We start from the raw sequence: 72,089 nt of genomic DNA on the forward strand, positions 1-72,089 counted from the left end.
ATACTAAGGCATGGGATGGAAATTCAAACCCTGGTCTCCAGGGTCATAGTCCAAAACACAAACCAATACACCATATTGGTTCTCTAACTTAAGGAGCACGGCCTTTAATAGAATGACGGTAATGTTCATCACAAGTTGAGGGGAGGATTTAATATTACCCGTAGTGTCTGGAAAAACTATTTGATATAAGAAAGATTCATTGTTCACAAATGCAAGATATCTGTCAGGCCTCCAAGAGTTAAGTGAACATGAGAAAGACAGATTTTCCTTCCAGCTTCTGGAGAAAAATGGTGAGGCTGAGATTGTTCCAGAAAGGAAGCTGAAGTGTAAAGAAGCCAAGAGATCTGTGTTCCAGACTGTTCTGGTCCAGGAAGGGGGGGGGGGAATCCCGATGATTTAAATTTGCCTGGAGAGAAGAGAGGAAGAGAGTGGGAAACAGAAAGGTGAACCGGAAAAGCACTTTGGGAATGGATTGGGCTGTAACTCAAATCTTGCTGACCTTTCCAAGTGGATATCCTGCTGTATCAAGCTAACCATTTAAAGGGAAGACAAATAGCTGGTAAATGCAATCCAATAATCTCAGTTCATTGCTAATTTTTTATGTATTCTATGGATATGGTGGATATGGAATAGAGGGATGCTGGAAAGAGAGGCAGGGAAAAGTGCGAGTCAACATATTGGAAGAATAATGGAATGGCTTATAAGTGAAAACAACACAATCCCCACTCCAGACCGCTGGTTTATCAGCCTCCTGGAAAAGACATAACATTTCCATTCACATAAGTGACTGATGAGCTACTAGTGATTGTCTGGCATATTAATTTCTTTCTAACCCCATTCTTTAACTTTAGCCTCTCCCTTTCTTCCATACTTCATTCAGAAAGAACCACCAGGGACTGAGGACGTGAAAGCTTCTACCCAATTATGATCTTTCTCTCTCTTTTTTTTCTTCTTCCTGTGCTTGGAAACTAGTGGAAAGGAGCTCAGTATGTAACCGAGGTAGATGGAATATTAGCATCTGAGAAGATTTATGTTCATGACCTTCTGGATGTAAGGTGACAGTACAGCCTATGCTCCCACTCTGGATGATATGCATATTCATAAGTCGTTTATTCATGGGAAGAAGTGACTGGATTAGCAATAATTTGAAGGATGGTGAGTGCAGAGTTGAAAGAAATTCAGGTGGCTGCATGAGGAGATGAAGACAAGACACCATTATCTTTTGCCATAAAGAAGTACCTTGCTATATAACCTTGCACCTGATGGTGGTGGTGGTAAAATCATGCATTTTGAATATGGACATTGTTTTGCAATGATCATGCTGCTATTTATTTTGGTGCAAAACAAGGTTTCTTTGATCAATAGACAACAGCTTGAAATTGCATTCATCTTTTTCAATTAAAAAACTTGGTTTCTATGCAAGTTAAGAGTTCATCAGATTGTGACAACATAAATGGGACTTCTATAGTCAAAGGCAGTATTTATTTCTTTATTTTCATGTCAAGTATTCTGTTCCTTCTTAAATGGGATGACCAATTCTACCCAAAGACTTATGGGGGGGAAAACACAAGAGGAAAAGAGAAAAGGAAGAAAGGAAGAAAGTCAGCTCAGGGCCTATCCAGACAGGCCTTAAAAATGAGACCTGTTGCAGTTTTACCAGAGGTGTCCAAACAATATCTCTGGTAAAACTGAATTAATTCCCTGCTTTGTTCCAAATTAATTAAACACCTGGTAAAATCAGGATCTTCGATAAGATCTGGGTCTTACCAGATGTGGGCCCAATCCATACAGCCATCTTAGTTTTTCAGGCTCCAGGAGCCCAAAAAACCAAGAGGACACCCACCCCATCCCCCACACCCCAAAAGAACCCCTTAAATGTTTAAAAAAATTTCCCAGCTGCCATTATCTTCCTCCCCGCACCCTCCTGGCACAAGGAAATGACATACCAGGAGATGGGGGGATGAGGAGCCTCGACCCCCCCCGTCTTTGCATATAATTTCCTCATGCCAGGAGGGTGCAAAGAGAAAGATAAATGCACCTGGGTAAATGTTTTTAACTTTTAAGGGCTTCTTTTGGGAGGTTTTGGGGTGGTTGCATGCCATCCCGATAGTAATTGTGATGGCATGTAGCCACCTTCCCCAGGAAAGCTTGGGTTTTGGGGGCCTTATGGGGACAGAGATGCACACCAAAGCAGATTTTAAATAACCATTTTGGTGCACATTTCTGACCTGTCTGGAAACGCCCCAAACAGCATTTCTTAAAAGTCTGTGGTATTACTAAAACCTTGAAAGTCAGCTGAGGTCCCACTGGTGGTGTTTCTCCAGTGACCATGGCCATAATGTGGTTGTTGGAGTAGGATGTCATGTTTTTGAATCTGCAGATTCCAAAGCCCTTTTTGTTCCCCAACATATCTTACTAAAAGGGGCTTTAATGGAGAATGACAACAGTCCCATTGCTATTACAGTTAGCTTCCAGCCAGTGGATTCAATGGGATTCAATAAAAGGGGAAAAAGAAAAGATGAAAAATAAACAGCCACCTCACAGCATCCCACTTGTTTGCAGTGAGGCAGAAGGGGATTGGATGTGAACGTAGTTCCACGATGGAATTATACATACCCCAAAACATATTGGGGTAACTCTTTAAAAAGCAATGACTAGTTTGCATGGAATATCTTCAGGAATATGAGGATCCAAATGGTTATTGGTCTTTTAATGGAAATCTCTAATGGAACAGCTGTCTGGTCCCCTATAGTAGTCAGAAGGGATTACTAATGGGTAATCTGTTTTTGGATATGAGGGACAAATCAAAGTTTGGAAATGTCACTCTTTTGGACTGCACCCCCCAAAATCTCCCAGTTAACACAGCCATTAGTTGGTTATCAAAACCATCTTGATGAATGGGTTAGGCCCTTTGTTTGATCCATTAAGATTGTCCTCATGTGTTTTGCTGAACATGAAAGGCTACATTTATTTTTTTCAGAATACTTGCCCAGTAGTGGTGATCTTTCACTTTAATGTCAATCAAAAGTTTAAATGGAAAGCTTTCTGCCAAGTGAGATTTTTATAGAATGTGAAGTTTGTATATGGAGTGTGAGGGTTAAAGGCAGAGCAAGAGTTTGGCAGCCTACGAAGAGGCAAGTGTTTCCAGACCTGTAACAAATCATGAAAATGGATGAAGTATAAAGAAAAGTCATCTCCTTCATACTAACAGTCTATACTTTTATTCAGAATGAGGAAGCTTTCTGGCATCTCATTTCCCTCTGAAAGTCTAATGTTCTACACAAAACAAAGATCTGGAGAACATATTTGGCCCTTGTGGACAAAATGTAATACAAAGGCTACGATCGTCTAATCCTCCCCTATATCAGCCCCAATAATGTCAGTGAAACAGTTATGCATCTGAGCTACATTATAAAAGCAAGATTTTAAATAGCTTCCACATATTTTTATAGCAAAATTTTCACTCCATGACAGGCTGCTATACATGATTTTCAGCTCTTGAGTTCCCCAAAAATGGCAACTTCAGGTTGTATCTTCTGAGTGCAATGGCAGATATGAGTGCACTGGCAGAATTGAGTTTGGGGACATTCCAGAATTCAAATCCTTTTGCCTACCTTAGTTTTTTGGTTACTGACCAATTCCTTGGTTTTTTAGCTTCTAGTCGTATTTACCCACATAGCTTCTCTGCTCTCAAAGTGAATTACCACTGTGGAGAGAAGGGAAACCAATAGCACTGATATCTCCTAAGAATACACCACCAAACATCATTTTGAAACTAGACTCCTTTCAATGCATTATGTCAACAGCATATGTGATGGCAGAAGAGGGAAAGAAGGCACAGGTATAGTGACTGTGAAGGAAGTAAAACACTTTTTTTCGTGTCAGGAGCAACTTGAATAGCTTCTTGAGTGAGAGAATTGGCCATCTGCAAGGATATTGCCCAGGGGATGCCCAGATGTTTTGATGTTTTTACCATCCTTGTGGGAGGTTTCTCTCATGTCCCCGCATGGAGCTGGAGCTGATAGAGGGAGCTCATCCGTGCTCTCCCCGGGTGGGATTCAAACCTGGCAGCTTTCAAGTCAGCAACCCAACCTTCAAGTCACAAGGCTTTAGTCCACTACGCCATTGGGGGCTCCACTGGAAAAATAGGATGCTAGGAACTGAAATTGTCCTCTCCCTTCTCTCACCACCACTAGACAACACATGAAAAATGCAGCCACTAGCACTGTGTACTGCAACCACTCTTTCCCACCTGCTGCTTCTTCTCCTCCTACCACTTCCTTCTTGTCCCTTCTTTCCAGGGTTGCACATCCTGACTATGGGAGAAATAGAGGATTGCCTGCTTGAGAGAGGAGTTCAGGTCATCGTCCCAGGTAGAGCTGTTGCAAAGTGGCAGTAGCATACTTTTCACACACACACACACACACACACACACCTTTTTTGGAAGGCAAAATAACATTTGATTTCAGGTCATGGAAGAAGGAGGAGCCTGTTCAAACAGAACTATAACTATAAAATTGGACAGATTATTGGGGTAAATTGTTGTGACAAACCATGTTGTCTTATGGGTTTGCTTTGTGTTGCCCCATTTCTCCTGCAAGATGTGTGTGTGCATGTCCATACATTCACCAACAAAGGCTGATCTCTCCACTGTCGGTTGAATGGTGGATTATGCTGGGTTTGTCTGAAGTTTAAAGTTCTTTGAACTATTTTTTCATTAAAATCCCAAATTATTTTTTTTAAAAATTGCACACTGGTTGACAATGTTTTCAGTGGAGCGTTTCACTATGTTTCAGAGGATTGTGCTTTGCACTTATTGATATTTCACTAGCCAGAGAGTGAAAAAGAAGGAAATCAAGTGTCTTGCTATACTGTAGCTTTTAGCTTTTCTCAACAGAGGGTGACTTTTCTTAGAGACGTAAAATTCTTTTCAGAGAACATAAGAGTTTCCTGCATGAGGAATCCAGAGGGAGAAACTAATACAATATGAAGGAAACAAAACCTTTTCCTGGGGGTGGGGGAGGAAAAAGCAATTAAGAACATCAACTGAGATGCAGAGAAAGCCCATTAATTCATCAGGCCCATCAGTTAATTAATGGAGAAGCATCCTCTTCATCAAGTCATCCCAATACTCAGCAGCTCTTTATTTGCAAAAGGCACAGCCATTCCATTAACCACAGTACCTCAAGAAAACCCTGGCTCCTTCAGTAATGAAGCTGTTGAGTTGTTAATTCAGAAGCGAAATAAACACACCCTTTCCTTGGAATCTTAGAGTTTGGGCTTAAATGATATTTTGAGCTAAAAACCTGTGTGTGGTTTGTATTTACCAGTTGGATGGCGTAAATGCATTCAAGCAGAGAATGAGAGATCAATTAAAACTAAATTAACAACATCATGTGAGTTAGATGATCAGTCCTCTCTCGTTGACAGATCAGTGCCTCTTGGCTGATTTTAAAATCAGCTGGATTGGACATTTCATGGTTCTTTGGTAATATGATGATTAAACTAGATTTTTTAAAAAGACTTTTTGGACTGTGATGTCCAGAATCCCTTAGGCAGCATAGCCTGCCAAGCCCTTGGCTGAACTAGTTGATTGCAGATGCTTGCTCACTTCATGCTCATGGTAGATGGGGCAGGCCTAAACTACAAACCTTTGCAGAAGATGCCGGAAAGGCATTCTGTTGGAATAAGAAATAATCTCCTTTGAAACTTTGCACTCCCTATCTTTATAGACAATATTCAGATAGTCTGAGTCAATAAAAAGTTACAGATTGAGAGAGGATAAGGCTAGTTCCTATGTTTCTACGTAAAATGTACCTGGGAATATTTTGCCAAAATAAACCAATTGTGCCATGGGTTCTCCTTCATTCTGAAACAAAGGTACCCTTAACCTATACCAGTTTTTGTACAAATTATGCCAACTTTGAGAAGAAAGTGATGACTTTCCTTAAACTTTGCTTGCCTCCTTGCTTCTACTCCCAATTCAAGATGCCATTACTTATTTTTAAAATCTTAAGTATCTTGAAATGCATCCATACTTTATACATATTTTCTCTTAAGTGCCCTGCTTAGGGGGAGGTATAGGGCACATGTTCATAAGGAGATGGCCTTTTCGGTGATTGCGCCATGACTTCTGAACACTTCTCCAACGAAAGTAATCTGAGACGTTAGGTATAATCTTTTCACTGTGAGGTTAACAGTGTTTTTAAAAAATGACTACAGCATTTCAAATGATTATGTTGCCTCTCCCTGCTCTCTCTTTTTGTATATCTATCACTTTTTTGTTCCAATAAATAATATTTTATTATATTGTATTCATAGATGACATAGAAATATAAATACATGAAGTGCCATATGTCTGTGACGTGAAACATCAGATATGGCTGACTAAATGAAATGATACAATAATTTCCTACAGAAAAAAAGCTTTAGCCTTAGAAGGCTTTTCTCCAGTTCTACCAAATGCTGTGTTATTTTATATGAGCAGGAAGTTTTCCCAACACATTAGAGCATATATTGAAATCAAGGACTACATTCTGACATGAAAAATGCTACCACTTAGTGCAAACATTTTTCACATATCCTACTACTCAATGCAAACTTTGGGCCCTTAGACAGCCAAAATGAAATTGCATGCATACAAGAGGGAGGGATCAATAATTTAAGAGGAAGTCCAAGCTTTACAGATGTGAAAGGGAAGGAGAGAGAGAGAGAAGTAGGAGTAGTGGAGTCAATAAAAACAGACCTATAAAGATTGGACTTGCTCATTGACTGCAGATTGCTGATCATCTGCTTGAAAGACAGAAAACAGAAAAGTGAAAGAATGGAACAATGTCTTAAAAGAGGACCTATAACAATAAAATGCAGCCCTAAAATTCTGCACTGCCCTATGTTATTGAAGCTCCTTCATGTTCATTTTCTACTTCAGACAAAACCTCTGAATAGAATTGGGTGTGAGAGAAAATTAGTTTCAGCTTTTTAAAACATTTTCCCAAAATAGCTTATTTCCAGAGGACAGAAGGTTAAATTCATTACTATTCCCATAGAAATTATTAGTTCCATCCTTTCAGTAAGCTTAATCTAGTCAGAATTTACACTGGATTTAGCCCAATAATCTTTCTTTATAAAACAGAGAAAATAGCACTGTCCCAAATAGCTTATTTAGGAAGGACTCAGAATATGTGACCATACTGTATAGTAGAACCTTTTATTTTTGTTTTATGTTTCATTCCTTTTTATGGAAAGGAGGGGGCAATTATACCCTTGACTTGTAGCAACCATCAAGTTAACAGGTCACTTGTCTGTTCTGTGCACTGAATAAATCTATGCAAACCTCTGAACAATTTAGTTTAATTACTTGCCAAGTCTGCAACAAGACAGAAACCCACATGTAACATTACCAGTGGAACAAGTACTTGAATGCAGGAGCTAGAATAATTTGACAGCTCATATAAAGTGCTGTAATTTATATTTAGTTATATTGAGAAGGCTGTAAGGTGGTCCTTCCCTCCTTCTAGTATTTCATATAAATATTTACTTGGATTCAGAGACCTTGCTTAACTCTTTAAGCGCCACATTTGATCCCGTCACCCACATAGGGAATCCTTTGTTTACCATACAGATAATAACAAACAAAATAGAATCATCTATCAACTGCTGAATACAGCAATAAGAGGTACCTGTAATTATGGTGTGTTTACTGTAAAGTACAGTTGGATACAAGATTAAAGGAGAGACAAAAGATGTGGAGGTTGCATCGATTTATTAGAAACAGTATTTTTAGATTCTGTGCCAGAGACGAGATGATAAGTCTGTTATGTTTAGGTTTCATCCAAATTACTTCATAAATTATGGAACTGGGTGACATTACTTCACTGTCTCTTTTGAGCAGAAATTTAACTCTTACTCTGGGTTTTAATATTAACTAAGAGTTTACCAACTTACCAGAACGTATTGGAAGCTATATGTTCCCAACAGACAAGGGTATGTCAGAATATACATCTCTCAGCCATTAAATATTAGGTAATACAGGGAAATGATCCAATTCATATAGTATACTTCAAGATAGGCTTCTTCTCTGGCATTGCTCTTTCTTTGGACCAAACATAGTTCTTTCCAATGTTTCACTTGTGTGTGTGTGTGTGTGTGTTTGTGCCTTCAAGTTGCCTTACTATGACTCCATGAATTTCATAGGGTTCCCTTCCCAAAAAATCCTTGGAGATGATTTTGTCAGTTCCTTCCTCTGAAATATAGCCTACAGCACCAGGCATTCCTTGGGGGTCTCCAATCCAAGTACTAAGCTTATACTTGGCTTCCAAGATAGAATGCTTTCAGGGTATTTAAGATGCCTTTTTACCAATTTGCAGATAAAGACTAGCTTCCTTTTGGTTAGCCCCAACTAGAGTAGACTTATTCAATTAATTGTTGAATAGTGAGTCAATTTGTAGATAAACCCTCTTGGTTCAATGGATCTATTCTAATCAAGGCTAACAACAGAACTTAGACTAAAGTATATTTTGAAGTGCATGTTGTTCTTGTGTGCATTTCCAGTGATCTTAAGGTGAATCTATCATTGAGTTTTCTGGGGCTGAGAGTCTGTGAATCACCCAAGGTCACCCAGTGAGCTTCCATGGCCATGTAGGAAATCGAACCTTGGTCTCCAGAATTGCAATCCAACTTTATCCCTGTCACATATTGTCCTAATAGTATCACACTGTTAATGCTTCTGGGTGGTTAAAGCACTCTGCAACCATTAGCACAGCAACTCTGGAAATAATGCTATATTGTTAATTTATATGTTTGTATAAGTATACAGCATTGTGTCATAATTGTGTAGTATGGAAGGTCACTAGGTTTTAGACATATCATCTTGAGTTCTTTCACACTACACAATTAAACACTCTGATTTCACTTTAACTGCCATGGCAACCTATAGAATAATGAGATTTGTAGTTTGTGGAAGTTTTTGATTGAGAATTTCACAGGATTCCACAGGGTGTTCCTATGGAAGTTAAAATTAAATAACAATACTACATTTATGTAGTGTGAAAGGGGTCCCTGGTCTAACCAAAAGAGATTTAAGGATGGGCTTAAAGCTAACCTTTAAAATATATAGTATAAACTCCCAGATCTGGGAAGCCCTGGCATTGTATCTGGAAGCCAGCTGTTAATATCAATGGTATTATGGATTTTTAAGAAGCACAAATACAGGGCAAAAGGGATAAATGTGTTGAGAGAAAGGTGCATTAAGTAAACCCTTGTCATGATTGTCTTCCATCTGGAAATCTATGTCCTTCATGTGAAAGATCATGTGGATCCAGAATAGGTCTTCACAGTCATTTATGGATCCATCTCCGAGACTCTGCATCTGGAACACAATCATACTTGGCCACAAGTGATCACCCATGAATGTAATACTGACTGTGGAAATGGAGAATCATCACAGTGTGTGTGTGTGTGTGTGTGTGTGGTGGCTCATTTAATAGGGCCTGAAACAGTGGTTCTCAACCTGTGGGTCCCCAGGTATTTTGGTCTACAACTCCCAGATATCCCAGCCAGTTTACCAGTTGTTAGGATTTCTGGGAATTGAAGGCCAAAATATCTGGGGACCCACAGGTTGAGAACCATTGGTCTAAAAGGTTCTACTGAACCTAAATGCATGGGGATCACAAAGAGAAGAAGAGGACCCAAAAGTATTAGGCCCATCTGAAGAGTTAAAGAGTCAACTTTTTCTATCTGGCTTTCAAATTTACTTTGCAATCCATTATGTTTTTATGTTTTTCTTCAAAATAATTGCCAGCATTTTCTAATGGATATATGAGATATCTTTGACAGATTTCATTATCAGTAAAATTAAAAGATCAGTAATGGAGCTGGCTCTACCATTAAGGCAGGGTGTGGATGCTACCTCAGGCAACAGATGTCTGAATGGGCAGCAAACCTTTAGCTACTTAATTTTTTGTATTGCATTTTTATTGCCAGAGGGGAAGAACAGTACTTGTGGAATTTTCTGTTTCATGTGCCAAAACATGAAGTCTGACTTTGAGTATACATACCTTGACTTCACTGGGTGGGGAGCACAATTTGGAGAGCAAATTAACTTGAACCAGTCATAAAAGCAATCCTCCTTTAATGAACAACAACATTTCTTGTAGTCTCTTAAAGGCAGCAAATTGTATTTGAAACAAAAGTTATCATGGACCTTTACCCACTTCATCAGGAGCCCCTTTCCCACTTGCCCCAACTCTACCACCCCAGCTCAAAGGCACTTATGTGTCAAGATGGCCTGCAGTTAAGGACTGACCTGTTGGTTAACAGATGGAGGACCCACCTGACGATTGTTTTTCCTGAACCTTTTTTCAATGGCCCTGGGTTAGACTGAGAAGCATTGGCTGGCCCAAGCTCATTCAATGAGCTCCTTGGCTCCTTGGAAAATAAAACTTGGATCTCCCAGGTTCTAATGCAGTGTTGGAATACCACACTATACCTGCCCTTTGGCACATTAGAAAAGGTAATCAATGTAACTGCTGGCAAGGGTATCTTGTATCTTGAATAATGTTGGACAAAGCAAGCTAGAGCATTGGTCAAGACGTGCATGCCAGGCAATTCAAGGAAGTGAGCAGAAATAGCAGAAGGACCATTAGTTTGGAGATGGAGAGGACAATTAAAAATAAGACTTCCAGAATGACCAGAGGAAAATATAGCAATGTGGGGGAAGAACTACTTTTTAAAAAGAAGTGGGTGGTTGATATGTAAATAATTGCTGGGCAAGGATGGGGAAATAGTGATGGTATTTCTTGTCTCGTTAACCACGGAATTTGAGATATAACACTTTTTAGAAAATCAGCCACCATATTTAAGTTCAATATATAGCATGCAAAGTGTTGATTATTGCTCACACAGAATTCTGTTCTTCTGTCTGAGGACTGGATCCTTTTCTATTTTAAATGAGAGTGGACAGTTGTTTTCTTCAGAAATATGTTGCCTTCAAAAACATTATACAGCTAAATTCTATCCAGAAATGTCAAGGATTGTGTATGCTACTCAGTGTTTGCTTCTGACCGATTTCTTCTCCAATGGATCTCTCTCACAAGAATCAATAACCCTAATGCTAAATAAAGTTATGTTCATGTGCAAAGCAGGAAATGAAGAAGCTACCAAGTCCTTCATTGGTCCAATAGTCGCCCTACTTAAATAAGTTACATTTTAAGAAAAACTTCACTCCTTGAGAAATGCTCCCCAATATATCAAAATATGCATGTACACACTTCCATTACAGTTTTGAAAGGAGATGTGATATTTGGGGGGGGGGGGTATCCATAAGCAAGAAGAGGAAGAATCACACACATGCAGTTTTCTTCTGTGATGCCATATAACAACAGATGATCAGAGAGATATCCCTGAGCCAGAATGGTGCAGTCGCTTGAGCACTGGACTATGACTCTGGAGTGTGTGCATGTGACTTTAAGTGATCTGTCAACTTATGGTGACACCATGAATTTCATAGGATTTTCTTAGGCAAGAAATACTTAAAGGTGGTTTTGCCAGTGTATTCCTCTAAAATATAGTCTACAACACATGTAGCCTTAAATATAATCTACAGCACATCCAAATACTAACCAGAGCTGCTCCTGCTTAGTTTCCAAGATCAGACAGGATCTGGGACCAGAGTTCAAATTTCTGCTCAACTATGGAACCTACCTGGGCAAGTCACACTCACTCAGCCCCAGAAGAAGATGTTGCCTGAAGATCACTGTAAGTCAGAAATAACTTCACAGCAAAAGCAATGGGACAGATGGGGAGCTCAAGATTCCACAACCTATCACTATGGCTGGAACAGGTAGTTTTTAGAAAGGGGACATCAAAATAGTTGCCTAAAGGATCAGTGACATGAGAATAAGTGTTAAAGTATTTTCACGAGAAAGAGAGAGAAATGGTACATTGTGAAATGTTAGATTTTCAAGATCATTTCAGGCTCCCCACATTTCACTTTCTTTCGTTTTGTGTCACTGCATGATGAAATCCCATTCTATTCCATGGACCTCTCTGTGGCTGGAAAACACTGTTGGCTCAGGTCAACTAGCAGAATGAGAGCCAGCACGGTGTAGCAGTGGAGTCCAGGGTTCAAATCCCTGCTTGGCCATGGTGACCTACTGGCTGACCTCAGATAAATCGCACTCCCCAAGCCTCAGAGAAAGACAAGGGCAAACCTCCTCAGAACAAATTTTGTCAAGAAAATACATGATAATGACACCTTCCAGTTGCTGTAAGCCAGAAGTGACTTGAAGACACATAATAACAACCATGCAGAAACATTATGAAATTGACTTCATCAAACTTTTTTGAGACTAAATCTCATAGTAAATGTTGAGGGAAAGCAGGAGGGAAGGTGGGAGCAGAAATCCAACATCTGTAAGGTTACAAATGCTTCTTTAGCTTTTTCTAAGAGCAAAGCAGAGATTATCAGAGGAAATCTGAGAACGTCTTTAAAAATCAAGTCCATAATGGAAAGATGTGAAGAAAATCTAGATGTCCTCTTGATCACAAGTAAAAAAACAAACTGGGGCAATCCTAGTTTTAGCAGGAGGCAAACGATAAAAGATAACAGAACACCCACACACACAGGTGTCTAAACATACTACACAATCTTTTGCAGAAAAGAGATAAATGTACAATTAGACAGTGAACACAAACCATGAGTGTGTGACTATGAAAGGTGCATGACCAGGACTGAATCTATATGGCATGATCATGTAGCAGAACCAATGCCTACATGCAAGTAAAAGTTAGTAGTTTCTCTAATGCTTGTATTTCTACTCTATGACATTCAGCCTGAACCTGCTGTACTGTAGCCAATATTGGTTTCCATGTGTTTTCATGGTTGCCAACATGCCCAGAGAAAGATAAACAAGATGGTGAGGGGGCTGGTGACCAAATCCTAAGAAGGAGCAATGAAAAGGGCTATGTTTTACCTACAGTGAGCTCAAGGCAGCATTGAAAGAAAACCTTCAAGGTGCAGGTCAGGCAGAGAGAGAATAGCCACCCCAGGACACCAAGTGAGTTTCATGATTCAATGAGGACTTCAACCTGGACAGCTACATCCCTATCCACCCACTCCAACCATTTTATCATAACATGGTGAATAGCCAAAAATGTCTAAAGAACTAATATTCAAAAGGTTCAGCAAATGTGTTCTTTCTTGTAGCAGAAGTTAGGACTGGAGCCAGTTAGTAGGAACTGCAAGGGTATGATGATTTTGGTGAAACAATAGAAGAAACCTTGGGAGTGAAGCTGTTGTCCTTGGGAGGTGACAGACTTCCCAGTGATGAAACTATGTAAGGAGAGAGGAGACAGCCATCAGTCAGTGATTTTATGGCTTCATTCTGCAATGCAGATCTTGTATTCACCTCCAAGACAGCTCCCAACTTTATTACACGTATTTCTTTAATATACAATTTTCAAATATCATACATCTGCACGTTTCTGAAAGCTTCCCAATAAACATGCCAGCAGTTAAAAGGACTATTATATAATAGATTGAACTACTGAAGTTCTTCCTACAGTTATAATTGGCTCCCCATATTTTCTGGGGTGATGGATCCGCAAAAATGAAATCTCTCCTGTTTTAATAAATAATCAAAATGTAGAAATTGTATTCTGATGATTTTTCAATGACAGTTCCCAGAATCTACCAGCAATCATAATCATCATACTGGCTGTGGGATTATTTATTTATTTATTTACAGTATTTATATTCCACCCTTCTCACCCCGAAGGGGACTCAGGGCGGATCACATTATACACACATAGGGCAAACATTCAATGTCCATAAACAACACATCAAACAGAGACCGAGACAGACAGACACAGAGGCAATTTAACCTTCTCCTGAGGGGATGTTCGATTCTGGCCACAGGGAGGAGCAGCTGCTTCATCATTCACTCTGACAGTATTTCCTCATTCCAGGTCATAAATTAGTTAAACTTGCCTCCCCACTTTTTTTTATAAGTGGTACCTTATTTCCTACTTGATAGATGCAACTATCTTTCAGGTTGCTAGGTCAACAACGAGCAGCCCCACCACGGACTGGCCTCGAACTCATGACCTCATGGTCAGAGTGATTTATTGCAGCTGCTCAACAGCCTGCACCACAGCCCGGCCCCCTGATAACAACCTGCAGTTATCAACCCCTACATCAAAGAGACAATTCCAAGCTCTGATAATAACCTGGTATCTGAGATGCTTTGGGGTTCTTCAATGAAACCAAGAACCTGCCAAAAGGTTAAAATAATTTTATTGCCTCCATTTAACAGCCATTGTCATGAAAGCAGCTCACATGACAAACAAAACCTTACTCCAGACCATACCTTCCTTCATCACAGGAATAATAATTTTGAAAGTTTTAAATATGTTTCCTTTTTCAGAAAGCACAAGAAACTTGCTAAAAGGACATGGCTCTCCTACCTTGCACCCTGCCCCTCATGCCGCAGGATATCATAAATTTTTGATAGCAATAAAACAGAATTCTTGATGAGCTGCTATTTTGCATTAAAGCAACTTTACATGCAAAGATTGCATAATAGGAAGTAAAATTGAATTTTGCCTCAGAACAAGTCCTTATTATTAATTTAAGTGTTTTTATACATCTTAGCAGCAGCTTATCATTCTATATATTTAATTTCTTTCTCAACGCTTAGCACCGGCTTCCTCTGCTAAACAAATCTTTAAGCGAACATGTGTATAGCATGGAAGCATCGCGTTTCCCATTTGGGCCTTTAGAGCAATAATGAAACTTTAAAGGGGGAAATAAAATACATTAGAAGGACAACTCTCTAAAAGCTTGTGCTAACCACTTGGGCAAAGAAGGGAGAGAGAAAGAATGGTTCGGCGACAGCTTCTCCCCCTACTCATGTTTTTCTCCTTGTATTTGCAATTTGCTTATTCCAATTACACCCACGCCAAAATTGCAAATACTCTAAAATATCAATAAATCGTTCCGTGCAATATAGCTGTTATCTTCTACAACACTGAAATTAGTTTCTGAGCATTTCTGTAGCATGTGCAGCTTCCAAGCGTGTGGCTCTGTAGTAGGCTGGCAGACTGTTTCATGCCTCGTTCAGAAAAAGCATATCATTTATTTAAGGTACCTTTTAAACAAGGAAGAAAAGCAAACGCAGACACCTTCTCTCTCCCTATATTCCATCCTTTTCCCTCTCTTACATAGAAGAGGCAAACAATGTTGGCTTTTGCAATAGGTTGTGTGTGTATGTGTGTGTTTGTGGATACATGATCTTTGTAGATATATTTAGAAAAAGGAAAAGGATATCTGCTCCACTGAATTCAATGGAATTTATTCCCAGGTAAGCATACATAGCTGCCACTTTATTATGGAGAATAATTACCATCACCCTCAATATACTGGTAAGAGTTAAACAAATTTGGTTCCAAAAGGTTGGAGTACACAAGACTGCATCCCAATCCACATGGAGAAGCACAATCACATCACAAGAACATATGGTGGTGGTTTTGAGCTTTCCAGTAGCCTCGAACAATCCAGGATTTTGTTGAAGGCTTTCATGGCCAGAATCACTGGGTTGCTGTGAGTTTTCCGAGCTGTATGATCATATTCCAGAAGCATTCTCTCCTGACGTTTTACCCACATCTATGGCAGGCATCCTCAGAGATTGCGAGGTTTGTTGGAAACCAGGCAAGTGGGGTTTATATATCTGTGGAATGTGCAGGGTGGGAGAAAGAACTCTTTTTAAATGATTTTTAATTGATTTCCAAAGTGAAAAGGATAAAAAGGCATAGCATAGTAAAGGAAAAAAAAGAAGAAAAATAAAAGAAAGATAAAAAAGAGAGCCTAGGGGGAAGTGTATAGGGCTAAGTGGGTAAAAGAAGGAGAGTTTGGGTAGGTTTTTTAGGGGGGTAGTGTAGGGATAGGGGTATTTGCAGATGTCTTCCTTCCTCTTCCTCGTGGGCCTGATTTGAAGGCTGTCTTGATTGCATTTTATTGTCAACATCTTCATCACATCCAAGGGACAGGATTGTCTTCCTGGTTTCTTATTATTTGAAGTAAATTTTTCATCTTTTCTTGTCTCATGTCATTTATCAGTTGTGACTAATCTGCTTCTGGTTTTCTTCTGACTGTATGATCATTCTTGTGTTAGTTTATCCAATTTCATAATCTCTACCATTTTTGTCAGCTATTCTTTACTTGTCGGGGGTTTCTTCTGATCTCCAATTTTTCGCAAATAAAATACTTGCAGAAAGAACTCTTGGCTGTTTGAGGCAAGTGTGAATGTTGCAAGGGATCACCTTGATTAGCATTTAATAGCCTTGCAGCTTCAAAGCTTGGCTGCTTCCTGCCTGGGGGAATCCTTTATTGGGAAGTGATCAGCTGGCCCTGATTATTTTTCATCTGGAATTCCCCTACACTGTAGAATGAATGCATCTACACTGTAGAATGAATGCAGTGTTGCACCACTTTAACTGCCATCAGTCAATGCTATGGAATCCTGAGATTCATAGCTAAGTGCCGGCATTCTTTGGCAGAAAGGGCTATAAACCTTGTAAAACTAGGGTTGGTGAAAAGTCATGAAGGGGTCCTATATATATTGTATATGATGCTATGACATTGAACGCCATTTAGGAGATTTGCATTTTCACGTAAAGTATATTTATTCCTATCTATGCTGTCTATGGGGAGCCCCCAGTGATGCAGTGGGTTAAACCACTGAGCTACTGACCTTGCTGACTGGAAGGTCGGTGGTTTGAATCCCGGGAGCAGGGTGAGCTCCTGCTGTTAGCCGCACCTTCTGCCAACCTAGCAGTTCGAAAACATGCAAATGTGAGTATACCAATAGGTACTGCTTTGGCAAGAAGGTAACGGTGCTGCATGCAGTCATGCCGGCCACATGACCTTGGAGGTGACTATGGGCAACACTGGCTCTTGAGCTTAGAAATGGGGATGAGCACCAACCCCCAGAGTCCGACAGGACTAGACTTAATGTTAGGGGGAAACCTTTACCTTTACCATAATGTCTATGAGCCTATGGTATTGTAAATTAAAAACAAAAAATAAAATGTAATTAAATATTGAAACCCCTTAGTGACTTTTGCCCCACATGATACAACCCACGCATAATTCCACAGCATTCTGCCATGGCAGTTAAAGTAGTGTCAAGATGCATTAATCCTACAGTGTAGAAATGTACCCAAAGAGAGTGCAGGAGTTTTTCTGCGGCTGAGCAGGGATTCAAAGCTCAGCGATTCAATCCTCAAACAACTGCATCGTCGGAGCTTTCAAAAAGGGTGTGTATCCAAAATAAAGGACAATACTTCCTCATGATGTCATTCATGGACTTTATAGGGGGTGGTGTCCTCTTCTGCTCTGTGTACGAAATGGGTCAGAACTTTCTGCCAAAGCATTTTTAAATGATATTTGAAATAGCTTTCGGCTTTTTAGAAGGTTGGCAGTTGGCAAACAGCAAAATACCTTGGTCAGAGGGTGAGCCCATGCTTTTTAGCCCCCTGATATACATGTATATTTCTGAAGAATTGACTAGAAGGAAGGAGATTCGGCAGCGTCCTCAGACTGTCCTCTCTTTTTCTGCAGCGTCCGGATAAGCAGAACGGAAAGGTGTCTCGACAAAAGGTGCCCAGGTAGGGCAAATTGTCGGTCGTCCTTGCTCTCCTAGGTCTGCAGAAGCGGAAAGGCGAAGGGGGGTGAGGCAAGGAGAGACGGAAAGGAGAAGGGAGGGGAGGAAACGGAGAGGGAAAAAGAAGAAGACAGAGAGAGAGAGAGAGAGAGAGCTGCCGGGCGGCTTTATCTGTCTCCTCTGAAACTTGACACCAAGCGCCCAGAAGAGCTTGGGTGACCTTGCTCTGTCAATCAGGCAGCCCCACCGCCTTCCTTCCTTCCTCCAGCGACGCGGGCAGGGGGCCAAGCGGGGAAAGAAAAAGCCAAGAGGGAAAGAGGGGTGTATATATGTATGTGTGTGTGTGTGTATATATATATGTATATGTATATGTATATATATATATATACGTTTTAGAACGTAAAACAGCTGGGGACGGTTATCTCGCAAGCCCGAGCTCATCCTTAGTAATATAGCCCAGCCAGCCTTCCCCGCCCCTGTTGCAGAGAAACACTCGTCGCCTGCATTGCAAAAGCGCTCAGAGTTAGGATGCACCTCCACTGTGGGATTAATGCCAAGGAAGGGACTGTGCAATCCTCTAGAGCAGGCGTGGGCAAACTTGGGCCCTCCAGGTGTTTTGGACTTCAACTCCCACCATTCCTAACAGCCTCAGGCCCTTTCCTTTTCCCCCTCAGCCGCTTAAGCGGGAGTTGTAGTTTTACAAGGCCATTATCTTTCCCTCCCATTCCCCAAAGGAATGTTGGGAAGCAAATCCCTCTCACCTCTGCAGGAGTCTACCCTACACCATGCAGCTGTGGACAAGTCTACATAAAGACCACCAAACACAGCAACGCCCAAACATCAAGGACACTGCAGAATAACTGAACCAGAGAAGTCAGCCATAGCAGAGCACGTGATGAACCAACCTGGACAGAGCATATTATTTGAGAACGCAGAAATGCTGGACCAGTCTAACAACTGCTATGTCAGACTATACAGAGAAGTCACTGAAATCCACACGAATGGGGACAGTTTCAACAGAAAGGGGGAAACCACGAAAATGAAATCAGTCTGGCTACCAGTATTTTTTAAAAAAAAAAAACTCTAAAATCAGGACAGTAACTAAAGAACAACACGCAGAAAACAGGGGAATTCCAGGCATGAAACAAGCAGGGCCAACTAACACATCCTAACAAAGGATCCTCCAGGCAGAAATCAGCCAGGCCTTGAAGCTGAAAGTGCTAATCAAATTGGCCAACTGCAATATTCACACTTGCCTCAAGTAGACAAGAGTTCTTTCTCCCACCCTGGACCTTCCAAAGATATATAAACCCCACTTGCCTAGTTTCCAATATACCTCACAACCTCTGAGGATGCCTGCCATAGACATGGGTGAAACTTCAGGAGAGAATGCTTCTGGAACATGGCCTCAATATATCTGGGCTCGGGTTGGTACACACACTTGCAAAAACCCTACAACCAGATCTTGTCTGCACTTGTTGGAAGTCCCAGCTTTGGAGGGGGGGGCGGATAAACAGGCTTATTTCCATGAAAGGGGTTTTTAAACCTCGAGGTTTCCATGCTTTACCTCAGTAAATCCTACTGAAGGTTTTTAATAGATTTTTTCATTTTCCAAGTAAGTGTGCAAAAATGATTTGGTGTACTGTTTCTTCACTACTCCCAATTTGGAGCTACTTTTCTTTGTAATGGTAAATTATACTGGCTCATCCCTTATTCAGCTAGTCACCCCTTCCTTCCTTCCCTCTTTCCGTCCTTTCTTCCCTCATTTTCAATTGCATTTCCTTGTTGTCTTGTTTAATGCTGGTTTTAATAATAATAATAATAATAATAATAATAATAATAATAATAATAATAATAATATATTGTTAATAGTTCCCTGCTCTGTCCTGAAGGAAGAAAAACCTGGAGCAATGCAAATCTCTCTACAGCCCTTAGCATTAGCTCTTGCAGAACTGGAAGATCAAACAAAATAATATAATTTGCACTGAATTGAGTTTTCTACTGCTGCACTCACACCCCAGAGTTTAAATATGACTGAGACCAACAATGGAGATTAGACTACCTAAGCTTTCTTCTCTCCTTCTTTCTCTCTGTCCTTACACTCACAACCTGTAAAGTTCTCAACCCGTAAGCAAAGCAAAAGAAAGGCAGACAGAAAGACATCCCAAACAAATTGGATTAGGTTAACTGATCCTTTCCTTAGAGAGAGAGAAAATTATCTTCAACCATGCAAATAGAAAGTGGCTTGCTGTTTGGGGAATACTACCAAAGAAGACAGGTGTTGGCTTAAAAATTGTTTTGTGAAAAGCAAGGGAAGTTTTCTTTTACTGTCTCGCTCTGTCTTGTATTTCTGTCAAGCACTAACCCACCCAGCCAAGTGCCCTGGCCCCAGGATGAGAACCTGCAGTTATATTTGTATAGTCTGGTTTTATGCATGTTGGAGAGGCATTGTGCCTAATAGTTTGAATCTTGGACTAGGACTGCAGGAGACCAGGGTTCAAATTTCCATTCAGCCATGAAAGCCCATTGGGTGACCTTCAGAAATGTCTCTGAATAAATTATCAAAGTCTAGGGGTTGATTTGAAGGCACTTAACAACAAATACATGTTTACCAGAGCTTGGAAATATGATATTTTAGAGACTACAATATCATGGGGAAATTGATCTAAAGAAATAGATTGGAAACATTGTGATCCATGTTGGTTGGGAGCCACAGCTGAAAACAAAACTTCTCCAAGTCATGTTTACTGATATACAAGGCTCCATTGAAACCATGTATGCTTGCTTCCCAATAAGTTTAGGATCATGACTAGCTTTTTAGACTTTCATCTCCAAAATAAATTGGAGAGCAAATAACCAATGAAACTACCTCATTGATCATTAATAAGAATAAAGGCCCATTTATTTACTTAGCATATTCATATTCTCTGTCTAACAAGGAACTCAAAACAATGAGCATGGTTCTCCCCATGCCCCCCCCCCTTTTTTTCTTTTTTTCTTTTTTGTTATAACCTTGTGTGGTAGGTCAGGCTAAGTGGTAGCAACTAGCCCAATGTTACCAATTGTGTTTCAAGGCTGAGTAAAGATTTGGACCTGGGTCTCCCATGGTTTGACCAGCAGGATATCATTATCTCAGTTTAACTTAAATAATGCTGAAATTTGTACTTTAATGAGGTATTTATGATTATCTGGAAGAGAGCCCTGTGCTGAACTACAATTCCCAAGACACACTAAGAAGGAAGACTAAAGATGAAATCAAGGAATCTTGGCAACTGTAATCCAGAAATATACACAACAGCTCTCTAGCAAAGACTTATATGCTAAAATCTCAGAACTTTCTCTGCTGAAGCCACAGTTATTAAAAGTGATCTCAAGCTAATATGGCTTTGTAGTGTATCATTTAATTCTATCAAGTGTATCCCTCCTGGCTCTCATCCACTATTCTGTCCCCATCAACCAAATCTCTATGAGAAGTTCTCAAGGAGGACATAAGTATGTTACCTACCACCACCATGCTCATGTTCACCTACTTCTAGCACTATAGGCTCTCCACTTTCATTGGGATTCATGGATTTAAAAGATTCTGTTTTTTATCTAGAAGAAAGCCTCTCTGCTAATCTCTACATCCTCCAAGATGATTCTATGGTCAACATCTGACAGAAAATAACCACAGGCTTGCCCTGGAGGACACTGAAATTCCTAGAGAGAACATATTAATTAAACCTACAAATAAGCAAATCCACAAAAATGAAAATTGCAACAGTGGAGGCCAGACTATACAATAGTCATGAATAGCCTTCTCCTCAAGCTGGTCTGACTTCATGTTAAGTTCATCCAATTTGTTGTCAATCACTCGTGGAATACAGATTAAATCAATTCTATCATATGATAGTGGGCAACAAGGTTGCCTTGGGGTTGCCAAAGACTGGAAATGGCTTGAAGGCACACAACAGCAGGCTTTAAAACTCAGAGGTGAATCTTTGGGCACATTTACTTGGAATGAAGACCCATTCTTTTTGATGCTACAAACTCCCAATTAAGTGTTCATGGCATTGCACACTTGCAACCCCTGTCCCTTTATTCTAGGTTGGAGAATCTCACAATTCTCCAGATGATGTTAGACTGCAGCCCCCCAGCTTTTGTTGCCATTGCTGGCTGGGGCAATTGGGAGCAGCAGTCCAACACCTGGAAGACCGTATGACACCCACCTAAGATTTATTCAACAGGAACATACTTCCTAGCAAACCTGTCATACAGGATCGCAAGCTCACTTTCTTGGAAGTAAAGTGAAGTTATTTGGATCAGACTATTCATTTGGAATTTTACACTCAACTCTGTCATTAGGCCGGTGCCTCAAGCAACCAGTTTTGAGTTAATGAAAACATGGTAAAATGATAGTTATTTCACAGATTGCTCTTGGATTTTTACTACCAAGGAGAAGAAAAGGTGCTTATAAGATTGTCCCCCTTCGATGAAAAAATAATTAATCCAGTTTAGGGTACTGTGCACATTTACTTGATGCAAGGAGTGCCATTTGCTGCGCTTCCTCAAGTTGCAAAATGTGTTGGCATGGCCCTCTGAGGAACCCCATCAGTCCTTGTGTCTCCTGCCACCCCAAGAGAAAGCAAAGAAAATTTGACTTCCTTGGCCTCACCTTCTCATGTGTAAAGGGATAGTAATAACTGTAATTATGCATTTCACAGTCTGGTTAGGTTTCTATTAAAACACGCCAAAATATAGCACTTGCACTGGTTAATGAGTCTGACACATAACTAGAGACCAGTAGCAGTGCTAAACTCTACCTGGACATTTGTCTCTTCCATTTAGAGAGCTTTAATCTAGCAATTTTGGTTTGGAATTAAAGGTAGGTTGCACTTAGTGATGAAGGAAAGGAATTCTATGTCCTCCTAGTCACCAGTGGTATAGTGAAGTGGGGATTCACAGGGCTGAAATGCCAGGATTTTTTAACAAATAGTAATTAGGACATCATTTTGTCATATGGAAGTATCAACTTGCTGGTTTATATTTATAACAATCTAATTTTTATGATATTACAGCATTCAATGGTGTGACAGACTGCCTCAGAGGGTGGTGGTCTTATTTAACCAGAGGTTGGGCAGCCCCCTCTCAAAAGTGATTTAGCGATATACTCCTGCATGGCAGGGAGTAAGATTAGATGGCCTTGTGGTCCTTTCCAGCTCTATAATAATATGATCCTATGAATCCTATGATCTGTCAATACCTTTAGACTCTTGTTTCCTTCTCAGTTTATCTTCACCTGAACATCAGGAAGAACTTCCTCACTGTGAGAGCTGTTTGGCAGTGGAACTCTCTCCCCTGGACTGTGGTGGAGGCGCCTTCTTTGGAGGCTTTTAAGCAGAGGCTGGATGACCATCTGTCGGGGGTGCTTTGAATGCGATTTCCTGCTTCTTGGCAGGGGGTTGGACTGGATGGCCCATGAGGTCTCTTCCAACTCTACTATTCTATGATTCTATGATTCTATGATTCTATGATTCTATGATTCTATGATTCTATGATTCTATGATTCTATGATTCTATGATTCTATGATTCTATGGCCACAATAGTTTTAGGGGGAACTGATTCTCTGAGCAAGAATTTGTGTTGTTGTTGTATGCCTTCATACTTTAATATGAAAGGAGACCCTATCGTGTGGTTTTCTTGGCAATATTTCCTCATAAGGGATTTCCTTTGCCTTCCTCTGGGGCTGAGAGAGTGTAGCTCAACAAACAGATTTCCATGGCCAAGCAGGGATTCAAACTCTAGTCTCTTGCTTCCACCTCCATCTCAAGCATGGTTGGTGGAGATGAGGGAGAGGACCTTCTCGGTGGTGGCCCCTCAGCTCTGGAACTCTCTCCCCAGGGAGATTAGACTGGCAACTACCCTGTCCACTTTCTGTAAAGACCTAAAAACATGGATTTCTGGTGCGCCTTCGATTAAGTAGTCTCACTAGATACTCTGCCCCAATTATAATTCATTACCAGCTAGGGCACTTTATCATTGTCCTTGCCCTATAGGTTTTAGTGTTTCATTGATATTGCTCTTCCGCCCCTATTTATGATTTCCCTTACACCATCCAACAAGCCCTACTCAGAGTTCTATGCACAAATTTTATCCTCTGAATGTTCAGTAATTATTACTGTTCAGGTTTTAAATCATTGTTTGTTGTTGTCTGATGTTGTTTTATGTGGCTATAATGTTTTAATTTTACTGATTCTCATTTTAATCTATGTTGTTCGGGCTTGTCCCCATGTGAGCCACCTTGAGTCCCTTCAGGGAGATGGAGGCGGGATATAAAAATAAAGTTATATATTTGTTGTTGTTGTTGTTGTTGTTGTTGTTGTCTCTAAAGTCATAGTCGAATGCTCAACCATGCTGCCCTACCTAACAAGAATGTATCATTATAAAATATTCCTATTGTAACCCAAAATATCTGGAAATAACATTATGAAAGACCCTGGTAGAGATCAAAACAGCTTGAAATTGTTGCCTATCAACATACTTTTGGAATGATTTGGGAACACTGATATATAGACAGTCCTGGTAAGGGCCTTCACTCCAAATTTTACCACTACACCCCCACCAAGTAGTACTTTGCTTTATTGCACTGCAATATTTCATCAGTCTTAGCTGTAGAAAGGTGCAGGAGTGGTCAAGGTCAATCTAGGCCTTGGTTTTTGTAGGTTATGTATAGGACCACACCATGAAGGTACAACATGCAGGAACTTCCATTCAAAGGTTGCTGACTTAGCAATCTTTCAAAACAAGGGACACTGAAAATCCTGTTTGTGATTCATTGATCCTCTTCCTCTCCGCCTCATCACCCATTCATGTTTACAGATCTGCTCTTAGTTACATTCAGGACTAAAGTGGGGCAGAGACAAGGAAAGAACAAATTAAAGAGCATTTGAATGACCGAAGAGAAAGTGCTCTTGAGAAAGTGCTCTTAAGACAGAATCAGTGTGAGCTGAAGCAAAGGGAGGAGTGATTGACCCCTGGCGCCCCTTGCTTCCTACTTTCCCTAGCCAATATTTATACTTCCTTGTCTACTCCACTTGCTTCCTCCATGCATAACAGTTCCTATTTCTGTTGCCAATCAATAGGGGAGAGGAAACGAATGTGCATGCAAGTCAGTAATGTGCAGGAATGAGAGAAGGTTTAGAAGTAAGTAAGAAGAGGCCTGGTAATAAATCAGACCCAACCTTCATTGGATTCATCCTTCTGCCTGGTTAGGAAAAAAGGAGCCTTAAAATATAAAAGTCCTCCTCTGAAGATGCCAGCCACAGAAAACCACCACAGAAGCAGAGAACTCCAGTGATTCCAGCAGTTGGGGTTTTTTTTTTATCTTGTCAGAAGTGAATTGTCCACAGTCTACAAAGTTGCCCAAGGGATCACCCTGTGGGAGGCTTCTCTCATGTCCCTGCATGGAAAGCTGGAGCTGACAGATGACAGCTTACCCTGTCTGGCGGATTCCCATTGTGCCACCGCAGATCCATTCCAGCAGTAAAAGCACTTGACAATATATATAAGTGATGTTGAAAGATAAAACTTTCTAGCTAGTGGGATGTTAGGAATCCATGCCTAGACCAACCTTTCCCAACCTACCAGGGTCTGGGACTTATAGTCAACAATAAGACACTAGGATGGGGAAGGATAAGTTACTGGAGGATTAGGGGTCATACAGCCTTTCCAATGTTGATTGACTGTAATTCCCAACCTCTGTCATCATTAGCTATGTTGGTTAGGAATTCTGGGAGCTTCAATACAACATCTGGAGGGCCACAATGCCCATCCCTGACCTAGAAGCCTAACTGGAAGTGTGGAAGAAACATCTTTTCAGTGCCTTTAATGCCAAGGAAGGGGCCGTGCAATCCTAAATATTATTGGACTGCAACTCCCACAAATTCCCAAGCCACCATAGCCAAGGACAAGAAATGCTGCGAATTGTAAAGGAGAAAGCTAAGTGTAAAGCTTTATACTGTAAGCTCTCCGATTCTCTCTTTCTCTGTCATGGGATGTATAGTTTGGAAATGTACTCACAATTCTGTACCAGACATTTTTCATGATTCAGAAGTCTGCAAGAGAACTGAAAGTTCAAACGCAACCTGGAGTCGTGTTAAAACAGAATCAAGCTGCCTAGCTGGGTAATGGAGTGAGTGTTGTCGAGTATGTGCAAAAATATCTTTCCCTCGCTTGCCCCAGTCGCCACCTCTATGGCATTTCAGCAGAGGGCCTCAAAACCTTCGGTTGACCACGGAAGGGTTGGCTCTTTCTTGCAGCGTGCCTCTGGAGAGGCGAGCCCCGCTCGATTCAGGCTGCATCGCAGTCCCTTTCCATTACTCATCTGCAAGGATCGTGGCTCTGCGCTTTGGTGCGGTTTGCCACTATCGTGTCTCCAAGCAGAGAACTGGGCCGGAGGGCGGGTGGGGAGGCCAGGTCAGGACACTGAGAGCGAATGGCGGCCCCCTCCTTCCAGCTAATCCCTGTGTCAACAGTTCTTCTGAATCCAAAGTGGACCCAGAGTGGTGCTCTAAGTCAACAGAGCTGGGCTTTCATTAAAACGCAGGCCAGAGAGGTTGTCCGAGGAGCATTAGAAACAGAGGGCAGAAAGAGCCTCCCCACCCAGGAAAGCGTGGGTCGGTGGGTCTGTAAAAGGACAGACTCCAGGCCTTGCCAACAGCAGCAGGCAGCGAGAACAGGCCGAGTTTCTCCTGATGCACAAAACGGGCTCCTTTCTTCTCATCTGGGCGTGCGAAAGGGGAGGCCACGAGAGCTTCGCTTCGCTGGCAAATGCATCTCCTTCTGTGGAAACAGACACCCGCCAGAGAAGGCGAGAACTCAGAAAAGTTGCCCTCCCTCTCCATCCGTCCTCGTTTGATTGAGACCCGTGTCCCAATTCCGTCTGAGCCGCCTTCGCCTCGGCTTCCCTTGACCCTTGACTCCTCTTTAAAACTGCAGTGCCAACGTCCTATGGGTTAAGGATTCTCAGTCAAGAGTTCCTCTGTTGCCTCAATAAACTGCAAACCTAAGAATTTCATAATATGTTGCCATGGCAGTTAAAGCGGACTCGAATTATGTAGTGTGAAGTGGCCCCATGGTTTTGAAAGGGCGCACACATACAGCAGGCCTAACCCACACGCACAGTCCAATAGGCATCACCTACTCCATCAGGGTTGTCTCCCTTTCTTTTCAACCTTGGTCATCCACACACACGATATACACGTGTTGGTTTTGCCGTACAAAACACGGTGCTCTCTCCATGAAAGCTATTTTTAAGAGGAGGGAGAATAAGAAGAGAAGGAGGAGAAGGGGAAGAGTGTTGGGTTTCATCCCTGAACTGCACAAGTCTCTTGTGTCATCAAGTCTCCAGTCCTCAATAAATAACTAGGCTAGAGACAGGGCTAAGCGGCGGATTCCTTCCCCCACATACCTATGCATGTTATGTTGCCCAAAAGGGCTTGTCTTTCCTCTTCCGACTAGCCACTGTCTACTCCCCCTTTGATGATGTAGTAATGTGATTCTGTGAGTGAGCTTCCTCTTTAAGTTTTATTGCCCTGGGATGACCACTAGGCCATTCGCCATTTTCCATTCTTCTGCTTTTCTTTCTACCTGTGAGGATGCACATTTTGCCTCTCTCTAGGGCCTTTTACCACTTTAGAAGGTGAGCGATAGCTCTAAGACCTTTTCTATCCAGAATGTATTTCTTTTACTTCAATAAATATCTTTGAACCTAAAGTTCTGACTCTGCAATCCTAAACTATCATAAGAAATAGGTTCCAACCTGTCAGTCCCCAGATGTTTTGGCCTTCAAATCTCAGAAATCCCAACAGCTGGTAAACTGGGTGGGATTTCTGAGAGTTGTCGGCCAAAACACCTGGGGACCCATAGGTTGAGAACCACTGAAATAGAAGCTTATCCCAGCTCATCATAGATAAGTTTCTGCTGGAGTTTACATGTGTAGTCTGCTATATTTATGGTGGAATCACCTCAACTGGTGGCTCAGAGGGTTAAACCACTGAGTTGCTAAACTTGCTGAGGGAAAGGTCTGCGGTTGGAATCCGGGGAGTGGGGGTGAACTCCTGCTGTTAGCACCTAGCAGTTCGAAAACATGCAAATGTGAGTAGATCAATAGGTACCGCTCCGGTGGGATGGTAACATGAGCACCAACCCCCAGAGTAGGATACGACTAGACTTAGTGTCAGGGGGAAAACTTTACTTTACCACCCAAGGTATGAGGGTTATTATGAGCCCAACAAAGAGGAGGAGGAAGAGGAAGAGGAAAAAGAAGGAAAGGAGGAGGTGGAAGAGGAAGGAAGGAAAAGAAGGAGAGGAGGAGGAGGAGGAGGAGGAGGAGGAGGAGGAGGAGGAGGAGGAGAAGGGGAGGAAGAGGAAGAGGAAGAGGAAGGAAGGAAAAGAAGGAAAGGAGGGAGGAGGAGGAGGAGGAGGAGGAGGAGGAAAAAGGAGAGGAGGAGGAGGAAGAGGAAGAATAATAATAACTTTTTATCGATTTATATTTTTAAAGCAAGAAACGGGAATTTATTAGTATCTTAAGAAATGAAAGCATCTCTGTGTCACGTTAAGCGCAAAGTTTCACTTCCCTCCTGCAATGGGAAACATGAGCTGGCTTCGGCTGAGGGCGGGAGGCGCTGGTTTCCCTCGTTCCCCGAGTCCCCGAAGCGGTGCCTGCCCTTCCGAGGGTGTCTCCGGGGCTCAGAAGGAAGCCTGGCTCCAAAGCCCAGAGGCCTGCGATTGCACCGAGGAGTGTGGGCGCCTCCCGCTCCCGCCCCGATTCACACGCCGGATACGTGTGAGATCCGGAATACTTGGGATTTTGAGTAGTCAAAGTGACGATCCGGGAGGCAGCTACCATCGCTTCCGTTCCCCCCTTTTTTCCCTTTCCCCTTCCTTTCTTCCCTTCCTCCTTACCTTCCCTAACTCTTTTTCTTTCCTTTCTCCCTTCTTTCCCTTCCCTTTTCTTCCGCCTTACCCTCAGATAACTCGGCCCAGCTTCCAAAAAACAGACCAACTTAGTTGTTGCTCCTAATTATAAGGCGAATTTGAAGTAAGCACTGGTTCTTTCATGGCAGGGTTGGGCAGACCCAGCCACCTTTCACCGAGCCTTCTTCTGCCCTGCCCTGGTTCGGGGTTTCTTGTGTTTTTCTTTGGAAATCAAAGCATGAGCGTAAGAGGGGCCCTTTTTGCAGCCAGGCCCCTGCCCTCCGGCCTTCCTTCCCTCTGGCACCGTTCCTCGATGGGAAGCCTCCACCCCCCCCCCCCCTCCGCTGCTCCCAGGCCTGTTTTCCTAAAGGGAGAGGGGAGCGGAGGGGAGGGGGTGTTGTTCAATTAGCTCCAGTGATTTATTCAATGCATGCATGGGAGGACATTAATATGCAATGGCAGTTCCCACGAACAATCTTCCTCTCCGGCCTTCCGACAGCCCGAGCGTGCCTCCCTTGGCAAGAGGGGGGATCAGAGGCCCTCCTGCGCCCCCTCCCCAACTTCTCTCTCCGGCAGGGTCTCTCTTGCTTCCGACTATTTGGGAAGCAGTGGGGGCCGCCTTTGGAACTTCTTCTCTATCCCATCCCTTGTTCTAGGACCCCTTTCTGACTCCATCTCGGACGGTCAAGTACTCACACACCTACTTACTTACCAACATAGTAAGATGGGAGTCTTTGCTGCTATCCCGGTCAGAATTATTATTATTATTATTATTATTATTATTATTATTATTATTATTATTATTATTATTATTGGTACTATTTAATATTGTATTATTGTTCCCTGCTTTTTTTCCTCCGGATTCAGACCCCAAACCGTTGAATTGATAGCCCAAGCGGTTGAAATATGTAAACTCCTGAATGCATGCTCACCTGCACGATGCACACGGAAAACCACACCCGTGTCGAGAGCGAAGGCCCACTGCTTTCTCCCTCACTGAGGCCCCTTCCACACAGCTGTTTACAATCCACATTGAACTGGATTATCTGCCTTGATATTCTGAGTTATATGGCTGTGTGGAAGGGCCTGAATAAACCCTATTGAGTTGAACAAATCTCAGACCTCCTTCCACGCAGCTGAGTAAAATCCCACATTTTCTGCTTTGAACTGGGATATATGGCAGTGTGGACTCAGATAACTCCATTCAAAGCAGAAAATGTGGGATTTTTCTGCCTTGACATTCTGGGTTATAGAGTTGTGTGGAAGGACCCTCAAACCCCGGCTTCAAAATCTGTCCAGACTCCACTTCTCAGAGAATAAGCCAGTGAAACTGACTTGCTGAGCATCACTCTCGTTCAATTCAGTGGGCAGAGAGGGGAGCCGGCCTGACTCTGGCGGCGGCGAATATTCTTGGGGCCTCTTGGAGACAAACGCGTGTAATCATAAGGCAAACCTTCGGAGTGCTTTACTGGAATTGATCTTGTCCGCTCAGTAAATCTACCAAGGTCAGGATCCGAGTTTAAAAGCACGGGAGGCTTTTATTTGGAAAGAGGGTCTCCTTGAAGTGTGGCTGCCAAGTCACTAAAACTTGTGAGCCTCGTTCACGCCTCCTAACCTTTTCGCTGACACGTTGCCACCGTTTCCGACGGTTTGGAGACTCGTCTTTCCGTGTCAGGGTTCGGGGATGGAGTGAAAGGGAATTGGAGAGGTTTGTTGACCTCTGCCTGCTTCTCTTCCGCATCAGCCAAGGCTCAAGGAGTTAGTGAAAGAGGGACGAACATGTCAAAGCCTGAAACGGCTCCCCAGCCGCTGAGCCAAGGACCCTTCGGGAGAGAATTCTTTGCCTCTAGGATAGGAAGAAAGGGGCTTTGGGGGACAGAGAGGGATGGGGAATACTGGCTCAAAACTGGAGGAACCAGCAGCTAATAAAGGCCCCCCTTCCCAAATCCCAAACAGAAAGGCTTGCCTTAAGGACGAGCCTTAAATCCGGGCGAGACATTTCCAAAAAGTTATGTACATTGTCCAGACAGGCCCAGGGGTTTGCAAACTTAACATTTTTTAAATCACACACATCCGCGGTTCGTTTTCCGGGGGTGGGGGGAGAGAGGTGGGAGGGAGCCTAGTGGTGCACTAGCTCGCTCTCTTTCTAACACACACACCTTAGAGAGACCTTAGAGGGACTTTCCCCACGTTTCCTAAATATTAAAAATGGACACAAACTCCTCCAACTCAGACCCAGAGCATATTAAATGGAAAGTGCACTCAAATGAAGGGAATGGATTTTACCAATAGTTTAATCCTCTCTGCAGGTGACAGGAATTGGGCAGGTTGATGGGAAAGGAACCTTTAACAGCCTCCTAAATTAAAGGGATTGGTAGCGTTTTGGGAGGTGCGGGAGAAGCTGTGGGACGTTTAGACAAGTGTCATTTTGATCCGAAGTATCTTTCCAGTGGGAGCTCTCTTTGTAAGTGTTTGGGTGCATCTATATTATAGAATTAATGCAATTTAACATTACTGTAGCTCCTATGGCTCAATGCTGTGAAATATTGCGAGTTGTAGTTTGGCACTCTTTGGCAGAGAAGACTAAAGACCTTGTGAAACTACAATTCCCATATTCCATAGCACTGAGTCATGGCAGCTAAAGTGGTTTCAAGCTGCATTAGTTCTACAGTGTAGGTGCGCCCCTTGACTTGCAAGTGAGTGTGTTTACATACAGGGCTCCTTTCACTTTCAGAGGAACCGGAGAACAGTGCTGTTCTAACTAATAGTCTATCTACTCTGTAGATTCCTGCAGTTTAGCACCACTTTAATTGACATGGCTCAAGATTGAAATAGTGGGAGTTGTAGCTTTGCAAGGTTTTTCGCCTGCTTTGCCAGATAGTGCCTTGCCTCACTAAACTATAACTCTAAGGATGCCAGAGCATTGAACCATGGCCATTTAAATGGCGTCAAACTACATGAATTCTACAGTGTAGATGAGTATTGAGGATATTTTCGCTGATGGTGAACTTGAGTTGCCAGCAGTGAAAAGCTTCAAGTCTATACGCATTTAGGTTGGAGTCATTGTAGTTTCAAGTGTTGTACTGACTTACTTCCAAGTAAATAAATGGACATAGGCTGGAACCACACGACCCTCTTTGAAGCAACTTGAAAACAGGGGAGGGATACCTTTCTCTTGAAGTCCTATAAAGGTCGCCTGACTGGATGAACTGAAATCTACAGAACCATAAAATACCTTCGTCCATATATTCAACCTGGGATGAAACTCTCCAAAGAAAATTCCACCTCCGGGACTCTAATAAGCAAAAATAGGAAACAATTTTAATAACCAGAACAACAACAACTCCAGAAACCAGTCCAAATAAAACTACAATAAGACCAAGAGGTTTTTTTAATAGTTTTCATATCATAAGCAGGATTTGAAATTGATCCCTTCAGAACTTGTACATGAAATAAAAACAATATTTCTTGTTATAGTTACTGCTGTTGCAACGCTGCGACTTCAACACAGTTGAATCCGTCAAAACCCAGAAGCTCAGAGGGGTATTTTTTTTCTCCTGATGCATGACTATTAATATCCACAATATTTAAAACAGCAAGCACCATGCTCTTCATTTATCACGATTCTTGGTATTACTGTTAATTAATAAACTAATAGAAACTTAAAATGCATCCGGCCAGCAGTGCCAGCAATCCCTAAAAGGAAACTAAAAAATAAAGGTTTTCATTTTGGTACTTTTGTCAGTGCAACGTAAAATCCTTTTACTGACCTGCAGGAGGAAGAGGAGGAAGAGAGAATAAAGAACAACAGGAAATAAAAACACAAAACGAGAAAAATCATAATCAAAGAACACCCATAAAAAGACTCCAAGCTATTAACTATTAGCAGTGGCTAGGAAATTTTGGCTGAACTCTCACTGGCTGCATGAAGAAGCAGGTTACACATTGCAAAAGAATATTTTTGAAAAAGCGAAGCCTGTGTCTGGAAAGCAAACTTTTTTTTGTCAAAAAAGTTGTTTTCCCTTTGCATTCAGGATTCATTCATACTTCGATACTTAATCAGCTGAACTCCAATCTCAACGCCAACAGGTGAAGAGCCGCTGGAAGCCTCTCTTAGGCTTAAGACATCCCAAGAAGCGGCCAATTGTTGCTGCGGGAAGGGAAGAGGTCACGAATGGGGGAAATCTTAGGCTCCAGCCTCATATCTTCCCGAGTGGGTGATAAAATCAGGAAGCCCAAAGGGAAGACGGCTGATGGGTTTGGTTAAGACCATCCTCAAATGCATGAAGTGTCTCTCTAAAAGTGTGTCTACATACGCAGTGGAATTGATGGAGTTTGACACCACTTTAAGCTATCATGGCTCAATGTTATGGAATCCTGGGATTTGTAGCTTGGTGAGGCGCCACCACTCATGGGAGAGAAGGCTGAAGACCTTGTAAAACTATAACTTCCAGGATTCCATATAACTCAACCATACAGTTAAAGTCCTGTACTGTCAAACTGCATTAATTCTCCAGTGCAGACGCACCCAAGGTAATACTCTAATAAGGTGATCAATTGCTACATTCACACCTGCCTCAAACAGACAAGAGTTCTTTCTCCCACTTTGGACATTTCACAGATATATAAACCCCAATTGCCTAGTTTCCAACAGACTTCTGAGGATGCCTGACATAGATGCAGGCGAAACGTCAGGAGAAAATGCTTCTGGAACATGGCCAAACAGCCCGGAAAACTCACAGCAACCCACCTCTCTCTTTCCCCTCCAAAGTGAGGTCCAGAGTCCAGATTTCTCCCTAACTGCCCTCTCAGCCTCTCCTTGAGTTGATTTCTGTTTAATATTAGGAGGGAGGAAAGGTTCCCAGCGGTTTGGCTCGGTCCTTTTCAATCCCAAGAAAATGAAAACTAGCCTTCTGCATCTAAAGATATCAAAAGTGTCACTTTGGGGGAAAAAGTGGACTGCATCTACAAAGTTCTTTTCTGATTGCAAAATGCCCAGAATCCCTCTCTCGCTTTTCTTCCCTTGTGGTTTATGCATTTCCCAGGGAATTTTGTAATAAAAAGGAGAAGAAGAAAAAAACAAAACAGCGACCAAAACCATCGAAAACCAGCCTGCTGAAATGTTCGTGTGTTTTGCCCTGCGCGGCTCGGCGTGGCCTTTATTTACAAGCTCCCCGCGGGCCCGATCCACCGACTGTCCCCACGCGACAAGCACGGGAGGAGGGGAGCGCCCGGTGGATCGGGGCCCGGCTTGAAACAAACAAACAAACAACAACAAAAATAATAATTATTATTATTTAGAAAAAGACATAGGAACAAACAGCTGCATGAACGGTAAGACGGCTTTCTTATCTCTAACTGATGAGTTTCCTTTTCCTTACTCAATGAAAAGTAAGCAAGCAGGAAAATAACAAACAGAAAAATTAAAAAAAAGGGGGGGGAGGGAAGAAGCAACTATGGTCAATGAGCAGACATGCGAAAAGTTGAAACAAGAAAATGGTACAAAATAGAAGTTACCATACATGTCCAGCATGCAGGATTAATATTTTTAATGCTGATTTTTCGTATTTTTTTTCTATATAATCAAGCAGGCAATAAAACCAAGAACACTTTTTGTTCTCTTCCCCACCCCACTTTTTCCCTCTTGCACGGAAACGTCCCGCGTGGGTTCTGTCTCTCTTTCAGGAGGCAGGCAAAACATACTGTCCTCTCTCTGTTTCCCTCTGCCTTTCTGCCCCCCTCTCTTTTCTTCTATCGGAACACAAAAGAAGAACTCCAAAGCGGATCATCTCTAGGTGGCTTGCCCGGTGCCCATCCCTTTGTTTGGCAACGTCCAGGTTAAAAAGTTCTACAAGCAAGCAATCGATTGGTATAAAACATTGGTGGGGTGGGTTCCTCTCTCTCTCCCTACTAACCAGTCCTTCCTTCATTCCCCAGCCACCTCTCACCTGCCCCGTCTTTCTCCCCCTCCCCCAAGTGCCCACTCAGACCTTCACGGGTCCAGTTGCTGAGGAGATCCCCCCGCAGTCCTGGGCCAGGGCCAAGCCTGCCACCCGGGAGGGTCTTCTTCCGACTCGGGGGGCGGCGTCAGAGGACGGGGGCGAAGAAGGGCAGGCGCGGGCGAAGGCTGGGCTGGCTGGGCTGGGGAGACTCACATGAAGAACTCGGGCGAGGAGGGGGTGTCGCTGGTGGAGCCGGCCTCCCGGAAGCCGTTGCCGGCCAGCTTCTCGCACTTGAGCTTGTAGGCGTCCCTCTCGCGGGCCAGGCGGCCGACCTCCTGCTTGAGCTGTTCCACCTGCTGGATGAGCTGGGTCTTCTCGTTCTCCAGGTGGTGCTTCTGCTGGACCCGCTTGTACCGGCAAGACTGGGCGTAGCCGCGGTTCTTCAAGGTCCGCCTCTTCTGCTTGAGGCGGATCACCTCGTCCTTGGTGAAGCCCCGCAGGTGCCGGTTCAGCTCCCGCACCGACATGGAGACCAGCTGGTCGTCGGAGAACCGGTCCTCCACACTGCTGGAGGAGGAGGAGGAAGATGAAGAGGAGGAGGAGGAAGAGGACTGGTGCTGGTGAGGGTTCTGGAGCTGCTGGGAGGGGCTGGGGACGTTGGAGGGGCTGGGGGAGGCCTGGTGGTGGTGGGGATGGTGGTGGTGGTGGTGGTGATGGCCGCTGGCGGCCAGCTCCTCGTGGGTGACCCCGGGGTACTGGTGGTGGTGGTGGATGTGGTGAGGCTGCGGCGGCGGCTGTTGGTGGTGGTGGTGGTGGTGGGCGGCGGCGGTGCGGAAGCTCTCGAAGCCCTGGAGCTGCTGGGGCACCTGGTGGGCGCCGATGAGGGCCTCCACGGCGTCCTCGGGGGTGAGGTTGAGCGCCTCCGGGTTCATCTGCGGGTAGGAGCTGGCCATCCAGTAGAGGTCCTCCAGGTGCGTCTTCTGCTCGGTGGGGCTGAAGCTGGGCGAGGAGGGCACGGAGCTGCAGGGGGTGCTGATGGGCGTGGAGGAGACCGAGCCCGCCGTCTGGGGGAGGCGCGTGCACGGCCGGCCCGAGCGGTCCGCGCGGCCCAGCGGCTCCTTCTTCACGTCGAACTTCATCAGGTCGAAGTCGTTGACGTACTCCATGGCCAGCGGGCTGGTGGGCAAGTCGGGGCCAATACTCAGCTCGCCAGCCATCGCGCTGGGCCCGCGGGGAGGAGAGGCGCCTCGCTCCCGGCCGGCGGCGAGGAGGAGGAGGAGGAGGAAAGGGGGAGACGCCGCTTCACCGCCTCACTCCAGCCTCCAACCCTCCCCGGGCCCGTCCCGCCGAAGAAACTTTCTCCTCCTCCCGCTCCTCAGTCCCGGGACCCCCCCAGGTCCCCCAAAGCGGCGCTTCTTTTCTCTTCGAGGCAAAAGAGAAAGCGGGGTGCAAGCCAAAGCAGCCGCGCGCCGCCCCACCTTGTCTTCTCTTCTCTTGCCAAAAGGGAGAGAAATCCTGCGAGGAGCGCGATTCTGGCTTCAGCCTTTTCCCGGGAGGGAGGCGATCTCTGCAGCCACCAAGACGACAAGACGAGCCCGCCTCTCGCCCCCGTTTGTAAGTCCTTGGCTTTGTTCCCTTGGAAGAGCAACTTTGGCGCTTTCCTTGGTTGGAGAAATGAAGCCGAGTGGGGGCCAAAGGGGCGAGAGCTGGAAGGAGAGGAAGAAGGAAGAAGGAAGGGGAAAGCAGCCAGCGAAGGAACTCGGGAGGCGCCTGCTCTTTCCCGGTCTCAATCTCTCTCTATCATTCTCTCTCTCTCTCTCTCTCTCTCTCTCTCTCTCTCTCTCTCTCTCTCTCTCTCTCTCTCTGTCCTCCAGCGCGGAGTGAACAGCTGTGATTCGCCGAGCCGCCCTCCTCGGCTTCTTTATATTGCTTTTCTTCGGTGACACTCGGGCGAAAGAGGCGGGGCCGGCGGGGCGCGTCGACCAACCGCGGCTCCGGACGCGGAGTTCCTGGGGTAGCCGGAGGGGGCGGGGCCAGCGAGGGAGAGTGACAGCCGGTCAGCTGACGGAGCAGCTGGAGAGAGACCCAGGCCCGACACAGAGAAGAGGCGGAGAGGCAGGCAGGCAGGCGGCCAGGCAGAGTGGCTCCCTCCTTCCTTCCTTCCTTCCTTCCTTCCTTCCTTCCTTCCTTCCTTCCTTCCTTCCTTCCTTCCTTCCTTCCAGGGCTGCCACCCATCTCCCTAGGCCTTCCCCCACTTCCTTTACCCTCCTGCCATTCCGGTTGCCAAAGAGAAAACCCAGAGACAAAGAAAAGAAAGAAAGAGGGGGGGGGGGGAGAGAGAGAGAGAGAGAGAGAGAGAGAGAAGGCTTTCTTTTGCGAGAAGGAAGAGCTCCAGCTCTCAGAGCCTGAAATCAAGTGGGGAGCAGCAAGTTAAGGGAGAGGTTGACAAGCTGGAATGTGCCCAGAGGAGGGCGCCTCAAATGATCAAGGGTCTGGAGAACAAGCCCTCTGAGGAGCGGCTTAAAGAGCTGTGCGTGTTTAGCCTGCAGAAGAGAAGGCTGAGAGGATACATGATGTATACATGATGTGAGGAGAAGTCATAGGGAGGAGGGAGCAAGCTTGTTTTCTGCTGCCCCAGAGACTAGGACGCAGGACAATGGCTTCAAACTACAGGCAAGGAGATTCCACCTGAACATTAGGAAGAACTTCCTCACTGTGAAAGCTGTTCAGCAGTGGAACTCTCTGCCCCGAAGTGTGGTGGAAGCTCCTTCTTTGGAGGCTTTTAAGCAGAGGCTGGATGGCCATCTGTCGGGGGTGCTTTGAATGCGACTTTCCTGCTTCTTGGCAGGGAGTTGACTGGATGACCCATGAAGTCTCTTCCAACTCTATGATTCCATGAGTTTATGATTCTAAGTACAATGGCGTGAGGAGGGGAGGGAGCAGATGCCAGCCTTATCGACCAAGCCTCGGAAGTGTTCTGTCCCAAGCACGGAGCATGGCAAGACTTGGGACCTTAACACACACTCACGTGAACAAGCAAGCGTTAGGCTTGGGAAGCAGGCCAGGGGTCGAGGGTGACCCTCATATGCCCCTTACTTGTGGGGAGCTTCTGCGCTTTCTTCTGCCTCTGCCGTGTATGTGAAGACTTCTTTTTTTCCTTACTGGCGGGGGCGGCACTGGGGTGGGGGTTCCACCAACTCCTGTTTTTGTTTGAACATTTTGTAACGATTAAGGGAGATTAAGGCGCTCTCTCGCTCTTTCGCTGTAGTTCGGGCTCTTCTTCCCTCCCTCCCTCCTTCCTCCCTTCCTTCCCTCTCTCCCTCCCCCATCTTTTTTTCCTCAGCGGCTCCAAACGGACCTAAAGCGCGACCCCAAGTGGCCACGCGTGGAAAGGCACCCCTTTAGTTGCGGCTCCGAAAGCCGTCGGGGCCGGAAGTGAAACTGAAGCCGAAGCCAGGGACCCAAAGGGCATCCTTGAAGCCCCTTCCTTCAAGAGCCCGACACTTCTGTCCTTTTTCTCGACAGTTTGAGGATAATATTTTCCATTCGCCCTTTTTGCCCCCTTTCCTTTCCCTGATGCTTCTCTATGACTTGAATTCCATTAAGCTAGGCATGGGCAAACTTGGGCCCTCCCTCCAGATGTTTTGGACTCCAACTCCCACCATTCCTAACAGCCTCAGGCCCCTTCCTTTTCCCCCTCAGGAAGGGGCCTGAAGCTGTTAGGAATGGTGGAAGTTGGAGTCCAAAACACCTGGAGAGCATAAGTTTGCCCATGCCTCCATTAAGCCCTCTTTTGCTTCTCCTTCAGATGCGCCAACGTGAAGGAGTTTCTCCCCTTTTGTCTCTTCTTTGCGTCCGCCTTTTATCTTGTCCAAGCTTAGAAATCTGCCGCGGTATTAAGGCACACCCAGAGGTTAAAATCCGAGTATTTTTGCTACTCAATTTCCCCTGAACTGGGGAGTAAAGGGAGGCTATTACTTTCCTGGCTTCCGAAGCGCGTTTAAGGCTGCAAGTTGCCACCATCGTGAACCGCTTCCCAGCCACGCCGCTGGAATCCACTGCCTTTCGTGGCAAGGATTGAGGGGCGATCTTGGAGGCCGCGGGAAGGGAGGAGAGAAAGTCTAGAAGAAGGGCAAACCTCAGAAAAGAGAGAGGGGTTGAGAGATGGCACGTAGGCTGCCCTGAAGAGAGGAAGCTCCCTTGAAACCAGCGCCGAAGAACCGTGGAAAGTCAGAGGCGGATCCGAAGGATACATAGTAATTGTTTCTCCTTCGGGAAGGGATTGGGAGAGGAAAGCAGGCCAAGGCTTCGCAAAAGGAACGGTGAGAGAAATGAGGAGAAATGGGATGGAGAATCGTCACTTCTTGGTACTTTAAATGGGCAGGATGAGATCTGGGTGGTGTTTGTTTATTTCTCCCTTAGAGAAATGTCTTCCCCACTCTCTTCCTTCTTCAACACACTTTGGCAGACACGGACCCTTTGCAATTCCCATTTCCCCGCAATTCAGGAGGTCTTCCTCTCAAACTAGCATCCCACAAGGCTGGGGTTTACTCCCTAATCTGTGCACCTTCCGTTTTCCTAGTTTGGAAACTCTCCTGGCGCAATTTCGTGGCCTCCAAGACGGAGACAGGAGCCGCCGTTCGCCCCGCCTCCCTCCCGTTGCCTTGAGACGAACTCGCCCTTGACCTTGGACTCCAGAAGAGGAGGAGGAGAAAGATCCCTCCCCCAAGAGTCCTGGATTCGGATCCAGATAGCGGTCCGGGCTTGGCAACGGTATGCAGAGAGCTGCCCTCTTTGGGTCAATGACCTCCGAAGCATTTCTCCCTCTCCCTGCTGCACACACAGGCACGCAGGCAGCCGGGCTCTGGAAGAGGCGAGTGTAAGGCAGGCTCCACGAACTGAAATTGGGAAATGCCTCTGCATTAGGTGAGACATATCAATCCACAGGGCTGACACGTTGAGGAAAGCTTTTAGGATCCAGGAAAATCCGGCTCAGGCCCCAACTACACCGACCATAATGTAGTTAGAACTTCAAACTGTGGCTGCTAGACAACAACCCTCCCACAAAAGCATATGAAAGAAAGCTCTTCTTGAGCATCAGTGTTCTGTGGTTTGTGCCATCTCCACTGGTATTAGAATTTACTATGTAAAATAATCTGCACAGCGAAACCACTTTCGTCAACACTGGGTTGAAACTGCAGGAAATGGTCAGGGTACATGTGCCCTCCGTCTCCTAAATAAAGCTGGATCTACACTGATATATAACATGCAGTTCAAACTACATTCCTGGTAGTATAAATCCAGCCTCAGTTCACTTTGCGTTTGGAAATGCCACCTTCCCGACTCGCATGGTCCTCGGTGAAGTAACTGCTTACTTCTAACGGTTAAGGATTACACTGTATGCAGTAGAAGATCGGGGTTTTATTCATACGTTAGGAAATGATCAGTGGCGTCAAAGAGCACAATCCCTCGTTCTATTGATTGACTGCCCTCCTCTTTCCCTGCCTCCCTCCCTCTGTGTCTGCGTGTGTTTGGCTTTGGCGGGGAGATCGGGAAGCCGCTCAACATCCGAAAGGAAGTTGGGGTTTGTTTGGGGGTCCCCTAAGGTAAGGGGTGACTGGATGCCTCGCCTCTACTTGAGGTCGCAAAGGAGGAAGCTGACCCTCTCGAGGAGAAGGAAGATGAACTCTGCAAGGGCATACTGGCGATGCCGACTGTTGGGACAGAAGAGGTCCCAACCCGAAAGAAAGAAAAGACTCTGGTTTATGCCCGCTGAAGAGGAGAGATGTCCGGAAAAAAGGCAGGAGGAAAAGCATGGGAAGAAGATGGGTTTGCAGCTGCTGCTGCTCTCTCTCTGTCGGAGAAAGAGAGAAGAGAATGGGCTTGCAGACGCCTGCTCCAAACCTGGTCCTTCTCTGTTTTTCAAAGTGTCTCCTTTTAACTGAAACATCCTTTGGAAGAAGGCAGAAAGGCTGCCTGCTTGCAAAGAGACTTTGCAAAGTGCCTTCGGGACTGAGTGACTGTCTTCCTCCCTACACACACACCTCTTTTAATACTTGAATTTTGGGCGTCTACCTTTTGGCCCACCTCGCGCTTCTCTTTGAGAGTTGCTGGGAACCTCAGTCTTCTTTATTGTAGGCTCCATCAATAGGATGGTGGATAGACAGAAGGAAGCCACCCCCCCCCCCGCCCGCCCTCCCTATTCTGCTTTGGTCAGACCCCCACCTGGGATACTTGGGGCAACACAATTCAGAAAGGACATTGACAAGCTGGAAGGTGTCCAAAGAAGGACAACCAAAATGATCAAAGAAGGCTGAGAAGAGACAGGAGAGCCATGTTTCAATGTTTGAAAGTATGTGGCACTTTCATATAGCAGAGTACCAGAACTTCATAACCAGCAGAAACTTAGGTGAGCTGAGCTTGGATAAGCTTCTATTCTTTGGGATGTTTTAGGATTGCAGAGACAGAACTTCAAGTTCAAAACTATTTATTGAGGTAACAAAGAAATGGATTCTTGAGAGAAAAGGTCTTGGAGCTAAGTAGCTTACTAATCTGATCTTCTCAAGGAGGTAAAAGGTAAAAATATCCACGCAGCTACATTTTGCCTAGAGAGAGGTAAAATGTGCACCCTCACAGGTAGAAAGAAAAGCAGAAGACAATGGCGAATGGCCACATGGGCAATAAAACTTTTTAAAGGAAGTTGCCCTACAGAATTGCTACATCATCAAAGGGGATGGAAACAGTGGCTAGCAGGAAAAGGAAAGACAAAGCCCTTTTTGGGAAAACATGCATAGGAATGTAGGGAAAGGAATCCCTCAGCTCAGCCCTGTCTCTAGACTAGCTTCTCATTGAGGACTGGAAACTTGGTGACACAAGAGACTTGTGCAATTCGAGGATGAAACCCAACACTCTGCAGACGAGGGCGCGGATCAATGGAGTCAAAATGCAAGAAAAGAGATTCCACCTAAACATTAGGTTGGAATTCGGTTGAACAGTGGAATGTGCGTAATGGAGTCTCCTCTGGAGATTTTCAAGCAGAGACTGGATGGCCATCTGTAGGAAGTGCTTTGATTGTAGTCCCTGCATGGCAGAGGGTTGGACCGTATGGCCCATCTTCCACCTCTATGTTTCACCCCAGGTAGCTGGGCAGCAACCTCTGCCTTCCCTGTCCCTGAAACCCACGGTCACGGGGGATTTTATCACTCCCTACGAACGCTTTAAGGGGCCACTTTTCAAAAGGAGTACGTTTTGAAATAAAAACTCCATAAGCGTTCAGGGTTTCTCTGGTGTATCCTTAGGCTTTTCGGATTGAAGGACTGATTTGTTTGATCAGAGGACCCTCTTTCTTTGCGCGCACGGGAGACCGAGACGCTCGTTCAGTCGCCCGTGTTTTCACCTGGATAACAGGTAGGAGAGAAAAGATACAGGATCGGGGCCCAGAAAGCGGCCCAAAGCCAGACTCAACGTCAAGCATGCCAGCCTGTGAAACTGACGGGCACCTCCACACCTAGCGCCCGATCCACCGCAAAGCCCGGCACCTTTCCCAGGTTCCTAGTGAGAGAAATCCACGCGTGCCCCTCCCCCCCCAGGTCACCTGCGTGGACTAAGTTTCGCGGTCTCCCTCCAGTAAAATCCCAAAGGTAAGGATGACTGGTTTGGCACTCCAATGCAGCGTTAGGCTGCGATCCAGATCAGGCCGAATGGGAACGGCGACACATAGCACTCATCATTCATCACACACTCGCGTGGAAACATGGGATTTCCCTTTCCCTTTAAGACTGATTGAAGACTGGGATTCTCTTGGCAATGTCTCCGCAGGGCTCTGATTTCCAAGGAAGTATCAGGGAAACTTAATAGAAGGCAATTTATATTGTTTCTTTCCGGCGCAAAGGCGACCCCCCCCCCCCCCGCTTCCACCTCCATTCAAAGGAACGGGAGGCGCATTCATTTCAATAATGCAAGTCCATGAGAATTCAGGAGCAGGATGAAGAGATGGAAGAGGCGCCTCAATCTCATTGATTCCTTCTGGATGGATGAATGAAAAAGGAAGGAGACTGTTTATCATGTACAGTGAACAAAATCCCGGTTAAAGGGGGGATCTTGATTCTTCCCTCTCTATCTTTCCGAATCCAGGTGTGTGCAAACCTCTCGAGTTTCTCGCCCCGATCCAACGTTCCGCAGGGTCCAAAGGAAGAGGATTATTTCAAATACAGTAGTTCGAGCCTCCTGGGGATGGGATAGAAGTGTTGTTGCTTGCTTGTTCTTAGAATCGCAGCCTTCGTACTGCTAAGTCCCTGGGTTGGAGACAGCCAGCAGCATGCCCGTGCATTTCCTCAATGGTTCCTTCACACCCCCTTCGTTCCATATTGACCAGCAACATCCTGTTGGGGACATCCACACTGTAGAACTAATGCAGTTTGACACTACTTTAGCTGCCATGGAGTACTGATATGGAATCGTGGGAGTTGTACTTCTACAAGATTCTCTGTACTTCTCTGTCAAATATTCAACAAACTACAACTCCCAGGATTGCCATGGCAGTTCATTTGGGATGTAGTGGTGTAAATATGTTGTGGCAGGAAGGAATCACTAGGGTGTTGTGTAGTTTCCGGGCTATATTTCCGGGCTATATGGCAGCATCTTCTCCTGAAATTTCTACTGCATCTGTAGCTGGCATCTTCAGAGGATCTGATGTGTAAAGTTGCATATGGGGAGAGAAGCTTCAGGACAACACCCAATTCTATGGAGTGGTGGGAGTTGCAGCTTGGCCAGGACTATTTGGCAGAGAAAGCTAAAGACTTCACTAAACGACCGATCCCATCACAGTTAAAGTGGTGTCAAACTGGATTCATTCTACAGCAGGTATGGGCAAACTTGAGTCCTCCAGGTGTTTTGGACTTCAACACCCACCATTCCTCACAGCCTCAGGCCCCTTGGCTGTGAGGAATGCTGGGAGTAGAAGTCCAAAACATCTGGAGAGATGGCTCAAGTTTGCCCATGCCTATTCTACAGTGTATTCTACCTTCCTTTGGCCGACGTTCGCTCTCCTATGGAGCTCTGGAGGGTCTCACTCAGTGTGTGTAGTAAAGCTGGAGTACCTGTATCTTCTGGGGTTCTGTCTTAAGGAAGGATCTTGCCAAGGGCTTGGCTTGATGGTCTTTGCTCTCCGAAGGCTCTGCCCATTGAATAGATATTATTGAACGATCCCCTTCACGGCTCGGCAGCTTTTGCTCAGGGGCACTTTCTGCGCCAACCGAGTCTTGCCTGGTCAAGCGGCAGAAGCAGAAGTATCCGTGTAGATGTGTCGTCAGAAGCTGGTCCTTGGGGCTCGCTCCAAAACGGAGCCGTGTCCGTGTCGGAGGAGGCAGCGTGGGTCCCCTCGCCAATTGCCATCTTATAGGCGTTAACCTAGAAGTCAGACCTTCTCTTGAAGTCACTGGAACCGATTTCTGGAGAGGGTCGCTCTGTAAAAGCAGCTCCTATAGGACCAGGCGATTCCTCGGCGGAGATTTCAATAGCATTCAAACGAGGCTTAGGATCGGGGCCTCTCACAGTCTCTCCCGCCCGCTTTTAGTTCAAAGCGTGGTTATTTTCTAGAGCCAAACAAGAGTTATCCATGCCGTTGGAAAGAGACCACAAACGGGGTTTGGGAAAGAAACTCATCACTGCAAATTGGTTGCATTGGATGGGGCTTCCGAGTCAAAGAGAACCTTTAAGGATTGCTGTGAGTTTTCCGGGCTGTATGGTCATGTTCCAGAAGCATTCTGTCCTGGCGTTTCGCCTACATCTGTGGCAAGCATCCTCAGAGGTTGTGAGGTTTGTTGGAAACTAAGCAAGTGAGGTTTATATATATGTGGAAGGTCCAAGGTGGGAGAAAGAACTTTTGTCTGTTGGAAGTGCGAATTAAATCCACAAGTATGTGGACAATTTCAACAGAAAGGAGGAAACTATGAAAAAGAACAAAATCTGGCTACCAGTATTAAAAAAACCTCTAAAATCAAGACAATAAATAAAGAACAACACTCTGAAAACAGTAGATTTCCAGACATGAAACAATCAGGGCCAGCTAACACCTCCCAACAAAGGATTCCCTCAGGCACGAATCAGCCAGGCTTTGCAGCTGCAAGTCTTTTCAATGCTACTCAAGGTGATTAATTGCAACATTCACACTTCCAACATACAAGAGTTCTTTCTTTCACCTTGAATATTCCACAGATATATAAACCCCATTTGCATAGTTTCCAACATACCTCACAACTTCTAAGGATGCCTGCCATAGATGCAGGCGAAACGTCAGGAGAGAATGCTTCTGGAACATGTCCATACAGCCCGGAAAACTCACAGCAACCCAGTGATTCCTGCCATGAAAGCTTCCGACAACACAATAGCTGATTTCTCCCTGGAAAAGACTTACAGATTCAAGTTTTCTTAGAAAGGAGAAGTTTGGTACTGGCCAGAAAAGAAAGGGGGAGAACGGTCCCTGGAGTGAAAAGAAACCCACCGAAAAAAACAAAACGATAAAGGCAATCTCCATTGTAATGTGAAGTTTCAAGCACTCCGCTAAAGTTCTTGGTGGTTTCCTTGACTTCCTTTTTTACCTCCTTTCCCCCCAAAACCAGAGCAAAGGCATAAAAAAATCATTGAAATGGAGGGAAACCCACGGATTGCCGGTGTGTATTACTTCTTAAAGAAGAGATGTTTTCCAACCTGTAGATCTCGGTGTGTGTAGTGTACTTATTATACATACATACAGGCGCACGCAATAATATATCTGCGCAATTTATTTTCAACAGTTCATACGAGCCTTTATTTCCACGGGTCCCTAAGCAAAATATTTCAATTAAACCAAGAGAAGTATTGTCCAAGGCTTTCATGGCCGGAATCACTGGCTTGCTGTGAGTTTTCTGGGCTGTATGGCCATGTTCCAAAAGCATTCTTTCCTGACGTTTCGCCCACATCTGTGGCAGGCATCCTCAGAGGTTGAGAAACTAAGCAAGCGAGGTTTATATATCTGTGGAAGGTCCAGGGTGAGAGAAAGAACTCTTGTCTGCTCGAGGCAGGTGTGAATGTTGCACTTTAGCATTTAATGGTAACCATGAAAATGAACAAAATCTGGCTACCAGTATTTTAATAAAATTCTAAAATCAGGACAGTAAACAAAGAACAACATTCTAAAAGCAGAGGAATTCCAGACAAGAAACAATCAGGGCCAGCTAACACCTCCCAACAAAGGATTCCCTCAGGCACGAATCAGCCAGGCTTTAAAGCTGCAAGTCTTTTCAATGCTAATCAAGGTGGCCAAGTGCAATCTTCACACTTACCTCAAGCAGACAAGAGTTCTTTCTCTCACCCTGAATATTCCACAGATATATAAACCCCACTTGCATAGTTTCCAACAGACCTCTCAACCTCTGGAGATGCCTGCCACATATGTGGGCGAAACGTCAGGAGAGAATGCTTCTGGAACGTGGACATACAGCCCGGAAAACTCACAGCAGCCCAAGAGAAGTCTCTTTCTGCTTGGCTCACAGGCGGTCCCAATTCTTTCCCAGCAAACTCAAAACACTGTTTTGAGTTCAGCAAAAGGTTTGAAACTGGGGGACCCTAGAATTGGGGAGGTTGTGGGGCAGTTCCCCAAGACTAAGCTGAGTCTTCTACAAAAGATCTGGCCAACTTGGCCCACCCAGACTTGTAGGTGGAGCGATCAATCTGAAGTGTACTAAATGATCGACCACCAAAAAATATGATGACTGCTCTTGACATATGGAGCCCTCGCAGGAACCATCCAGGCTGCGTGTAATCCGCCTCCGGAACATGCAAAGGGCGCTCTTGAGTACACCTTGGGCTCGTCCTCATAGTTTTAGGATATTTCAGAGATGATGGATGGGGAGAATCATTTGCCTTTGCAAGTGCTGCCAGTAGGCAGAATCAATTTCGAACCGCCTGCACGCCAATTTGAACCCCCTTTTAAAATAAAAGTCCCAGTGTCCCTGGCATTGCCCCCCGACCTTGACAAGGCGTTGGCTATCTCTCCCCAAGAGCAGGCACAGATAGTTCAGATAGAGAAGCGGTGCCTCTGTTTACACACTCGTGTGCTTGGACCGGAAAGAGGAAGGTTGCCTTTTGAAGGGTTGGGGTTTTATTTAGCATAAAAAGAGGAATCATGGAACCATCGAGTTGGAAGAGATCTCTAGGGCCATCCAGTCCAACCCTTGCCATGCAGAAACAAACAAAGCACTGTGTAGTGGAAGGTTTTCATGGCCGGAATCACTGCGTTGCTGTGAGTTTTCCAAGCAGTATGGCCATATTCCAGAAGCATTCTCTCCTGGCGTTTTACCCACATCTATGAAAGGCATCCTCGGAGGTTGTGAGGTTTTTTGGAGACTAGGCAAGTGGGGTTTATCTATCTGTGGAATGGCTAGAGTGGGAGAAAGAATTCTTGTCTGTTTGAGGCAAGTGTGAAGGTTGCAATCGATCACCTTGATTAGCATTGAAAAGCCCTGCAATTTCAATGCCTGGTTGTTTCCTGCCTGGGGAATCCTTTGATGGGAGGTGTTAGCTTAGTCTATAGACCCACTAAGAAAATCCAAAAACTGATACGTTCAGCAAAGGACAAGAGGGATCCTCTCACCTCTGCAAGAGTCTACCGTATACCATGCAGCTGTGAACAAGTCTACATAGGGACCACCAAACGCAGCATAGCCCAAACTCGAATCAAGGAACATGAAAGGCACTGCAGACTAGCTCAACCAGAGAAGTCAGCCATAGTAGAGCACCTGATAAACCAACCTGGACACAGCATATTATCTGAGATCACATAAATCCTGGACCTCTCTAAAACGACCATGCCAGACTACACAGAGAAGCCATAGAAATCCACAAGCATGTTAACAATTTCAACAAAAAGGAGAAAACCATGGAAATGAACACAATCTTGCTACCAGTGTTAAAATACTCTAAAATCAGGATAGTAAATAAGGAACAACACCCTGAAAAGAGGGGAATTCCAGACATGAAACAATCAAGGTCGGGTAACACCTCCCAACAAAGAATTCCCTCAGGCAGGAATTAGCCAGGCTTTGGAGCTGCAAGGCTTTTCAATGCTAATCAAGGTGATTAATTGAAACATTCACACTTCCAACAGACAAGAATTCTTTCTCCCACCTTGGACCTTCGAGAGAAATATAAACCTCACCTGGTTAGTTTCCAACAAACCGCACAACCTCTGAGGATGCCTGCCATTGGGCAAAACGTCAGGAGAGAATGCTTCTGGATGCCACCACACTCCGGAGGCAGCATATTCCACCGCCAAACAGTTCTTACGGTCAGGAATTTCTTCCTAATCTTTAGGTGGAATCTCTTTTCCTGTAGCCTGAAACCCTCGCTCCTTGTCCTGGTCTCTAAAGCAGCAGAAAACAAGCTTCCGCCCTCCTCAACGAGACACCCTTTCAAATATTTAAGCGTGGTCACCACGTCCCTTCTCTACCTTCTCTTCTCCAAGCGAACCAGACCTAGCTAGCTCCCTAAGCCGCTCCTCATAGGGCTTGCAGGGGAAACGGGAAGGACCAGGGAGGGAAGGGAAAGGAAGAGAAGCAGCAAGGTTCCTGCATCGGTGCATTTCAAAGCCTGCATTTCAAAGGCTGCAGCTACCTTGCCCCCTCCCCCCAATATAAAGCAACAGCAACCTTGGTTAATCATCGATTGCCGATCCAAATGTGCTAGGAGTTTCGGGGGCTGAGAATTGGGGTCTTCCATTTCCTAACTCTTTTCGTTTGGTCTCTCTCACTCACACACACACACTCTCTGGCTGCCTCTGTCTCTCTGCTTTTGTCGGGGGCTGCTTAGACCGTTTTGGGAAGTGTTGAGCCTGCACCGGGGACGGACCGACTTCCTCACCGGTGTGGACTGGACTGACACACTTCTCATTCCACGCCAAGGGAACTCTCTCCCGTGGGAAAGCCGGCGGAGAAGCCCTGCTCCTGGGTAGGTATCCCCGAGGCATTTGCCTGGTCCGGAATGAATGGAGAGGAAGGGGAATTCGCTTCTCCAGTGCCTCCCCCCCCCCTCCCTCCCTTCCGCTCCGGAGATGCTTAAAGGCACAGCGATAAACAGGGATCCATTCCCTCCATGCATTCAGATTGAGATACATTCTAATGACTTATTGCGCTGCTGCTTCCTGGTTTAGATTCACCGGGAAGTCTGTATCTCAGCTCTGTTTTCCTGCGTCTCTTCAAAACAAAGAATACTGCACAAAGTGTTGTCGAAGGCTTTCATGGCCGGGATCACAGGGTTGTTGTATGTCTTTCGGGCTGTGTGGCCATGTTCCAGAAGTATTCTCTCCGGACGTTTCGCCCACATCTATGGCTATAGCTATATGCACAGATGTCTATTATATACAGTAAAAAGGAAAAAAAGGAAAAGTATGGTATGGATAAATCTGTGGAGAGTCCACAGACTGAACAAAGGATGCCCCCAGGCAAGAGACAAAACCTTTCCAATGCTAATTAGGGTGATTAACTGAAACATTAATGCTGGCTTCCAACTGACATAGGACTCTTGCCACACACTGGACTCTCCACATATATATATTCTTTCATTTCCTTACCTAGTTTATCCATACCTCACAACCTCTGAGGATGCCTGCCATAGATGTGGGCTTCTGGAACATGGCCACGCAGCCCGAAAGACATACAACAACCCAATACTGCACAAAGTCATGGATGTGGGGAGGGGAAGGCAAGGGAGGAGAGGGGAGGGGCACCAAATAAGGCATTAATCCCCCCTGTAATAAAAATTATGCTCCACAATGAATATTTTCTTCACATTTCCAACATTGGAGAGAGTGAGGCGTGGGAAATTGTTCTCATCTGCCATTCGCTTGTGCTGTATGCCTTTCCTTGGTAACTTTCCCTGCCCCATTTCTGTAATTCTAAGACTAAGTGCAGGCTTTGAGTTGTTGCAGTTCTAAAAAGGGGAGGACTGAATTCTTACTTGGGGCAATATTCTCCTTTTGTGCCCAACGTCCTATATAACTACACCCCAGCACAAAGTTATAATAAGAAATAATTATTTGAGAACACAGAAATGCTGGACCACTCTGACAACTACCATGTCCATTGAAATCCACAAGCATGTGTACAATTTCAACAGAAAAGAGGAAACAATGAAAATGAACAAAATCTGGCTACAAGTATTTAAACACACTCTAAAATTAGGACAGTAAATAAAGAACAACACACTGAAAACAGGGAATTCCAGACATGAATCAATCAGGGCCAACTAATACCTCCCAACAAAGGATTCCCCCAGGCAGGAAGCAGCCACGCTTTGAATTGCAAGGCTTTTCAATGATAATCAAGGTGATTAATTGCAACATCCACACTTGCCTCCAACAGACAAGAGTTTTTCTCAGTTGCAGAAAAACTCCTGCATTCTCTTTGGGTACATTTCAACACTGTGGGATTAATGCATCTTGACACTACTTTAACTGCCATGACTGAATGCTGTGGAATTATGTGTGTGTTGTATTATGTGGGCCAAAAGTCACTAAGGGGTATCAATATTTAATAACTTCTTAATTAAAAAAATTACAATACCATAGGATTATAGACAGTACACATAGAAATGCATGTACCTTACATGTGAAAAATCAGATCTCCTAAATGGCGTTCAATGTCATAGCATCATATACAATATATATAGGACCCCTTAATGACTTTTCACCAACCCTAGTTTTACAAGGTTTATAGCCCTTTCTGCCAAAGAGTGCCGGCACTTCACTAAACTCTGAATCTCAGGATCCCATAATACTGAGCCATGGCTGTGGTGCCACACTGCATTCATTCTACAGGGTATGGGAATTCCAGATAAGAAACTATCAGGGCCAGCTAATCACCTCCCAATAAAGGATTCCCCAATCAGGAAGCAGCCAAGCCTTGAAGCTTCAAGGCTTTTCAATTGCAATCAAGTTGGTTAATTGCAACATTCACACTTGCCTCCAGTAGACAAGAGTTCTTTCTCCCACCCTGGAGCTTCCATGGATATATAAACCCCACTTGCTTACCCTGTTTCCCTGAAAATAAGACATCCCCGAAAAATAAGACCTAGTAGAAGTTTTGCTGAATTGCTAAATATAAGGCCTCCCCCAAAAGTAAGACCTAGCAATGTTTTTGTTTGGAAGCATGCCCAGCGTCTGCGAAACAGAACACCAGAGCATGCAGGATTGGTAAATGTACATACTAGTTGTACATGGAAATAATGGTAGTAACAAGAAAGTCATAATAGGGTTCAGAGTTTGTCTGGTTATGTTGGTTTGTGATGATAACTACTGTACAATATATAATAAATGTTCATTTTTTGTTCAACAATAAATGTGAATTCTTCTTCATGGAAAAATAAGACATCCCCTGAAAATAAGACCTAGCACATCTTTAGGAGCAAAAATTAATATAAGACACTGCCTTATTTTCGGGGAAACACGGTAGTTTGAAGATGCCTGCCATAGATGCAGGCGTGTCAGAAGAGAATGCTTCTGGAACATAGCCACACAGCAGGCAAAACTCACAGCAACCCAGTGATTCTGGTGATGAAAGCCTTCAACAAGACAATAATTTCCTATTTTTCCCTGCTCTGCTATTCTTCTCATTTCTCTCATTTTCAGTTAGCACAATGCTGAAACTGGGGGACTGAATTTTCATTGGGGGCAACAGTCTCACTTTGCTTCCCCACCATAAGCAACTATACCCCTGCACAAAATTATATTAAGAAATACATTTTCTCTTTTTCTTCTCTGTGTTTCTTCATCTTTTTCTCCTAGTTAGAAAAAGTAAACTGAATACTTACTCAAGGATGCCACAGGGATCCCTGCAGATGTGTTTCTTTCTTGGTCTTGATTCTTGTGACCGATTTCTCCTTTTCAGGATAGATAACTGCATGATATCAATACAAAAATATCAAACCAACAGCTACAAATGACTCCCAGCCGTAATGGTTCTCAGGAGTGAATCCTCCAATCAGAATCAGGAAAGTGAAAAATACTTTTTACAAACAGGCACCTTTTATTTTCCTTAGTTCAGTTGTGAATGGGTTTCCTAGGCCTCATGGTGGAGGAAAAATATTCTATTTGCACCAGTGATTTTGAATAGGCCATACAAGCACATGCCTGTATACTTTCAATCCTATCCGCAAGCCTTATTAAACCAAAGGTTTGGGATATAAGATCATTGCTTCCCACTGAAATCAACTTTTGGCCATGTTCTTTGAATTAACTACATGATACTGTGGAGTTGTGGGTTGTCTGTGAACATTCTGCATTTGACATTCTTGTGGTACTTGAGTCGGTCTGCTCCATAACCCTGCTGGGAAAAGATTGGTGTAAATAGCAATGAGAAGAAATCCCACATGGATCTTGTATTGATTTGTTTGCAAAATTTGCATTTCACAGCTGTTTTCCCATTTATTCTGAGAAGGGCCCTATAATTCTTGGTTGTCTAGAATTAAAATACGGTGTTTTTGTTAGATGAGAATCTATGATGAGAGGTTAACCATAAACCCCAATCATTCATATTTTAAAGGTGCAGTTAGAAAAGTCTAAATGAAAAGTTCTTGTTCATGAAACCATCTATGATGTATGATATAAACCATGTATGATATCATACAATTCACATAAACCTTCGTGTCTGTGTAAATAAAAATCCATAATCCATCTACATGTACCAAGGATAACATGCAGTTTTCTATTGCTCTATGTTGATAACAATACAGTAGTAGTGGCAGTGAGTCCATATGATGCAGCAGAAGGGAAAAATAGTATCAACATTCATCATATTTTGTAAAAGAGACCAGTGAAGTTTGCAATTTAAACAGGGATTGCTTTAATAACAGAAAACATCTGGAGACTGAAAGAAGCTGTGTTTTAAATTACATCTTGTGAAATTTTGATCTTGTGATACTCAGATCAGAGGTCTCAGGGGTTTTTTAAACTACAGCTCCCAGAATCCCCAAGGATGGAAGATTGTGGGGACAATTGTTCATTTTTATGTCTGTCAGTTCATCATGGCTGAAATCCTTTGAACTGTTTTGAGAATGCTTAAACTCTGTGTTTCTTTCTTTTCTTTTTTTTTGCATACCTGTTTAGTAGAGAGAACCTACACTCTTCCTTCCAGGAATGAATGTTTACACTTCTACTTTGTGTCTTGAAATGTTTAGCCAAACATCTATACTTCCCACCAATGTAGTTTTTAACAATTGAACCTGATGAACAATTCTGGAAAATTCAAAAAGTTGGATATTGTTACAGACATAGAGTTGCCCTTAAAAATACTCATATTGCTCATACATGAATTTTTAATTTTGGCTTATGTTTAGTCTTATGACCATTGTCCTCTCTGAATGTCTTCCTACAAAGGTTAGCTAAAATAGCAGCCAATCCCACATTTTGTGCCTAGGGATCTCATAACAAGATCAGGAATTGTCGGTTGGCTGGGTAGCTGAAGATTGTCCTGTTGAGACTTATGGGGAAAGAGTAGCCAGTCTTCTATCAGAAAAAGATGGGCAAAGTGCAGTTCTGGGTCTCTAGATTGTTTGAGGGACTCCAAACTCTCCCTTAATCCCTTTAGCTTGTCCCCTTTCTGACAAAACAGAATGAATAGCACCTTATGGGACTATCCAGAAATTATGACTAACCCTTAAATAGGTTGCATGATAACCTTGCATTGCTTAGAATTTAAAACAAATCCATTTTTCACAACCAAAAGTGGTGTTCCAGCCACGTCTTGTTTTGTTTTGGTGGGAGGGCTATTTTCGGCCCTCATTGTCGTCTCCAGACAGTTTCAGGGACAGAAAAGTGGTCCCCAAACCTATAATAGTATCTCAATTCGACTGCCAGACATTGAATGTGTTTCCTTTAATCAGGGGAGTCAGGGGTGTAGGGGAGCTCAAAGATAATGCTGGCTCCTTACCTAATAAACTAGGAAAGCTACTTACTATGGCCCATTGCCCAGGCTGAAACTGATGGATTCACTTTTAGAATTTGACTGAAAGCAACTGCAATATGTATACCAAATATTTCATACATGTCTAGGACCAATTGACAAAAATGTAATTTGAGGTCCATTTTGTGAGGAATGTAATGCTATACTATATATCAAAATCTATATCTACATCTATATCCGGGCTTCAAAATTACCCACATAGATGGCTAAGATAAATAACACATTTGCTTTTCAATGGTTTAGTGTACGCAAACTTTGTTTTCTGCACAATATTATTAAAAATATTACATATAAAGTTAACTTCTGGGCATGCTTGTAATGTGTACATGAAGCATACATGAATTTCATGTCTGGGCATGAATCCCATCTCCGAGGTATCATATTCTGTACATGCTTGTGAATATAGGTGTTCCAAAATCTGAAAAAATTCCAAAATCCAAAATGATTCTGACCCAAGCATTTTGCATAAGGGATGCTCAACTTGTACTACATAATTCCTTTTCCCATTTAACATTTTCCTTTTATTGGTTTAAAATTAATTAACATTTCTCTTTCATTGCTTTAAACATATCTTCTAGAGAGAGCTTTTGGACTCCCTCTGTCTGTTACAAAAAGATTTAAATATAACCATAAAGCCTGTCCTCCATACTTGCTCTTTTCACCCCAAGTCCCCATTCGGGATTTTGTTTGGTTTCTCTTTTGACAGCTTCTGTGTATATATATGTTTCTGGTGGTTGTTCAGTGCTATTTTCTGATTTAATATCAGTGCAGTCACAGGAGAAGGATGCACAGTTAGCACTTTTTTTCACAAAGTATTTTTTCAAGCTCCTTTTTGATGTACTGGTCAGGTTTTGCAATTTTCACATTGCGTTGATCAGAGAGTGATGGATCAGGTTTATTGTGCCCCATGGGGAAAAAAGGGGGGGGGTGTCCTACCTTATTCACAGGCAGATCTCTTTTCTCCTAATGAAGCACAATCTTCTCAGCTCAGTCTCTTCCTCTCCGGCTTATATTTTGAAGGTAGCCTTAATGTTTAGGAAAGTGGGTCAGACTTCTACAAAAGATGGTCTTGATTTTTGGGGGGGTGGGGAGCTGCAGGTTTTAGTTAAAAAATACCTTGGAGGAAACAGTTAAGGCAACACTGGAGACAGAGTGCTGATTCAACTGCACCCTGATCAAATGGTTTGATCTGGTTTGCTTCTTATTGTATCTCTGTGCTGCTCTTCAGGCATTTCTGGGACTTATCTTGAGCTCATAATAGGAGTAGATGTAAATTCATGTATATGACTATGACCCATGTTGTTATGGTGTTATATAATGGCTCCACTAATAAGGTAGGATTGGGCAAAAAGTGCAACCATTACCCAGTTCAAAGCAAATATTGTGGATTATCTGCCTTGATATTCTGTGTTATATATGGCTGTGGTCCATGAGGTCACAAAGAGTCGGAGACGACTGAGCGAATGAAGAAGAAGATACGGCTGTGTGGAAGGGTTCCCAATCTCCTTTTGCACCATGATGTGTTTTGATTTGTTTTAAAGGCAAGCCAGTGTTGCCTTCCATTCAAGAGCCCTCTCAGAAAGAGACAATAAAGTAATAAATTAAGGCTTCTGTCTAATGCATGCATAACTCAATTGGCTTCTGATGGACTGGGTGGGCTAGATGATCCTAAACATGTTCAAAATTGGCTGCCAGTAATTCTAGCCTTTTCAGTGAAAGGCTATACAGAGCAACATCACTTAGAAAGGGTTTGTTACTAAAATAAATGACAATTGTTGATCTCTCAACTGAGCAATCTCCATACGTGGCAGAGTATACCTCCCATTGTCCACAAACAACACACCTTTAGAGCAGGCCAGGTTAGTAGAGGCTGAACCATAATGATGTCCCTTTTAAGAACAGTGTTCCACCTTTGCCAGTAGTGCCATATCTTGACTGATTATTGCTGTTGCTAAAGTACCTCTGTTTTCTGCATGATACCTCATGAAGGCAAGATATTGAAGGTACTTCACCTTCAGTAAAAATCCTATACTGCATCCTAGATCTGTCAACCAGCTAAGTATCTTCTTTGTTCAGGAGTTCAGCTGTAGAAGTCCCAGGTCAAATCGTTGCTGGGGTTGAATGATCCAAATGATGGTGACTGATGAAATAAGGGAGGTAGAGTAAAATAAGATATAGATTTTTTTCAGTCTTAAAAAGAGGAAGACTTAACAAGATAATATACAAATAGCATGCTATGGTTTCCTTAAAATCTATAAAGATGAATGCTATCTGCTATCTCCCCCCAATTCTACTCTTCTTTTTGGATTATGTGCAATCATGTCATCAATAACTAAAGATTTTAAGAAATGTGAGCTGAGTTTTGTCATGCACATTCAGATCACACACTTGACACACATTTTTGTTTATTTTGTGGAAAGCATAGAAACCCCAGAAAACTAGGGATTTCTGAATGCAAACTTTATCCAATCCAGTGCCCAATTTAAACATGCAGCTAAATAAACAAATAGAAAGTAATTTTTAATGTAATCTTCATCTTGAGACATAATTGTGCATGGTAGCCATGTTTTATTAGTCTTTAATGGACTACAATGTGAAAATGCTAATCTGATGATATAAAAACTGATTTTGCTCAATAGGCAAGGAAGAATAGCCCCACCTATCTGAAATGGAGTGAATGCTAATGGCATTTTACTTTTGTATTCTGTTTTGTAATATGTCACATCAAGGGATTGATCACGCTTAAAATTTGTTTTGCATTTACTTTCCCCTATTTGATTCTCAGTTCTGTTTGCACTTTCCTCTTGTTTAGTTTACATTATAAAACTTTACTTTTGAGATACATAAATTCTTTGAAGCCAAGGCACAATGGGAAGGTATAGTGATATTGAAAAATTATCTGTGCCATCTTCCCATTACTACTGCCTTCTTTTCTTCATTACTGCACTCTTTACTTCCAGTCCAGTATAATATCATCCCATATGTTCTTCTCTATAAATGCTGGTGTTTTTTGTTTGTTTGTTTTTCTTTTTAGCAAATTTGGAGATTGAAATTTATAAAAGTGGGATTCAGAATTCAGCTCTATGCCTCTATTGTGTTAACTTTCATTTGGAGCCCCCAATGGTGCAGTGGGTTAAACTCTTGTGCTAGCAGGACTGATGACTTGAAGGTTGGGTTGCTGACCTGAACCCAGGGAGAGTGTGGATGAGCTTCCTCTATCAGCTCCAGCTCCATGCGGGGACATGAGAGAAGTCTCCCACAGGGATGGTAAAAACATCAAAAAAACTTCCTTGCAGATGGCCAATACTCTCACAGCAGAGGCGACTTGCAGTTTCTCAAGTTGTCCCTGACATGAAAAGAAAACTTTCATTTATTTAACCACACTTAAATATGAAAAATAGTGCTGGTGTAAAAGTCAGCTAGTTTTCTTTTGCCTAAAAACAGCAACGAATGAGTGTCAATTTATGTTATTGTTCTTACGCACCTTCAAGTGACCCTATCATAGAGTTCTCTAGGCAAGATTTATTCAAAGGGGGATTGCCTTTGACTTCCTCTGGCTCTAAGAGAATGTGACTTGCCCAAAGTCATCCAGTGGGTTTCCATGGCTGAACAGAGATTTAAATCCTCGTCTCAAGAGTTTTAGTCCAGTACTCAAACTACTGCACCGTGGTGACTTGAAAGTCAGTTTAATTATCTCATTTTCTCACTTCTCAATCTTTAGTTTGCCTTATTGTAGATAAGTTTTTAAAGTCCACATGAAAATTCATATGCATTTAGATGTACACTTTATCTAACACTTGCTTTTCTATATGCCGCAAGGAGAGGCGGGTAATAAATTGTTTTTGTTATATAATTTTGCCCAATATACATTTCTGTAAGCAATTTTCATACCATTTTGCATTTTATGCACCATTTTAACTAGTATGTACAGTCAACTGTCCACATTTTCTAGGAACTAGGGGATGAAGACCCCCGTGAAAGTAGAAAAAACATGATTTGCAAAGAAAAAGCAACTCAAGGTTTTACCTGAGAGAACCTCTCTAAGAATCTTTAGATCCTCCAGTTCAACTCTGTGGTCAGCTTCCATCAAAGGTTAACAGTAGAATCATATTGGAGAACCTACAAATCCCTAAAAGAATGTTCTCTCTAGGAATCTCTAGGTCTTCCATTCCTCTGTATCAGAGCCAGCCCTAGGTATTTTTCAAGTGTAGGCGACCCCAAACCAATCACTGAAAAATAAAAGCGTTGGATAAGCGAAAATGTTGGATAATAAGGAGGGATTAAGGAAAAGCCTATTAAACATCAAATTACATCAAGATTTTACAAATTAAGCACTAAAACACCATGTTTTACAAGAAATCAACAGAAAAAGCAGTCTCAACTGCGCCCCCGTATGTTTTGCGCCCCAAGCCACTGCTTAATTCGCCTCATTGTTGGACCGACTCTGCTCTATATAGTTGTACTGGTGGATATAGAGGTTCCTAGAGAAAGAGCATATTAATCAAATCCATGTACAATCAAATCTGCATAAGTGAAACCCACAAATTGGTTCTGTAAGGTCCACAGCCTAAATACACTTTTTTTGAATTTAGGTATTTCATCCCTGAGAATCATCAGTTTGCATTTCTCCTCAGTATATTCATTTTTTCATATGCCTTCAGTTGGAAAACTTAACTGGAAAAGTCAGTAAACTGAATTGTGAAGGAGAGCTGATCTGTCTGTGCCTGAGATTCAAATTTTTAAAATCAGGTGACTGGGTTAGTTTCTTCACCACTCTGAAAGCCCTCAAAGATTTTGAGAAATGTGTTGGACTAACTAGGCCAATTATGCTTTATTTTAGTCAACATTGTCTCTGCATATTACAGCAAAGCTACATTTTCATTATATGTCTGATTGAGAGAAAGGGTTATATTCTGAGGTGGGCCATATAATTTACCTTCAACCAATCGCTGGTGGGTTCAGTTTTCAACAAGCATTTTCAGATAGTGCTGGGAACCAGAAAATGCTCAATTCTGAAACTCTTTTTCAGTTCCCATCACCGAGCATGAGATTGCAACTCTCATCATCCTTATTGTTAGCTATGATAACAAAGGCTATTGTGATTTGAAGTCCGTCAATGTCTGAAAGAACATGTTTTCCCTACATTAGACATAGTAAAGTTAAAGGTTTCCCCTGACATTAAGTCTAGTTTTGTCTGACTCTGGGGGTTGGTGCTCATCTCCATTTCTAAGCTGAAACACTGGCATTGTCCGTAGACACCTCCAAGGTCATGTGGCCAGCATGACAGCATGGAACGTGGGTACCTTCCCACCAGAGTGGTACCTATTGATCTACTCACATTTGCATGTTTTCCAATGGCTAAGTTGGCAGAAGCTGGGGATAACAGTGGGAGCTTGCTAGATATAGGTCCCATCTATACTGCCATATAGTGTAGTTTGAAACTGTGGTCTGTGTAAATGCAGTTCTTTGCATTATATGAGTCTACATTGACCATATAATGGAGTTATATGGCAGTGTAAATAAGACTATAGACAATGTGATCTTGTTTACCTTCCAAGGTCCCTTTCACAGCAAGGGGCAACAGTCATAGAAATCAGCTTGGAATAAATCAAGATACATAATACTATGGTAAGGTAATGGGAATTGACTTTTTTTTTCTTAACAGAAAAACTGTCTTAAAACATAATTTTTTTTGTGGTAGAAACAAGAAGGCTGGGTAACGTTTTCTGCAGCACTGCAGGAATATATTGTTCAGTGTTACAGAGCAAGGTTTGAAAACTTTTTTTGGACTTCAGCTCCCAGAATGCCCCAACCAGCATGGCCAGTGACCATGTTAGCTGGTGGACTTTGAGAACTGATTCCAAAAAAAGAAGCACTATGCAACTCTGGTGTCACAGATATCCCATCTCTACAAAACTGTTGATGCTGAAGTTGCAGTACAAAAAAAGTAACTTTTCCAAAATCTGATGTCATAAAGCCACTCTTTCTATGAAGCCCGCAAGACTGGTAAGCCACACATGCACAAACATACCTATGGTCCTCTTACACAAATCTTAATCTTTTGACTCCAGAAGCAGTAGATTGCCATGAACAGTCAACAGCTAAAACCATTAATCTTTGCTGCTTCCCCAACTGGTAGTAGTAAGTAAAGAAGATAATACACAAGCAGAGTCAGTGACCCACTACAAATTGGTCCTGAAAGGTCCACAAGCCTAAATAGACTTTTGCTGATCCAACACTTGTTAGGAATCCCAACAAAGAGACTATTGGCTCATCTGATGAGCCGCTTGCTATTGGGCCCTTTTGCAATGGTCGGTGATGGATGAGCAGCTTCCCTTTGAGGGGGAAGATACAGCTCCTGGTATGGGGTCTTTTCTCATCTTAAATTTGTACTCAATAAATCACAGGTGCAGAGGAGACAGCATCAGTTTCATTACACCTACATGCTCCAGTATCAATCATGCCAACACAATGGGCTGTGCACAGTTCATTTCACGATAACCCCCCCCCCCGCCCCACAACACACATTTACAGTTCCACTCACCAATGCCATTTCCATTTGCTTGCACTTAAGGATTCTGGGAGTGTTAAGAGTTTGCAGCACAACTGTATGAAGCAAAAGCAGTCTCAACTCCTATTCATGGCAGTTTTGCTGACGGGAGAAACTGGATTTGCCTCCTATGTTCGGGTTTCTGTAATTCCTTCTGCTTCCTAATAATGTTCCCTGTTGGATTGGACTGAACTGTTGTTTCAATTACAAAAGGCTTTCTCAAGCTGTTAGGACTGAAGAGAGCATTAATGAATTCCTCACTATGATTAAAGCATTTGCTGATTAATCAGAGATTAAAATGTACGTTCTGATCGAACTGTAATTGGAGTTCATGCTTACATTCAAGTGTTAACCAAATTATATTCAACAGGTTATAAAATATATATACTAGCCATGAATATTACTCTTGTGATCTTCACCAAAGGTCCTTAAAAGGTTAATAACACAGGACTGGCTAATTTAACTAGCTAATTAAGTGAGCAGCAGCAACAACAACAACAACAACAACAACAACAAAAGAGAGAGAGCTGTTTAGTGGAAGAAAAAAAGAAAGACTAATCAGTTGACGTACACACAATGCCCTCTTATTTAAAATGGAAATAATTCATCTGATATGTGTAGTTGGATGACAATACTGTCTGCTTACTGCCCTCAAGCATGCTTTTTATTAGGGGTGTGCATGATATTGTTTTGATATACTGTTTTCGGGAGATTCAAGCAATCCATCAGTTAGATCTCTGAAAACAGGATGGGTGACAGGGGCAGCTGGATACGTGGTGGCCGATCTTTGGCTGTATCTGACTGCATTTGGCTGCCATGTGAGAAGAGAAGCTATATGTGTGGGGGTTCCCCCTGTTAGACTTGCCAGAACGAATCAGAAGAAGATCACGTGTCTTTTGGAAAAGCTGGTCTATATATACCAGGGCAAGCTCTGCCGTTTTTCTGTGGTGTCCTGGCAAGAGAGAGAAGGAGAGAGAGATCATGCTAGCTAGCTAGCTCTGTGTGTTCCATCACAGTGCATTTACTGCTTCTTAGTGCTTAAGGTAAAGGTAATGGTTTCCCCCTGACGTTAAGTCCAGTCATGTCTGACTCTGGGGGTTGGTGCTCATCTCCATTTCTAAGCCAAAGAGCCAGCCTTGTCCATAGACACCTCCAAGGTCATGTGGCCGGCATGACTGCATGGAGCACCGTTACCTTCTCGCCGGAGCGGTACCTATTGATCTACTCACATTGGCATGTTTTCAAACTGCTAGGTTAGTGCTTAGGGATCACTTTTTGAGAATTCCAACCTTTTTCCTCCTCATTAAATTTTCTTAGTTAATATCTTGCTTATAGTCCTACTTTTATTTTTACTAGCAATTTCACTAGGAAGGAGTGGGTGGGCCTGTTTAGCTATCAAGATAAGGCAGGACCTGGTGTCCCTTACAACACTCTAATTACTGGTATATAAGAGTTGAAATGAGTTTTGTCGGTTTTGCTATGTTACAGATACCTTCAACAGGCCCATTACTTACTGCATGACAGAATTCACAAATATATTGTTACCTTAATTCCAACATAGAGAGTTAAGATATATTTAGAATGCACAGATTTTCAGAGCTGTTCACACATTATATCTAATGTACATCATTAAAAAATAAACTCAAAGCTTAAAGATGCACAGGAGTCCTCTTTCTTTTTTCCTTCCCTGTCTTTATGCGTGAATAGGTATATATGAGAGAGGCGAGAGAGGACAGAAGTCAGAGATGATTATGATGATGCTGATGATGATGATGACGACGACGACGATGTTGAAGCTGGAAACCCCCAGTTCTGCTATGACTTGAATTCAGTCAGTGGTCCTAAATCTCATTCTCCCTTTGATATCTATATGAGAATATGCAAGGAACAAGCACGGAATTGTTTATAAGCAGAGTGTTTTCAATACTCTGGAAATACACACATACACACAGATGATGATGACAGGGTTGAAATGAGAAGGAGGAGAAGTTGTAGTGGTAGTTTACAAATAAAATAGAGAAGATGGATTTTCTTGATGCTCAGTCAGACATATACTTACTTGCAAAGAAACAACTGACTTTTTTGTGCATTAACATTGTTCTGGAATTCTGTCATTCTGTGGCAGTCTGTTAATTTTTAACTAAGCAAAAAAGCCACTTCAGCACAGAAGAGATACACAGCCAAAGAGAAACTGCAAACAGGAACACATTCACAATTGTCAGACAGAACCAGCTTTTCAAAGGAAATACTTCCATTCAGTTTAAATCTACAAGAGCATGGGAGTGACACTTTTCATTCATTGGCCTTAGGGCTACGATGAGATAAGAGCCTTCACAGTTATTGAAGCTACATTTGTAACACCACTTTTTTCTTGACTGTTTTTGTTTTTCTCTTTAGTATAGTATGAATATTGTTAAGGTAGCACTAGAAAGGAGATTAACCCAATAGAAAAAAATCTTGTCTGTGTTTGATAGCAAATCATTATTTTTCCTCAGTAGCATTGCTTCAGGACAAAGAAGAATGTAAAATAATATTTACAGCCATCAATACAGTAAAATCGAGTTCACATTCTTTGTGTCAGTAGGATTGGAGAAAAACATTGTGCTCAGATGATCCATGATCTCACAGAATGCTGAAGAAAATGATGAAAGTGTAATTCTCAGATTGTCACAGACCCTGGAACAGCTGGAAGAGGGTCAGCTTCATCTCCAGACTACGCTACGAGGCTGAGCCACCCTGAAAAGATCAAGAAAAATTGAACCACCAAGACTCCTATGCAGTTGAGCCCCACAGAATCAGTCAGAAGTATACTAAATGATCCAAATTTTGCTATTGTTTTGTAGCTTTCTGATTGTCATCAAGCTTCAGCTTCCTTTAATGCAATGTATTCTGTGTCATTAAGCTTATTTACACCGGCACAAAACCCAAAATTGGACCAGATGTTGAACCTGGTGGACTGGAAGCTAAGGTTCCAAATGTCTGCAAAGCCAAGATCTGAGAGCCATTGGCATCCATGGCTGTATGAGGTTGATTGGGCTGAAACTGAATGACTGTCCCAAGTTCACTTCAAGAGTTTTGTGACCCATTGGGGACTAGAATATGCATCTTCCAAGCTCCAGTTCTACAGTTTTTCCACTAGACTGCACTGGATCCTATGCACTGAGAATGTGAGCCCCCTAAAATGGACTTTCTAAATTTTTACTTCTGAAAGAAATATTTTATCCATGTTGGAAATAGCAACCTTATCAAGCCTCCACTAGTTATTTGTTATGTATATAATTCAAATTGCTTACTGTATTGTATATGTGTGTGTTGGTATGTTGATTTCCTTTACTCTTTGTTATGGGAGGGGCTGTAGGCCATGTGACCAGATCTGTTCAGGAATCATACTGTTCAGGAAACAGTATGCTTTAGACTCCAGGAGAAATAGTATGCTTTAGACTTTTGTAGAAACAGATGTGTACTTTTAGAAGTTAGTTGAAACAGACTACAGAGATTCAATTAGACTCTCAGAACAGAGAGATGCTAGATTATGGACTGTTGATTATAAGAAAGATGCCATACACAGAGAAACTACTTCAAATCCTAATGTATGCTGAATACATGAAGTTTTTGAGTAAATCAACTATATTGCTTTTAAAGAAGTCTACTTATTTTTCTCTCTTGATAACATGATTTAAAGGTAAATATATTTTTATGGAAGAGTAGTTTTTTTGGTAACTAAAAAGAACACTTCTGAAACTCTCCTGTGTGTGTGTGTGTGTGTGTGTGTGTGTGTGTGTGTGTGTGTTTTGTGCGTTGGCATATCTTTGTCCCTAACAGTTCTAAGAGATATCTAGGTACAGCAGTTTAACAGCTGAGAAACTGAATTGCCTTGCATGAATGCCATTTTCACAAAAGGTTATGGCATCATTTTTCAAAAGGTTGTGACTTCTAACAAGGTCATGATCATGTCCATTTTCCAAACTTCTAAAAAGTGATGGCCTAGGGTTAGGGAAAGTGTTGGCTATAGACCACAGATACCTTAATGGACTTATTTGTGCCCCCCTTATATTCTTCTTAAAATAATTCATGACTTTTCAGATCCCAAGGTCTGTTTTAAGCCTAGTAGTGGGCTCTATGGAACAACGAAGTTAAAAACAAGCTGAGTTCTTGATTACTTTCTTGATAAGTAAGAGTCACTTCTTTGCCCAAATCAGCCTGGGAAATGTGTTCAAAACAGAATGAAATTGGCCTTCACAGCCTTAGTGGATATGGCAGAGTGTTCCAATTTAATTTTATTTTAAAAGGTTCCCAGGGTAGAATGCATGTCAGTAGGTGGGGACATATGTCAGGGTGGATTGTGTAGCAGGAGGTGTTGCTGGATGTATGAACACCAGTGAAATCAACATAGACCAGATGTAAACCAGTGCTTAAAAAATTACATTTTTTGACTTAAGCTCTAAAAGTTCTGCAATAAAACCATGATGTTTAGATTACTGTGGAAGCTAAATAGCAAAAAGTTACTTGTGAAGGCTCTGAAGCAGACTTATCCATCCTCCCATATTTGTGCTTTTATTAGGTGATGTAGTACGTCAGTACCATGTTTCCCCGAAAATAAGACAGTGTCTTATATTAATTTTTGCTCCCAAAGTTGCGCTAGGTCTTATTTTCAGCAAATGTCTTATTTTTTCATGAAGAAGAATTTGCATTTATTGTTGAACAAAAAATATGAACATTTATCATATATTGTACAGTGGTTATCATCACAAACCAGCATAACCAGACAAACTTTGAATCCTATCAAGCATTTCTTGTTACTACCATTATTTCAATGTACAACAATCTATGGTATGTATATTTACCGATCCTGCATGCTCTGGTGTTCTGTTCAGTGGGCATGCTTCGAAATAAAAACTTTGCTAGGTCTTACTTTTGGGGGAGGCCTTATATTTAGTAATTCAACAAAACCTCTACTAGGTCTTATTTTCAGGGGATGTCTTATTTTTGAGAAAACATGGTAGTATAAAAGCAAACTACACTATAGCAGCAAGCATCATGGGGAAACAAGTTAATTATATGGCACATATGAATGTAAGAAATAATTCATTTGTGTCTTGAAAAGAAATTACTGTAGAATAAACCAGTTTCTGATGCTAGTGAATATATAGAAGATCAATCTGAAATTAAATCCATCAGATCATGCTCATTTTTTTGCATTTTTTTTTTGCTTTTTAAAAATGCAGTTGGTTTTTACATAAAAGAAATTTGACTCAGAGATTAGTAAAAACTGTCTTGCTTACTGGCATTACACACTGAAAAGTAACTATGATCCAAGGAACACGAAGCTATTAATGCTCTAAGCATTTGATGATTACTGATTTATTGCAAGTTTAAGAGATTTTTGGGGGGAATCTTTAGAACTAATCAAGTTTAAAATCTTTCCAAATTATTTTATTTATTTTGTCAAGGACAGATGGGAAATGCTTCATCATTTGTTAGCTGAAGGATAGTATCAATTTCTGTTTAAACATGGACAGAGTGATGCCAAATATTAGTCAGTTCCTAATAATTTTGAGGGATTAAAAAGATAATAAAAGTAATAGTCCATTACATTACCTACTTCAGCAGGATTGTAATGAACATAATAAATTCCAGATCAGGGTTATAACAACTTCCATCTATTCAAAATGAATTTGTAGGGTTACTTTCATTAACTATGTATATGGAGAAAATGATCTGACATATTACTTTAAAAGAGCTGTAAAACCGATTAGAAGGAAATATGCTTCCCAGACAGCAATTCTGGCTGCTGGGGAAATTCTCTCCATGGGAAGAAGGAAAAGCGAGGACAGGGCTTCAAGGATGTCAGAGCATTGTTACTTCTGTATACCTCCCAGGCTGCTGGGGAGATATGATGGAAACCATCAGGGGCAGGAAGAAACCCAAAGAGGAAGGAAAGCTGACATCTTTCTTGGTTCTCTGTGCCTTGTAAAGGAAGGCCCTTGTTAATGAGTTATCCGGGTTTTCATCTGTGCCCTGGGAAATTTCTGCATGGAAATGAAACTGTTCCTGGCACAGGAATGCCCTTTTGGCAGCCCAGGGGAAGGCTGAGGTATTAAAGGGAACCATGGCCTCATTGCCGAAAGGAGGCAAGGGAGCTAGCACTTGACTGCACTACAGAAATTACTGCGGCACCTAGAATGTTGGCTTCATTTATCAATTTCATAGCAGCAAGAGAAAGGGGGGAAGAAAATCCATACGCCTGCCTGCTCGCCTGCCTTTACAGCTGTGTGCGAAATCTAGTCTCCAAAGCCAGCCATGTGTGTTATCAGGAGTCTTGGAGAAAGTAACTTAATGCTCATGATTTATACCTAATTGGACCTCTAAGTGATTAAAGTGGCAGTAATGAATGAAAACCAACTAACACTCACCACACACCCCACCCCCACCAATCTGGCCCAAGGGACCAGCCTTTTCTATAGAGCATTTCAAAAGGTGGCAGGCTATGTGTGGTATATGGAATACTTCTATGACAGATACTTGCTCAGAGCGTCTTTTAGAATGAATGTGTCCATTTCAAGTTAATGCACACATACAAGAATGGAAGAGATTATTTAATTGCAAATACCAATTGAGTATCTCTTATCCAAACTCATGGGGCAAGAAGGATTTCTTTTGGATTTAGCATTTGCATATTTGTACCATAGCTATAGGAGCCCCTGGTGATGCGGCGGATTAAACCACTGAGCTGAAGAACTTGCTGACCAAAAGGTCGGCAGTTTGAATTGGTCGGCAGGGTGAGCTTCCACTGTTAGCCCCAGCTTCTGCCAACCTAGAACATACAAATGTGAGTAGATCAATACGTATTGCTCTGGCGGGAAGGTAACAACACTCCATACAGTCATGCCGGCCACATGACCCACCGGCTCTTCGGCTTAGAAATGGAGATGAGCACCAACCCACAGAGTCAGACATTACTAGACTTAATGTCAGGGGAAAACCTTTACCTTTACCCACCATGGTTATGGGATCCAAGTTTAAAAGCCAAATTCATTTATGTTTCAGGTATACACATAGCCTGGAGATACTTTTATACAATACTTTAAATAAATGTATGCATGAAACAAAGTCTGTATAAATTGAATCAGCAGAAAGCAAAATGGATCACGATCACAGCCATCCATGTGGACAATTTCAGATTATGAAATATTTCAGATTTTGGAACTCTGGATAAGGGATGTTCAACCTGTAATAAGACATGCACATTTGGATAAATGCTTTTACAGAGCTGTTTGAAACAGAGCAAAAGTGTTGGCGTTGTCAAAATAATGATTGATTTAAAAAGTAACACTGATGAACTATTTTTATAACAAGAAGTATGTTGAAGTGAAAAATCTCAGCTAGTTACAACTTATTTATTGTCAAAGTCATCACCATAAATTAACAGGTACAACTGAAAGTTGATATGTTTTTTAAAAATGTATCCAAAGCATATCAAATGCCATAACCTCTATCCATCTTATTTCACTTTTGCCATTCCTTGAATAAGAAATGGCAAAAATGGAAACTAATTTTTTAACATTACAGTCCTCATAATCCCCCACTTGGACATGCTGGTTGTGGGATTCTGGGAGCTATCCTCTAAAAAGGCAGGTTTTCTGTGTTCTGATGAAAATGCATTTGGTATACTTTATAAAAGAAATTCATTTTCTATAGCAAGTTTGGAAGTTTTCATGTTGTAGCTTGTATTGTGCTAAACCACAAGGAAAAAAACCAAAGATCTTTGGTTAAGATGCCAGACTTATTAGACAAAGAAGTCACCTGATCATAATTCTTCCTGTTCAGGTGAAATACGGTGATAAAATGTTTTTAATGAATCGATCCATGCAATTTTGTGTAAAGCAGTGCTGCTTTTGTCATCTATAGTGGCCACCCATACCTAGAGAAAGAGAATAAGAGTTGCAAATGCCCTGATTTGTTTAGCTTTAAAACATCTTGGTGAAGCAAGTTGAAACCCCTACAAAATACCCTGAGCTTTCACCATACTTGCAGATGATGAGGATTCAGGAGGCATGGGAACATTCTCATCAGATTCTGAGTGCCGATTACGATCAGGAACAGGCTGCTGTCATGGGTAATAAAGTAGGAGAGCAGGTGTCAAAGGAACTTCCTGATTAATAGAGCATTACTTACAATGTCACTGACCCATAAGACAACCTTTGGGTTTCATTCTGCTTGTCATGCTGGCATCAGCCTGGAACGATGCCACTGAGACTGCAGCAGCTAAGAAAATGCTTGGTGTGTGAGCACAACCCATTCCTCTGTCTGTTCAGTCAGAAGCAAGTCCTACTGAACCCAGTGAACTCCCTCCAAAGACAGAAGTCAATGTGGTTTGGAGGTTAAGCATCTGGTGTTGTGGTTAGAGTACTGGGATTTGTAGTTTGGGGAGGCAGAGAAGGCAACTTTGTGAAATACCAACTCCATGACTCCTTAGCATTGTGCCATTGAAATAAAAGTGGTGTCAAACTGCATTAAAAATCTACAGTGTAGATGCATCCTCAGAGAAGAACTGGGAGATTCAGGTTCATGTGCACCAGGAGAACTTGAGTCAGTCATTTTCTTTCAGCTTGCTCTTCACAGGATTACTGTGAAGATAAATGTAGTCCAGGAAAAAGGCCATGTTGAAGGAACAAGAAGGCATAACTGGCAAAGATTTGATTGTTTATTTCATTTATGTTTCATTTTTCTCCCAATACTGAACAAAAAGTATCTATGTATGTATATAAAAATGTTTAAAGTGCCATTCTTCCTTCTTTCCCATGCAGCAATTTGTGTCTTCTGAGAAGTGGCTCCAAAAGACCAGGAAACCTTTCTGGACCACTTCAAAAGTGATGGATGGAGAGTTTCCTTCAGCAAAAAAAGACAAAACAAAGCAATTTGGTTACTGGTTTCTTTTTAAAAAGTACAATTATTTCATTAGGTCTTCTGACAAATAATAAGTAGCTAATAAAATAACTGTTCTGCTTCCAATGAAGTTTTTTTCTCTTTCTCTCAAGGTGTTTGGAAAATTGTGGAACAACACTGATCTAAAATTAATCCTGTGGACATGTAGCATTTTCCCACATTGTTATATTTTTTTAAAAAATGTGTCTGTTAGGGGGAAAGCATACTGAAATGTCTGAATTGTCATATATTTTTGGTAACTAATGAAATTAAGGCTGGAAAAGACGGTGAAATCAAGATTGACAGATGTGTATTTAACAATGATATATTTTTAATACCCAATTTTTAATACTTCACCATAAGATTTAAGTGTAGCACATTTTTCTTTTACTTAATCAAGAATAAATTTTGTTTTAGTTATGCATAAAATATGCAATCAAACATTCTTCCATCATACTCTACAATATATGATAGCAATTATAAACATAAGACTGCATATTGTTGTATATGTTACCATTTGAATATATAATAAACACATTCCATTTTTGAATAAACACTATTGACCTGCTTACCCTCTCAAACGTTGTTAGTCATCTGTTCATGCTTTTAAATATATATATAGCTCAAAATTTGACATGTACATTATTGATGTTGGCAAATTTTGTAGTTGTGAACCATTTCTTCCAAATTTCTTTTCTAGCTTCAGATGTTAAATGAGATTCTGAATGTGAATGAATCAACAGTTCAAAAAATCAGACCCGGTTGCCTCGTAGGGAGAGTCATAATTATCAATATTTTACAGATGAAAACAAGGACATGTGTGGCCAGGCAAAATGAGACTGCGGTTAACACAGCAAAGGTCATTAATGAGGAAAGAGAGGATGCAGCCATTTACTTTTACTTGCATCTGAAGGAAAGAACAAGATCCCTCCACTCCACTCCTCCTACCTTGCAGAGTTAATTCAGTGCAAATTACTTCTGCACTTTGAACTCAATTTGCAGCTATTGAACTTAGTCAAAGACTAAGGGGGGAAGTTAGAGAATGAGAGAGAAAGTGGGACATTTTAAGTTTGGCCCTCATTAAGTGAACCATGGTATAATACATATCATATTTACTCAAGTTTAATGCTCACATTTTTTGGCTAAATTATATTGCCAAAATCGAGATGTGCATTAGATTAAATGGTGTGTTAGAATTACACACATAAGCCCACCTGTGTGAAAAGGCCCGGAGGAACCAGGAACTCGGGAGGCTGGACAGGGAGGAGGGGAGCCATAAAGAGGCTGTTCCCAGTGATGGCAGTAGCTTCAGGGCTCCGTGGCACCAGGAGAAGGAGGAAGAGTGCCTAGCTCATGTCCCAGTAGTTTGTCACTTAGCCATTGATCCAGCCAATTGTATAGGTTTGAAACATACAAAAAAAGAGTTTTTGTTTTGTCCAAGTGTTTGGTTTACACGGGCTACAATAAATATCCTGAAAAAGATGAGGGAACGTATTGCCCAGCATACATATTTTCAATGGTATAGGTTTGAAACACAGAAAAAAAGAGTTTTTTGTTTTGTCCAAGTGTTTGGCTTACATGGGATACAATAAATATCCTGAAAAAGATGAGTGGATATATTGTCCTTCCTCCTGGCTGGCTCTAGAGGTCTCTTCCCCTGCCCCCCAAACTCAGTCCCATGCGGTTCCCAATTGGCCTCATTCACAAGGCCTTCAAAACCTCCCTTTCGGTCCTGAGGGTCTTGCGAATGAGACCAGTTGGAAATCACGTGCAGCCTCTATTTAACGGAGGGGCGTGGTATACCAAATGGCCTCATAAATGTTGCCTGCCTCCCTGATGTGCTATGCCTGTGCTGTTGGGCACATTATGTTAATTATAATAACTTTATAATAACCCGCCACCATCTCTCAGAAGGACTCGGGGTGGCTTATATGGGGACCAAGCCCAACATACACATGGAATTCAAAGTTACATAATTAAAACATATAACAAATAAACAATATAATTAAAACAATTAAAAAACAGAAAATAAAAACATAAATATAGCAATCAATATCAAGCCAGTGCTGGAAAAAAGTGGGCATGTTCAGATATGAGAGGGAAGGGCAAGGCTTGTGCAAAATGCAGAGCAATAGGGCTGGGGCTGGGAATATAGTGCTGGGAAAAGCATTAAATTAAGGCTGGGTAGCCATGAATGCAAACCAAACCATTATTCAAAGGCACATGGGAACAGCCAAGTTTTCAAGTCTTTATGGAAAGTGGTCAGGGTGGGAGCTAATCTAATCTCCCTGGGGAGAGAGTTCCAGGGCCAGGGGCCACCATCGAGAAGACCTTCTCTCTTGTCCCCACCAACTGTGATTGTGACAGAGGCGGGAGCAAGAGAAGGGCCTCCCCGGCAGATCTTAGAGCTTGCGTCAGTTTGTAGAAAGAGATACGGTCATGAAGATAAGCAGGACCCAAACCGTTTAGGACTTTATAAGTAATAACCTGCACCTCGAATTGGGACAAGAAAATTATCGTCAGCCAGTGGGGCTGCTTCAATAGAGGCGTTGTCTGCTCTCTGTAACTAGACCCAATTAACAACCTGGCTGCCGAGCTTTACATCAATTGCAGTTTCCAGGCCGTTTACATTCATGGGCAAATCTATTTTTTGTAATGTTCACCTTCAAAACTGAGGAATGCATTACATTCGATGACACATTATACTCAAGTAAATGCGGGTAATACTTGACTTTCTCAACTAGTAATATGCAGGCAAGCTAGAACTGGGCAAAGAACCCTGCTTTTAAATATATGTAATATCTTACATATTTCTTCCTATTTATTTTGTGAAACTATTTCTAGTATGATCAAGAGTTACAAGCAAACATGGGGTGGATTTGCTTTCCCACTGAACAGTGGTAAAGTGGACTTTTGGTTTTATACGTGAGGTCCTTAAGAGAAGCAACAATGCATCTCTGAAATGTATATTAAGTGACACCACACAGTCTAGTAACATCCTTCAATAGTTAAGCTAAAGGGACACCGTTTTAAGACACACTAGTGCATGAAATTGTCATCACA

General features: G+C 42.8%; 1 protein-coding gene across 1 annotated transcript; it reads right to left on the bottom strand.

Annotated features, from left to right (window-relative positions):
• Nucleotides 1-34,124: 34,124 nt before the first annotated feature.
• On the bottom strand, nucleotides 34,125-36,460 carry mafb (MAF bZIP transcription factor B). Its single transcript, XM_008117583.3, has one exon. It carries the CDS (start codon nucleotides 35,774-35,776, stop codon nucleotides 34,769-34,771), a length of 1,008 nt encoding a protein of 335 aa, XP_008115790.2. The 5' UTR covers nucleotides 35,777-36,460; the 3' UTR covers nucleotides 34,125-34,768.
• Between the last annotated feature and the right edge of the window lie 35,629 nt (nucleotides 36,461-72,089).

Source organism: Anolis carolinensis, chromosome 4 (assembly GCF_035594765.1).
Source record: "Anolis carolinensis isolate JA03-04 chromosome 4, rAnoCar3.1.pri, whole genome shotgun sequence".
Lineage (NCBI taxonomy): Eukaryota > Metazoa > Chordata > Lepidosauria > Squamata > Dactyloidae > Anolis > Anolis carolinensis.

Bases quoted from the DNA above. Each gene is read 5' to 3' on its own strand.
- mafb (XM_008117583.3), bottom strand. From the start codon at position 35,776: ATGGCTGGCGAGCTGAGTATTGGCCCCGACTTGCCCACCAGCCCGCTG.